This window comes from Nelumbo lutea, chromosome 1, assembly GCF_056320005.1.
Source record: "Nelumbo lutea isolate HS-2025 chromosome 1, American lotus-T2T, whole genome shotgun sequence".
Taxonomy (NCBI): domain Eukaryota; kingdom Viridiplantae; phylum Streptophyta; class Magnoliopsida; order Proteales; family Nelumbonaceae; genus Nelumbo; species Nelumbo lutea.
The window spans coordinates 193,989,101-194,048,978 of NC_142684.1; the positions used below are offsets into that span (position 1 = coordinate 193,989,101).

The window sequence follows — 59,878 nt, forward strand, 5'->3', positions numbered from 1 at the left end:
GTTCGAAGGAGGGTGCTGCACCACTACCCCAAAATTGTTGAGGTCGCACAGACCTAGGGCCCTTATCATGCTGCCACTCCACCTGTTGAGGATGATGCCGCTGTGGACGTGCCCAAGGAGAATATAGGGGCTGAGGAGAACGAGGAGCCCGCGGACCGCCTTGTTGAGGATTGAGATGCTCGCTTGCTACTACTGTTGTTCAATTTTTGTTCTGTTTTGTTGAAGTCCTTTCCCTCTTTTTTTGTTGATGTAAACAGCTCGGTATGCCGAGCTTGGGACTTGGTATAAATTTTTTTATAAATTAATGGAAAGAGATGTCTTTGGCTCCAAGATTGTGTACTCGTGCTACTGCTCTTCACCTTTTCCCCCTTTTTTATACCGTAGGACTCAATCTTCTCTTGACCGATGTTGGGTGTGGCCAAGATCTTTGCCCTTCGATTTTGGGCCAAAGTGTTATTCGAGCTCTCATATCTTAGAGGGATGCTCAATTGTAGGTCTCATGAGCTTTTGACTCTTCTTGGGCTAGCCGTTCCTCAGCTAGCTCTAACCTGATGCTTCGTCAGTAGTGTATGGAGTTCGGTGACTGCCCTCTGGCCTTAGAAGGCGGGAGAGATCTTCTCTATTTTAGGCGTTGGCTGTCAATCAACCTAGTCAATTGAGATGGTCAGCTATACGCTACTGGTCTAGCTAATGGCAATGCATTGCGGGCTCAGGAACGTTGTAGATCAGCCGAGTCAATGCGTGGGAATCTCAATCATTGAGAGTTCGGCTAGATGTCGTGTGTAGTGGTGTGTCCAGAAGCGTGTCATTAACCACTTCGAAACACCAGTTTCAATATTTATAAATTTTATGATTCTCAAAATAACTACAAAACACAGTTAGTGGTGAGAAAGGGGTCGTATCCACAGGGAAGTGAGGGAAAAATTGTTACGAACTTCAATCTGGACAAAATAATAAGATTTGAGATTGCAGAAACACAAAATTTAATTAACTGAACTAGAATCCATTAAAATAAAATTCTAACAATGCTGAAAGTAAAAATTGCAGAAAAATAAATGAGTAATAGAAATAAAAAAACTAAATAAAAAATCTATAACTCGGTCAGAGGTAGCAGTCTCCGGATCTATCCTTTAAATTTTATAAAAATAAATTGCAAAAATAAAATAAAAATTGGAAATTAAAGAATGGAAAGTAAAAACACGCGTAAAAGGTAAATCTAAAACTATGGGAACTACAAGCAGGAACCCCTCCTCTTGCCTGGGCATTCTCCTCTTCCTCTACCCTTGAACTTCTTAAGAATAGCTTTCCGTTTTACCTGGAGGCAGAATCCAACAAAAATAATATAAAAGAAAATAAAGAAAACGAAAGGGATGGCTGATCAAATCCAGTGGCGATAGTTGCAGATTGGCTGGACTGCTTGTAGGAACCCCTCTTGACAGGATTTGAGCATCCTTTCCTTCTACAACCCTTGAACTCCTCAAGAAACCTTAGCCTTGAACTTGGTGAATTGACCAACCCCTTCTCAAGGGCCCCTTAGGTCCTTTTTATAGAGAAGGGTAGACATAACTGGGATTAGAGAGGAAGGGATGGGCAGCTCTTGGGTTTATGCAAAAATATGGGTGCCCTAGGGTTTGAGAATGGAGGGTTAGGATTGTTGTAAGGTGATCCTAAGGCTAAAAAGAGGAGGAGAGGGCACCCAATATTATGTAGGGCTGAGATTTGGGCACCTAGAATGGAGGGTGCAGATTTGGGCGCTTATAGTTGGAGAAAGGTGATTGGTCTGTGTGATGTGGTGCCCTAAGGTGATTGGTTGAGGTTTAAGGAGTGAGGTGTAAGGTTAGGATGCTATTTAGGGAGAGATCTAAGGGTATGAGAGGTTGCTAAGGCTTGGATGGTTGAGATTAGAGGTTAGGAGAGAGTGGAGGGTGGAGATTTGATAGCCTAGGGCGGCCAAGAGAGAAAAAGATGAGGGGGAGGTGCCTAGGGTTTCAATGAGGAGAGAGAGTTCTGTTAATTTAGTGGGAGGGGCACCTATCTAGGTTTGGCATATAGGAGGTGCCCTCCTATGCTCAGTTTTTCATAGAAACACCCCCTCTCTCAGTTGGAATTCACACCAGCTTCCCAAAAACTGCATTTCAGCCTTAAAACTTCCCTTGTTTTCCCCAGGATTTGCACAGGGATCCTTAGAGGTCACAATAATGAATTTAACTGGAAAAAGGGCACATTTTGACTATTCTAAGGCCTAGGTAATGCTAAAATGATGCTGTTCAGGCATCAAAATACAGAGTTATCATGTAGTGTGGTATGCTGTGTAGTGTGTGCCATGCAGTGTGCGACATGTGCTGTGAAGTGTGTGCCATGCAGCGTGTAGCGTGCATTGGACAATCCACCTTGTAGGGCGAACAATATCTTTATTATTGTAGAATCACTGATAGTACATTCGAAAGTTTCCGGTATTCCAGTTGCTCTGTATAGGTTTTCTGTTAAGGTCTTCTAGCCTGTATGTGCCGAGCCCGATCACTGTGGTGACTCTGTAGGGTCCTTCCCAGTTTGGTCCAAGCTTCCCTTCTCCTGGCGTGGGTACTATGACCTTCCAAAGAATGAGGTCGCCGGTCTTAAACTCTCTTCTTTGGACTTTGGAGTCGTAATACTTCGCCATTCTTTGTTGCTGCACGGCCATCTTGAGATATGCTCAGTCACATGCTTCTTCTACCAAGTCGAGCTCTACGCGGAGGTCTTCATTGTTCTACTCTTCGTCGTAGAACTCAGCCAGGAGAGTTGGTGAGCCTATTTCTATGGGGATCATGGCTTCAACCCCATAGGTTAGGCTGAAAGGTGTCTCTTCAGTGATTGTCTGCGGTGTAGTTTTGTATGCCCAAAGAATGGTCGACAACTCCTCGGCCCACCTTCCCTTGGCCTGGCCAAGTCTGGTTTTTAGGCCGTGCAGTAGGGTTCGATTAGTCACTTTAGTCTACCCATTACTCTGAGGTCAGTGAATGGATGTAGTCCAGTGGTCGATCTTCAAGTCAGTGTAGAGCACTTTGAACTTTTGATTAGTGAACTGCATGCCGTTGCTAGTGATGAGAACCCAGGGAATACCGAAGCGGTAGACAACAGTTTTCCAGAAGAATTTTCGGGCATTGTGAACGGTGATGTATGCCAAGGTCTCAACCTCCACCCACTTGGTGAAGTAGTCGACAACAACTAAGAGAAACTTCTTCTGCAAAACCACGGTAGGGAAAGGTCTGAGGATGTCCATTCCCCACTACACGAAGGGCCATGGGTTGGCAATCGGCTTCAGGGGAATTGATGGCTGGTGATGGAGGTTAGAGTGCCTCTGACATCGGTCACACTTTCTGACGAGCTAGGCGGCATCCTACTTCATGGTCAACCAATAGAAACCTTGCTAGAGTGCCTTATGAGCTAGGGTTCAGGCACCAGGGTGATATCCGTAGATCCCTTTGTGTATCTCCCTGAGGATGTAGTTGACCTCAGAAGGGGGGAGACTCTTTAGATAGGGGAGAGTGTGTGATCGACAATAGAGCTTTCCCTAGATGAGGCAGTACCGGGCTGAACTGTATAAGAGTTTCTTGGCTTTTGCTCAGTCTTTAGGTAGTGTGCCATCTTGTAGGTACTACACTATCAGGTCCATCCAGGATGGGCCTTGCTAAACTAGGAGAACAAGGAGTGCCATAGAAGTGATGCTGGGTTGAGCCAAGACGTCAACCAGAACTATTACATCGAGGTCGATTCTTGGCTCGAGGGATCTATTGAATAGTGGAATCATCGAGCCGACGAGCTCTTGCACCTTTTGCAAGTAGCTTGTCATTGTCGGGGTCCACGTCTTGAACTGGCCGTGGAACTGGTTAACCACCAACTAGGAGTTGCTGAAGGCTTTGACATGCCGAGCATCGAGTTCTAGGGCAAGTCGGAGTTCGGCAATCAAAGCCTCGTATTCGGCTTTGTTGTTGGAGGCCTTGAATTCGAACCTTAGGGCATGCTCGAGCACCATGTCTCTTGGTCCGAAGAGAATGAGGCTGACCCCACTGCCTTGCTTATTGGATGAGCCATCCACAAAGAGAGTCCAGATTTGTGGTGCTGGGGTCGGGTCTTAAACTATTAACGTACACTCTGCCAGAAAGTCAGCCAAGACTTGGGCCTTGATGGCAATCTGAGGAGTGTACTCGATGTCAAACTCACTCAGTTCCACACTCTGCTTGATTAAGCGGCAGATGCTTTCGGTCTTTGTAACACTTGCTTGAGAGGTTGGCCGGTAAGCTTGCGGACGTTGTGGGCTTGGAAGTATGGCCTGAGTTTCCATGTTGCGGTGTCAAGGCCAGAGCTACCTTCTCTAGGTTCGTGTACCAAGTTTTCGTGCCATTAAGAACTTTTCTAGTGTAGTAGATCAACCTTTGTGTTTGATCTTCTTCTTTGACTAGCACTGAGCTGACCACCTTGTCTCCAATAAAGAGGTAGAGTTTGGTGAGGAGATGTTGTGAGCTCAGATACCTTTTCAGCTCCTGGAAAGATCAATCGCATTCTTCGATCCACCAGAAGTCCTTCACCTTTTTCAGGGCCTTGAAGAAGGGCAGGCATAGGTTCGTGAATTTAGACATGAACCTTTATGGGTCTGGGGTGACTACATGTGACCATGAACCCTAGAAATTTTATGGAGCCGACCCCAAAGGCACACTTGGTCGGATTCAGCTTCATCAGGTACTTCCTAAGGGTGTTGAAGACTTCCCTAAGATCGGCTTGAAGGGATAGGATATCCATCACATGGACGCCCAAAGATTGTGGAATAAGGGGGCGAATTTCAAAAATTTTTCTCTCCCTTCAACTGGAAATCTGGTCCAATTCATAAATTCAGTTAATCCTACACTGTATGTGCCTAGAGTCTCACCCTGGCAGCTGAGACAGGCCACCCCAACCGACTTGGTGGCACCACAGTGTCAGCCTTGTCAGGATAGGTCTACCCAGACCGACCCACTGGCTGTGAACATTCTAAACTAACACGAGTCTCATTAAGTGTCCAGTTTAAGGGTATTACACAAAAACATACCAAAGAAACATGAATCAAATATGCACTTTTATTCATTTACAATAAACTCATAATGTACATCATCTTGATTGAAGATAAGGGCATACAAAACTGTCTAACAGCTCCCACTTGCACTTAGGTCCAATCAGGTACAAGCCGGAATCCAATGCTTTCCACGTGTTTCTCAAACACTTTCTGCTGAATTCAAAATTCAGGAATGAACACCTTCTTTCATAAGACAGCCTCACTTATGGCAATGTGTTCGGCTTGGGTTGTGGACTATTAATTTTCTACTTAGGACCCCTATTTGCAGACATTCAGAAAACAATAAACAGTCTTATCATGAAAACATATCTAGATGTAGACTTTCTATCATCTGGATCCGACTGGAAATCGGCATCTGTATGCCCTTGGATCTGTAGTGAGCTACCATCGAATACTAGACAAAACTCTTTTGTCCTTCGAAGGTACTTAAGTATGTTTTTCACAACAGTTCAGTGCTCCTGCCTTGGGTTGGCCTGAAATCTGCTTAATACACTCACTGCCTGAGCACTGTCAGGATGAGTGCACAGCATGGCATACATGATGCTTCCTACGGCAGAGGCATAGGGAACGTCTTTCATGCCATCAATCTCCTCAGAGATCTTGGGAGACATCTTCTTGAAGAGAGTGAGTGTTTACCACTCATCATATGAGTTTTCCCTTTGGCCTCTGTCGGACAAGGTTTAGAGCCATTTTCAGGTAAAATTTTCTGTCCAATGAGTGCTTACCCATCATATTCGTGAACGCCAACGTACCGTGAGAGAGTTCCCATTTTCTGGTGAAGCCCCTCCCACATCGGTCTATGACGCCCCTATCATCTTATGAAACACTTAGACAAGCCCAACAGCAAATGGATGGCCCATTTTCTGGTGCGTTTCCTCATTACTGAAGGACCAATCCTCATGCTAATGATGGAAGGCCTTTAGAAAGTTCATCATATGAATCTCCCTATCACATGCACTCATATTAGCTGGAGGGAACAGTTATTACGCCCTATTTTGATTTAGGTCAAACCAAAGTGACTCCCACTGGCTTTCATAAAGTCAAATTTCGGTGGGCCTTAATCGGCTAGGGTTTCGCACATAACCTCTTGATGAGGTATGGGGCACACCACTAAGGGAGGTCATTCAATGACCAAAAGGGACACTATGGCAATGATGTGCATTCAGCCATGGTGTGCGCAAGAGCCACTATCGATTGAGCGTGGACCAAGCACTTATGGCCCATGTACATAGCACATCACACATACATACATCTCATGCAGGGATAAATTGATCCAATTAATTAATCATCTATAAGGCCCATTGGAAGCCCATTTTTAATCCATAAATATTAACCATTAATATTATCTAGGTATATGGGCTGAATTAGGGTTACCCAGTTCGGCCCATATTGTTTTAACCATTGACGTGGGCTTTTGGTAGTTTTAACTATTTAAAACCGGGCTTTTACAGGTTGGGCCGAATTAATTATTTAATTAAATATCAATCCTGAGGCTCATTAGTGGAAAAATTAGGGCTGACTGCCTTGATTAAACCCTAGATTTGGTCCAAACAGTTTGAACCAATCTTGGTTCAAATGGGTCTAAGGTTTGATCTTTAATTAAATCTTTAATTGAAGAAAATAATCTGAAATTAAATACTGATAAAAGAAAATCAAGAATCAGTCAAACAGGGTTGTTCGCACAATCCATCCTGCAAAACAGAGGTTAGATCACAGTTTGCAATTTCCTAAACTGCAAATCGCAGATTGTATTTGTCCCATTTTTGAAATCTTCTTCTCTACGAAATCTCCCTTTCTGCGCCGCCATCATCGATCCAAAAATAAATAGAAATAGAAAACCTAATTTCTATTATAATTACATCAAATTGAATGCCTAATACATTGAGTCTAAAAATAAAAAACAATTATTTACAGACCAAATGTAAAAAATAAATCAAGAAACAGCAAATCGTGCAGGTTCCCTGCGCAAACCAAGAAATCGATCTCCTCTTGTACAAACAGCCCATAAATCAAGAAAATCATAAAGAACAGTTCTAAATAACAATCAGATTTATAGAAAATTAATTTCAGATTATTCGCCCAATAATTTTGGGAACAAATTTCCCAAATCCCATATCTGCACAAATCGGGTAGAACGCCTTCTGCCCATTTGCGCAGGTTCAGATCTGAAGCAAATTGGTTCAAGATTTGAACCATGGCTCTAATACCACTGAAGGGATAGGATATCCCTCACATGGACGCCCAAAGATTGCGGAATAAGGGGGCGAATTTCAAAAATTTTTCTCTTCCTTCAACTGGGAATCGCATTCCCTATTTAGAAAATCATATTTTCAAGGATCATTCTTGAATCATAAACTGAACCAGATCTGAACCAAAAGGAGTAGGAAGAGATTATACCTGATACGGAGAAATAGTATCTCCCAGTGGAGGTGTTCACGGCCAAGAAATGATCCAAAATCTACTCCCACTAAAGATGACGCAGTGCAGGATGCAGTAGAATCAGCAATGTTTTCGAAAAGAACTTGACCCTTCGCAAGAATCAACAAGATGGCTTGTGAATACAGCTCCAATCAATCTTTTCTCCAAAAGATTGGTATCAAGATCAAATCTTGATTACTCATGTAGAGAGTAGGAGATCGAACTGCTGGAGGCAGCGATTGAAGGAAGGAGGCGGCAAGAGAGTATTTGCAAGGTGCAGAATTCTCTCTTCTTGTAATTTCAACTCTGAAGACAGGAGTTGTGTGTTGCATATCTAAAGGCTTCCGCCCCCTCCTCCTTTTATAATCTTAAAGGGATCAACTCCTAATCCCATTAGGAGTTGCTAATCCAAATCATATTTGGATAAGAAGTCCCTCTAAGTGATAAGCGATAATCCTTATCTTATTTGCAGATCAGATCAGCCATCTCCCAATCTAATTAGGAGGCTTCCAGATCTAAATCTTATTTAGATCTTGGACTCTCTAAGTGGATAGGGTCTAGGCCCAATCCTATCAGCTGATCCATCTCAGAATTCATCCCTTTAATTGACTAATCAAATCAACCCAGTTCGAAATGGGCTTAAGGCCCATTTAAGGTTATGTACTCACTTAGCCTTCCAAACTGCTGCCTAGTTGGGCTTCCTTGTATGGTGTGGGACCCAAACTTTGATCTACACATCAGCCACATGGGTTCAGCCCAGCCTTTGTTACAAGGCCTGGCTGAATACACTGTTATGGACAATGCACCCCCTGAAACCCATCGAATGGGCTCTATGGGCCCAACACTTACCCTAAGTGGTCTCTAGGCCAAGCTACCTTGTAACACCCAGGGACTGTGGGCAGATGCATGATTATCCCATCAAGTATTATCCTCAATGGTCTTACACTTAACCTCTCAGCCCATAATGATCATACACTGCCTGACAAGAGAGGACCTCTCCCTCGGCTGTAAGGAACGATGCTGCATTCTCTGCTTATATGGATCCTGGGAATTAAAACCTTTTGCAAATCATTTCGAAACCATAATATATATACTTTTATATCTCATATAAAATATATTTTGCAAAACAAATCTCAATGATTGAAATCGGCTGCCGGCAGTCTTGGTTTCCATCAGTGAGAGTGCATCCCCAATCATTACCTTTGTCTGACAAAGGGGCTGATCCTGTCACTATGATCACCCACTCAGATGAATTCTCAGACTTGTCCCAACATACCCAGGTTTTGACCCCCGTTAAGGATCTCATTGATTGGTATATCAAAGACAGCCCAATCCGACACCTAATGCAGTATCCTAATCGAGTCTATGGGTCGGGTGTAACTTTCTAGTTTTGCCCATCAATCTCCAAGGTCCAGGGCAATACTGAAAATCTGGCCCAGTTCATAGATTCAATTAATCCTACACTGTATGTGCCTAGGGTCTCACCTTGGCAGCTGAGACAGGCCACCCCAATCGACTTGGTGGCACCACAATGTCAGCCTTGTCAGGATAGATCTCCCCAGACCGACCCACTGGCTGTGAACATTCTAAACTAACACGAGTCTCATTAAGTGTCCAGTTTAAGGGTATTACATAGAAACATAACAAGGGAACATGAATCAAATATGCACTTTTATTCATTTACAATAAACTCATAAAGTACATAATCTTGGTTGAAGCTAAGGGCATACAAAACTTTTTAACACGGCTAGGTGGTGCTCGGCCTTCTTGCTTTTCATGAGCATGTCATTGACATATGCTTCAACGTTGCGGCCGAGATGGTCCTTGAACACCTCGTTCACCAACCGCTGATAGGTGGCACCGACATTCTTAAGGCCAAAGGGCATTGCTTTGTAGCAATATAGTCCACGCTCTGTGATGAAGGTGGTCTTCCCCTGACCATCGAGATGCATCTAGACCTTATTGTAGCTTGAGAATGTATCCATAAAGCTTAGGAGTTCGTCCACTACTATTGCATCCATGAGCTAGTCAATCCTCTGTAAGGGAAGTTGTCTTTGGAACAGGCTTTGTTCAGGCCGGTGAAGTCGATGTAGATTCTTCACTTCTCATTCGCCTTCTTCACCATTACCACATTGACCAGCTAGTCTGGGTACTTCTCGGATAAAGCTAGCGTCGAGTAGCTTTTGGACCTCCTCGTTAATAATTTGCCATCATTCTGGCGAAACTCCTCTTCTTTTGCTTGATTGGTTGGTAGCGCGGGTCAGCGTTGAGGTGGTGGGTGATGATCTTAGGGTCAATCCCTAGCATATCCACCGCCAACCATGCAAATACGTTGGCATGGTCCCTTAGTATCTACACAAGGTCCTTACACAGATGGTCGTCCAATAGAGATCTAACGTAGTCCGCCTTCTCTATGTCTTCTTCGGAGAGCAACACTTGGATGAGGTTTTCAACAGGTTGGCCGTGTTGTGTTCTCAACTTGTCGCGTAAATATATACTTTTAGTCATAAGGGTCTCCGCATCTCGTTGCTTTCCTTGGCAAGACATCAGGTATGATTGTCGTGCTGCTCTCTGGTCTCTATGAGCCACTCCCACCCCATTATGGGGTCAAGAACTTCATGGCCAAGTGGAAGGTGGATGAAGAGGCTCGCAGGGCATTGGAGGTTGTCCTGCCGAGGATGGTGTTGTAGGCTGAGAGGCATTGGATGGCGGTGAAACCCGTCGTGGCTGTAGAAGTGATCTCACCATTTCTGATGAGCAGGGGTAGTGCTGTCCTTGTGGAATAAATGACTCCCCAGAGAAGCCCATTAGAGGAGTGTTGACTGGTGTAAGGCAATCTCTACCAATGCGGATCTGATCAAAGGCATCTTCAAAAAGGATGTTGGCTGAGATCCCAGTGTCTACCAAGAGGTTTTGGACCTCGTAGTGAGCTAGCTTGGCTGTAATTACTAGGGCATCGTCGTACGGGGGTTGGACCTCCCCGAGGTCATCTTCGATGAATGTATCAAATCTTATTGCCTTTTCTTCTGTTCCTTGCTGTCGATCTCCAATAGGCGTACGTACCTCTTCCATCCTAAACTGCTCTCCCCTCCGGAGGCCATTCCTCCTGAGATAACTGCTATGACTCCAGCTGAGGGAGCTCGACTTGGGGGCCTAGGGCGCAGCTCCTCCTTAGGGCGGTTGTCCTCTTTTATGTTGATGAATCCCGCTAGGTAGTTGTGCCTGATTAGGTCCTCAAGGTGGTGCTTAAGATCGAGATAGTTGTCGGTCACAAGGCCATGGTCCCAATGAAAATCATAGTATTTGTCATGGTTTCTTTTGTTGCCTCGAGTTTTCATCTTTTCGGGCCATTGGACATACTTACTGTCTCGGATTTGCATCAGGATTTTAGACCATGGTGCAGTTAGCGGCATGAAGTTCCTAAAGGTCGAAGGCGGTGTGCACGGTCTTTGTTTTGGTCAGTGATCCTGTCGTTTGCTTTATCGGTCTGCCCTCTTTGTCTTTCGCTCCTCGGTGTCCTTTCTCTTCTTGTCAAGTTTTTCCTCCTCGTCTCTTAATAGTGCCTGGGGTTCCTCCGCGTTGATGTATTTCTAAGCATGCTTCATTAGCACGACTATAGTTTGAGGAGAGTTCTGGGATATGGAGAAGTTGAATGGTGAAGGGCGGAGCCCATGTTGTTTGGCTGTGACAGCTACCGATTGGTTTAAGTGTCAGACCTTAGTGCCTCAGTGTTGAACCTTGCTAAATAGTCTCTAAGAGTTTCTCCCTTCCATTGCCGCACTTGCATGAGACTAGATGAAGTCTTTGAAGGGATGGGATATCCATCACATGGACACCCAAGTCTTGCAGAATGGACAGGGCGAATTTCAGAAAATTTCTCCCATCTTTGCAAGGAATCGAATTTCCTATTTTAGAAAAACATATTTTTCAAAAATCAATCTTGAACCATGAACCAAACCAGATCTGAGCCAAAAGGAGTAAGGGGGAGAGTGTACCTGATATGGAGAAACAGTATCTCTCGATGGAGGTGTTCACTCCCAAGGAATGATCCAAAATCTGCTCCCACTGAAGATGGCGCAGTGCAGGATGGAGCAGAATCAACAATGTTCTTTCAAAAGAACTTGACCCTTCACAAGAATCAACATGATGGCTTGTGAATATAGCTCCAATCAATCTTTTCCCCAAAAGATTGGTATCAAGATCAAATCTTGATTACTCCTGTAGAGAGTAGGAGATCGAACTACTAGAGGCAGCGGCTGCAGGAAGGAGGCGGCAAGAGAGTATTCGCAGGGTGCAAAATTCTCTCTTCTTGTGATTTCTACTCTGAAGAGAATTAAACATCAATCAATAATAGTTGCCACCCCTTTCTCCTTTCATAATGTTAAAGGGATCAGCTCCTAATCCCATTAGAGGTTGCTTATCCAAATCATATTTGGATTAGAAGTCCCTTTAAGTGATAAGGGATAACCCTTATCTTATCTGCAGATCAGATCATCCATCTCCTAATCCAATTAGGAGGTTTCTAGATCTAAATCTCATTTAGATCTTGGACTCTCTAAGTGGATAGGGTCTAGGCCCAATCCAATCAGCTGATCCATCTCAGAATTCAACCCCTTTTTAATTGACTGATCAAATCAGCCGAGTTTGAAATGGGCTTAAGGCCCATTTAAGGTTATGTACTCACTTAGCCTTCTAAACTGTTGCCCAGTTGGGCTTCCTTGTATGGTGTGGGACCCAAACATTGATCTACACATCAGCCACATAGGTTCAGCCCAGCCTTTGTTAAGGCCTGACCGAATACACTGTTATGGACAGTGCACCCCCTGAAACCCATCTTATGGGCTCTATGGGCCCAACACTTACCCTAAGTGGTCCCTGAGCCAAGCCACTTTGTAACACCTAGGGACTGTAGGCAGATGCAAGATTAGCCCATCAGGTATTATCCTTAATGGTCTTACACTTAACATCTCAGCCCATAATGATCAAACACTGCTCGACAAGGGAGGACCTCTCCCTCGACTGCAAGGAACAGTGTTGCACTCTCTGCTTACATGGATCCCGGGAATTAAAACCGTTTGCAAATCATTTCGAAACCATAACATATATATATATATATCTTTATATAAATATATTTTGCAAAACAAAATCTCAACAATAGAAATCGGTTGCCGGCAGTCTTGGTTTCCATCAGAGAGAGTGCATCCCCAATCATTACCTTTGTCTGACAAAGGGCTGATCCTTTCACTATGATCACCCACTCAGATGAATTCTCGGAGTGTCCCAACATACCCAGGTTTTCACCCCCGCTAAGGATTTCACTGATTGGTACATCAAAGACATCCCAATCCGACACCTAGTGTAGTATCATAATCGAGTTTAGGGGTCAGGTGCAACTTTCCAGTTTTGCCCATCTATCTCCAAGGTCCAGGGCAATACTGGAAATCTAGTCCGGTTCAAAGGTTCTATTAATCCTACACTGCATGTGCTTCAGGTCTCACCCTGGTTACTAAGACAAGCCACCCCAACAGTTTGCAGCACACCAGTGTCAGCCTTGGCAGGATAAATCTCCCCAGCCTTACCCAATGGCTGTGAACATTCTAAACTAACACAAGTCTCATTAACTGTCCAGTTTAAGGGTATTACACAGAAACACACCACAAGAACATGAATCAAATGTGTACTTTATTCATTTACAATAAATTCATAATGTACATATTTCTGATTGAAGCTAAGGGCATACAACTGTCTAACAACTCCCATTTGCACTTAGGTCCAATTTGGTATAAGCCTGAGTCCCATACTTTCCACGTGTTTCTCGAACACTTTCTGTGCCAGTGGCTTAGTCAATGGGTCTACCACATTCTCCACTGATGTTACCTCTTAATATCATCCTCCCGTAGGTCCAGTGTTGTCATACAACAGTGGAATGGGTGATGTGCTGAATTCTAAATTCAGGAATGAACACTTTCATTCATAAGGCAGCCTCATTTACGGCAATGCGCTCGGCTTGGGTTGTGGACTATTAATTTTCTACTCAGGACCCCTGTTTGTTGACATTGAGAAAACAGCACACGATCCTATCGTGAAAACATATCCGGATGTAGACTTTCTATCATCTGGATCCGATTGAAAATCCGCATCTGTATATCCTTGGATCTATAGTGAACTACCACCGAATACCAGACAAAACTCTTTTGTCCTTCGAAGGTACTTAAGTATGCATTTCACAGCAGTTCAATGCTCCTACCCTAGGTTGGCCTAGAATCTGCTTACTATACTCATTGCCTGGGCGATGTCAGGACGAGTGCACAACATGGCATACATGATGCTCCCTACGGCTGAGGCATAGGGAACGTCTTTCATGCTCTCGATCTCCTCAAAGGTCTTTGGAGACATCTTCTCGGAGAGATTGACTCCATGCCTGAAAGGAACATTTCCTTTCTTGGAGTTTTCCATGCTGTATCTCTTGACTATTTTGTCAATATAAGCAGATTGGGATAATCCTATTATCTGCTTCGATCGATCTCTATAGAGTTAAAGACCTAGTATATAGGATGCTTCTCCAAGGTCTTTCATGGAGAATTGCTGTGATAGCCATACTTTTATCGTAGCTAACATTCCTACATCATTCCCAATGAGTAGAATGTCATCTACATACAAAACCAGAAACGTAACCTTGTCACCACTGGTCTTCCAATAAACACAGGGTTCATCCAGATTCTGCTCCAAATCAAACTTTTCGACCGTAGAGTCAAATCGGATGTTCTAACTTCTCGAAGCTTGCTTGATTCCATATATGGATCTATTCAACTTACAAACCATTTGTTTCTAACCCGAAGCTACAAAACCTTGCGGTTGCTGCATATAGATGTTTTCAGTAAGATCTCCATTTAGGACCACAATTTTGACGTCTATCTGCCAAATCTCATAGTCATAGTAAGCTGCTACAGCTAGTAGGATCCTAATGGATTTAAGCATGGCCATGGGCGAAAAGGTTTCTTTATAATCGATGCCTTCTTTCTGAGTGTATCCTTTCGCCACCAGACGAACTTTGTAGGTCTCAACCCTGCCATCAGGGCCCTTCTTCCTCTTGTAGATCCATTTGCAACCAATTGCTTTTACCCCGGAGTGCGGATGCACCAGAGTCCAGACTCCATTGGTCTCCATTGAGTCCATCTCAGCTCTCATGGCATCTACCCATTTAAGGGAGTATATGTCCAACATAGCTTCCATATAAGTCACGGGATCCTCTTCACTAGTCAAGGTTTCGACCATGTAACTATCCTGATCGTAACCAACCGATGGCCTGGACACCCGGGTAAATCTTCTAGGTTGGTCACTACCTGGAATTTGTGGGACACCTTCCACTGCATCTGAGCTCTCCTCATCAAGAACAATTTCCTGACAAAGATTGTCCAGGATGTAGTCATTTTTCAAGAATTGTGCATTCCGACTACAGAACACCTTCTGCTCACTTGGGTCATAGAATTGATAGCCCACTGAGCCCTTTGGGTGGCCTACGAATAGGCAACGACTGGTCTTGGATTCCAATTTGTCCGGATTCGTTCTTTTAACGTGAGTCGAACAACCCCAAATCCTCAAGTGTCATACACTTGGTTTTTTTCCGATCCAAAGCTCATAGGGAGTCTTAGGAACCGATTTGGTTGGAACCCGGTTCAGCATGTATATCGCAGTCTCTAATGCGTATCCCCAAAAAGATGTGGGTAACTCTGAATTGATGAGAAGTGACCAGACCATATCTAATAGGGTCATACTCCTCCTCTCTGAAACACCGTTAAGTTGTGGTGTAGCAGGAGGAGCTAACTGTGATACTATCCCATTTACCTTTAAGTAGTCCCTGAATTCGTCAGAGAGATATTCGCCGCCTCGATCTGATCGAAGGGACTTAATTTCTCTCCCTAACTGTTTCTCGACTTCTTATCTGAACTCTTTGAACTTTTCAAAGGATTTAAACTTATGTCTCATTAGGTACACGTAACCATACCGAGAATAGTCATCGGTGAATGTAATGAAATACACGTGTTGGTTACGGGTCCTAACACTCAGGGGACCACATACATTAGTATGTATAAGGTCAAGCGTGCTTGTACATCTTTCAGGCTTACCATTAAATGGCCTCTTTGTCATATTACCCTGAAGGCAAGGCTCACAAGTGGGAAGATCTTTTACAGTTAGAAAATCCAAAGGACCATCCTTTACCAGTCTTGTGATTCGGTCAACACCGATATGGCCAAGTCGGTAATGCCACAGGCACGTGGGATTAGCTGTATCACATGCTCTTTTCTTGGGAATTTCAGCCAACGTAGTTTTGGCTATGTTAGTTTCTAGAGAAGGATGTAGAACATAGAGACCGTTCTCTAGTTCCCCATATGCGATGAATTTATTGTTTCTTTTAATAGTAATCGTATTACTGAAAAAGACAGAATATCCATCTACACACAGTTTTGAGACAGAAATCAAATTTCTTCTTAGATTTTGCACAAAAAGACAATCTTTACATACAATATTTCCTTCTCTAAAGTTTAATTCTACAGTGCCTATTGTCGCAGCTGCAACACTTGCAAAAGTCCCCATGTAGAGCATCACTTCTCCACTATTCAACCTTCTGCTTACCTTGAACCCCTGTATTGAGTTACACGCATGAGTTGAAGCCCCATAGTCAATACACCAGGATGCAGAAGCCACCAATAAGTTGGTTTCTATGACACAAGATTCGAAATTACCTTCCTTGGATTCCAGGTACTAAAGACAGTTCCTCTTCCAGTGGTCGGTTTGTTTGCAGAAGTGACATGCATCTGCTGTCCTATCCTTCTTCTGCTTCTTGGGCTTGGTAGTCTTCTTCTGAGGCATCTTTGCTTTCCTCTTTTTCTTGCCCATTTTGTTAGCTTCAACAAGCATCACCACAGGCTCCATCCTTCTTAAGTAAGTCCTCGGCCCTTTGCAACATATTGTTGAGTTCTTGGACGCTGACATTCAATTTGTTCATATTGTAGTTTAATATGAACCCATTGAAGGAAGAGGGAAAGGAGTTCAGAATGGCATCCACTTGAGTGCTAAGATCTAGCCCGGATCCAAGGGCTTCCAGCTCGTTAATGTATCCCATCATCCGAAGACAATGGTCGTGAACTTTCTGCCCCTTGGACATCTGAACGGTCATGAACATTTTCAAGACCTTCTACCGAGTAGAACGGTTCTCTCTTCGTACATTGTTTTAAGACTGTCCAATATGTCCTTAGTGAGCTCGATTTGATCGAACTGCCTCTGTATTGAGTTGTTGACGAGAAGTTTTGCAAATTGTCCGTTTGCCATTTTCTGATAAAACAGCAAATATCAGTCCACAACCTTATTTGATTCATGTTCATATCACATACATAGATTTTAGTCTATGTTCCATTCCCATTTGTTAATTTCTGAGTTTTCCCTCCTTCTCAGGGACGGAGACAGCGACTTGTCTCTAGAAATGTGGGAAACCACATAGGGTGCATGGAGCCATCTTTTTCAGCTGCAAAACCCCACCACCTTTCTGTGAAGGATCATATCCACTCATCATATGGGTTTTCCCTTTGGCCACTGTCAGACAAGGTTCAGAGCCATTTTCAGGTAAACCTTTCTGTCTAGTGAGTGCTTACCCATCATATTCGTGAACGCCAAGGTACCATGAGAGAGTTCCCATTTTCTAGTGAAGCCCCTCCCACATCGGTCTATGACGCCCCTATCATCTTATGAAACACTTAGACAAGCCCAACAACAAGTGGATAGCCCATTTTCTGGTGCGTTTCCTCATTACTGAAGGACCCATCCTCATGCTAATGATGGAAGGCCTTTAGAGAGTTCATCACCTGAATCTCCCTATCGCGTGCACTCATATTTACTAGAGGGAACAAGAATTACGCCCTAGTTTAGGTCAAACCAAAGTGGCTCCCACTGACTTTCATAAAGCTAAATTTCAGTGGGCCTAAATTAGCTAGGGTTCCGCACATAACCTCTTCAAGAGAAGTGGGGCCCACCATTGAGGGAGGTCATCCAATGACCAGGAGGGACACCATGGCAATGATGTGCATTCAGCCATGGTGTGCACAAGAGCCACTATTGAATCTGCATGGGTCAAGTTCTTATGGCCCATGAACATAGCACATCTCACATCCATACATCACATGCAGGGAGGAATTGATCCAATCAATTAAATATCCGAAAAAACCCATTTGAAGCCCATTTTAATCCATAATATTAGCAATTAATATCATCTAAGTATATGGGCTGAATTAGGGTTACCCAGTTCGGCCCATATAGCTTTATCCTTTGAAGTGGGCTTTTGGCAGTTTTAACAATTTAAAATTGGGCCTTACAGGTTGGGCCAAAGTAAATATCCAATTAATCATCAATCCTTAGGCCCATTAAACAAAAAATAGGGCTGATATTCAACCTTGATCAAACCCTAGATTCGATCCAAACAATTTGAACCAATCATGGTTCGAATGGGCCTAGGGTTTGATCTTTAATTAAATCTTTAATTCAAGAAAATAATCTGAAATTAAAGAACTGATAAAACAAAACAAGAATCAGTCAATCCAGGGTTGTTCGTACAATCCATCCTGCAAAACAGAGGTTAGATCACAAAATGCAGTTTCACAAACTGCGAATCGCAGGTAACGAATGTCCCATCTGAGAAATCTACTTCCTTGCGCCTCCATCTTCGATCCAAAAATAAATAAATAAAAAACCTAATTTCTACTATAATTACATCAAATCGAATACCTAATATATTGAGTCTAAAAAAAAATTATTTACGGACCAAATGTAATGAATAAATCAAGAAATTACAAATCTTGCAGGTTCCCTGCGCAAACCAAGAATTCGATCTCCTCTTGTACGAACAGCCCATAAATCAAGAAAAGCATAAAGAACTATTCTAAACAATAATCAGATTTATATAAAATTTAATTTCAGATTATTCGCCCATAATTTTGGGAGCAAATTACCAAAACACTTATCTACGTAAATTGGGTAGAACACCTTCTGTCCATTTGCGCAGGTTTAGATTTGAATTGAAAAGATTTCAAGATTTGAACCATGGCTTTGATACCACTAAAGGGATGGGTATCCATCACATGTACACCCAAGTCTTGTGGAATGGACTGGGCAAATTTCAAAAAATTTCTCCCATCTTTGCAGGGAATCGAATTCCCTGTTTTAGAAAAACATATTTTTCAAGGATCAATCTTGAACCATGAACCAAAAGGAGTAGGAAGGAGGGTGTACCTGATACGGAGAAACAGTATCTCCCAATGGAGGTGTTCACACCCAAGAAAGGATCCAAAATCTGCTCCCACTGAAGATGGCGTAGTGCAGGATGGAGAAGAATCAGCAATGTTCTTTCAAAAGAACTTGACCCTTCGCAAGAATCAACAGAATGGCTTGTGAATACAGCTCCAATAAATCTTTTCCCTAAAAGATTGGTATCAAGACCAGATCTTGATTACTCCTATAGAGAGTAGGAGATCGAACTACTAGAGGCGGTGACTGCAGGAAGGAGGTGGCAAAAGAGTATTCATAGGGTGTAGAATTCTCTCTTCTTGTGATTTCTGCTCTAAAGAGAATTGAACATCAGTCAATAATAGTTGCCGCCCCTTTCTCCTTTCATAATCTTAAAGGGATCAATTCCTAATCCCATTAGGAGTTGTTGATCCAAATCATATTTGGATTAGAAGTCCCTTTAAGTGATAAGGGATAACCCTTATCTTATCTGCAGATCATATCAGCCATCTCCTAATCCAATTAGGAGGTTTTTAGATCTAAATCTCATTTAGATCTTGGACTCTCTAAGTGGATAGGGTCTAGGCCCAATCCTATCAACTGATCCATCTCAGAATTCGCCCCTTTTTTAATTGACTGATCAAATCAGCAGAGTTCGAAATGGGCTTAAGGCCTATTTAAGGTTACATACTCACTTAGCCTTCCAAACTGCTGCCCAATTGGGCTTCCTTGTATGGTGTGGGACCCAAACATTGATCTACACATCAGCCACATGGGTTAAGCCTAGCCTTTGTTACAAGGCCTGGCCGAATACACTGTTATGGACAGTGCACCCCCTGAAACCCATCTTATGGGCTCTATGGGCCCAACACTTACCCTAAGTGGTCCCTGTGCCAAGCCACCTTGTAACACCTAGGGACTGTGGGTAGATGCAAGATTAGCCCATCAAGTATTATTCTCAATGCTCTTACACTTAACCTCTCAGCCCATAATGATCAAACACTACCCGACAAGGGAGGACCTCTCCCTCGATTGCAAGGAATAGTGTTACACTCTCTGCTTACATGGATCCCGGGAATTAAAACCTTTTTGTAAATCATTTCGAAACCATAACATATATATATATATATATATATATATATATATATATATATATATATATATATATATATATATATATATATATATATATATATATATATTGCAAAAAAAAATCTCAACAATTGAAATCGGCTACCAGTAGTCTCGGTTTCCATTAGAGAGAGTGCATCCCTGATCATTACCTTTGTCCGACAAAGGGGATGATCCTGTCACTATGATCACCCACTCAGATGAATTCTCGGAGTGTCCCAACATACGCAAGTTTTGACCCCCGTTAAGGATTTCACTGATTGGTACATCAAAGGCAGCCCAATCCGACACCTAGTGTAGTATCATAATCGAGTTTAGGGGTCAGGTGCAACTCTCCAAGGTCCAAGGCAATACTGGAAATCTGGTCTGGTTCAAAGGTTCTATTAATCCTACAGTGCATGTGTTTCGGGTCTCACCCTAGTAGCTGAGACAAGCCACCCCAACAGTTGGTAGCACACCAGTGTCAGCCTTAGTAGGATAAATCTGCCCAGACTTATCCAATGGCTGTGAACATTCTAAACTAACACAAGTCTCATTAAGTGTCCAGTTTAAGGGTATTAAACAAAAACACACCACAGGAACATGAATCAAATGTGTCATTTATTCATTTACAATAAATTCATAATGTACATATTTCTGATTGAAGCTAAGGGCATACAACTGTCTAACAATCTTCTAGTGCTTTTGGCTCACTGTGAACCGTGCCAAAAACTGGTTCACTAGCTATTCCCAAGTGGAGATGGAGCGCAGGGGGAGAAAGGAATACCATGTCAGGGCTGGACCTTTTAGGTTTGCCATGAAAGTTTTGCACATGAAGCCTTCGGACGAGCCATGGGGCACCATCTGAGCTTTGAAGGCTACGACGTGGTCACCGGGGTCTGTGCTTCCATCATACCTTTTGAATGATGGTGCTTGCCATTCTGTAGGGGGAGCTCGTCCACGATTTCTTGGATGAAGGGTGGCTCTTTGGTGGGTTGATTGTTTTGTTGCACGGGCTGGACTATGGGCGGCGCCATGCTCTTCTGGGCTTGGTTGCGCTCCAACTCGATTAAGTATTGTCAGAGCTCTCGAATTTCCGCATCCCTATTGTCTGGAGTTGCAGCGTGGGTGTCTCTTTCCTTCTTGGGCCGTGCTGGGCAGTCCTTGACTGAACTGGAGCCAGCAATAGAGACCACCTGGTGCGGCGTCCATTTGCCAAGCCTTTCCTTGGATGGAATCTGAGCAGTCTAGTGAGTCCTGCTATAGTTGTCAGGTTCGCAAAACCGGGTAAAGGAAACCAATCTTCTTGTGGTATCTTGCTTTTCTTGGTCAGACCGCGCTCCATACTTGTTCGACCAGTGTGTTTTGGGGTCCTCAGGGTGAGAATCGACCTTCATGCATGTTGGGGCAAGAGGGGGGATGATCTGAGTGGGTGGCGTTGCGGACCCCAACAACTACATCATTGTCAAGATTTGGTCGACTTTTTCTCACATTGCTTGGAATTGGACCGGGTCGACTGCGGCTTGTTGTGGTTGCTAAGTTTTATGGCGCGGAGGGCTGCGATGAGTACGGGATTCCTAAGATGGGCATTGGCTTGTTGAACGCTCAGAGTGGTTTCTTGGCATCTTGATCAATTCTTGATTGCGCGGTGAGAGAGATTTAGGGAAGGATTTTTGTGTGTTTCCCACAAATGGCACCAATCTAATGCTACTCGAACCGAGGTAGTCCCTGCCAACTAGGTGGAGCCGAGGTGGAAGGATGGAGCCACACAACGAGATCTGAAGCCAAGAAAAGGTCAGAGGCCCGATGAGTTATCCTCAGGTAAGTACTCCGATGTTCAAGTCAATAGGAAGTAGTGGGCGGTTGGGCTGAGTTGTTAGAGAACAATGCTGGTTCGAGTACAGTAACAATATGGGAGTCAGAATTTGGACCCTTTACCTTGAGTGGGAGGTAACTTTTTATAGAGAAAGATCCGTGTCCTAGTCGGATGAGGCATCCGGGGTCGTCGGGATGAGGTTAACCATCGAGGTTTTCGGGATAAGACCTAATCCTCAATTGTCCCTATCCACTCTCCTGTCTTGGTCATGCTTATCCACATGACGTTGTGTCATCGTGGCTAGAAAGGTAGAGTGGGGCCACGAAGATGATGCGGTGCTGACATGGCTGAGGAGATAAGGTGGGCCACGGATACGACGTGGTGGGCCACCTATGTTGTTTCCTTATTGGTTTAATGGGCAATTATATGCAAGGTTTTAAAAGGCAAGGCATAGTTGAGGCATAATAGCCCAAAACGATAGGCGTAAGCCTCAAGGCGTTGCAAGTTGCAAGCCTGAAAATTTAAGGAAAAATTTAATTAAAGTTTATAAATTGATGAAAATAACATATAATATGGCAAATTGAAATGATAGAAAGTACACATATCCATAAACTAGAAGTTTATAATCCATAAGTTTGGGCATTTAAGCATTAAATAAAATAATAACTAATCAACTAACAATTATAAATATTTTACATTTCATGTAAAAAAACTAATTTAGAGGAAAAGAAAAACTCAGTTGATTTGATCTATCATAATAATAATAATAATAATAATAATAATAATAATAATAATAATAATAACAATAACCAATTTAAATAACCAACTAACAATTATTATTATTATTATTATTATTAAAAAAAAAGATCCATTAGTAGAAGAAATGAGAAAAAATAACAAACTTGGGACATTACATTTAGAATAATAAGAAAAATCTCATTTGATCTATCCAAAAGAAACTAAGAACTTGATTAGTCCTTTTTGCAGTAAACTTTCTTAAAACATAAAAAAAAAACTAATACAATTTTATTTGCCTTATTATTTTTCTCTTTTTTATTTGGCCTATAATTATTAAAGTGTTTTTAATATATTTTAAATTATAAAATGTATATTTTTTGCATTAAATCACTAAGTACTCATTGATACATAAGGCTTACGCCTCAAGTTATGCCTCATGCCTTGAGGCTTGAGGCTTAAGCCTTAAGGCAACATCTATGCGCCTTGCCTCAAGGCATATGCCTCACGCCTCAAGGCTTAAGCCTTTTAAAATAATGATTATGTGGAATTAAAAAATAAAAAATTCAAAAAAATAGGAAATTAGAAAGGGAGATTTGGAGCAAGGAGAGGCATGGTGATGTGGACCACCTTGCTTTATACATATAAAATAGATTTATTTCCATCTCTATTTCTATTCACCTTGCAAATATGTGCACTTAATTTTTCTTAAATATCATAAATTGCTTCTCCAAAGTAAAAGAAAAAAATACCAAAAACAAAATAGTGAAATAAATCATAAACTTTATGGTTAGGGGTTCGAAGTTAGACAAAATTACAAGAATACCCTTCATATGTGTAGGGGTAGCATGGCTTGATGGGTGGTGGTTAGTCAAACTTGAAAATGATTTGGGTTAAGTAATCAAAACTCTAACCAAACCCTACACCTGATTTGGGTTAAAGTAAACACTGAAAGAAATCATAAACTTTAAGGTTAGGGGTTAGAAGTTAGACCAAATTACAAGAATGCCCTTTATATGTTTAGGGGTACTATGATTTGGTGGGCTAGGCTAGTCAAACCTGCACCCGATTGAGGTTAAATAATCAAAACTCTAACATGACCCTACACCCAAGGTTCAAAGTATTGGAAACGCCAAGTGTTTCGAAAAGGCAATTTTAAGAAATGTATCATGATACGCATACGTATCGGAGAAAAGCTAAGATATGCTTGGAAACACTATAAATACTTTAATAAATCATAAAAAAACATCAATAACACTAAATATAAAACCTCAATGAGGAGTATATACATTAAATTAATATATTTTAATGGTTTTATGAAGAAATATATTGTAGTTAATTATAATTTCATTAAAAATCCTATGCTTAACTATAATTTATAAATTATAATTCTTAAGTTTTAATGTTTTATGGGATGGGAAAAACCCAGCTCTCCTATCCAACCATAAAACATGCATTGGCACAAATTCTAAGTGAAAATATAATCAATAATTATTTATTATTTGTTTCCAAAAATTATAAAAAATAAATAATTCAAAAAATAGTTATTAAAGAAGAAATTTCAATTGCTTTGTGGATATGATAGATCATCCATAGAATTATAATATATACAATCATTGTGATCAAATGATAAAATATAATTAATTAATTATTTTTTAATTCTAATAATATAAAATAAAAATAATTATTAAATAAGAAATTTCAATTGGTCTGTGGATATGATAGATCATCCATAGAATTATAATATATTCAATTATTGTTATCAAATGATAAAATATAATTAATTATTATTGATTTTTTAATTATAAAATATTAAAAATAAAAAAAATACTAAAGAAGAAATTTCAATTGCTCTATGGATATGATAGATAAATCCATAGATCTAAAACATATTTAGTCTTTGTAGGCAGAGAAAAATTATATTTTCAAAATTTTTATTAATTTATATTTCCCCAAATATCTTTATTAAATTTCCATAAATTTATTAATAACACAAAAAAAAAATTATGATTTTGAATGTAAGAAATGTAGATCAACACAAATTTAAACATTCAAGAAAAAAAGAAATCACAAGATATTATAAAAAATTGAAAAAACTTACCTACTTTTGCCATTTTTTTTTTCAAATTTTGAAAAAATTAAAAAAAAATTAATAATTCACACTTGTTTCTTGCAAATTACTGCAAATCTATCACTCTAGGAATGAGGTTTGGAGTTTTAGAGTCATTTGGGGTGAAAGAAAAGAAGCTTTCTTCTCCCCTTTATTTTTTTTTCAGTTTTTTGTCATATCTTTTTCATTGATACGCTACCAATACGCCCCGATACACCCTTGGTACATCCCCGATATGCTCCAATGCGGTCCGATATGAGTCCAATACGCATAAAAAAAAATGAAATGTCCGATTTCCATACATATCCTGTATCTGTTTTTCAAAGATACGATACGTTACACCCCATATCAGGCATATTGTATCAAAATTTTAAACCTTGCCTACACCTTAATAAGCCTGATTCTAACCTAACAACATAGGGGTGAGTCAAATCGTATTTACTATTTAACTTGACCCATTGACACCCTTATAAGGGATTAACCACTCTAACTAGGGTTTCAATTTGGATTATGGTCAAAACAACAAAACATAAGTCAGAAATATAATACTTGAGATCTGGCTTAGATTGACTTAGCTCAATTAGAAATGTCATAAGGCTCTTTCTACTTTAATTTTGCATAAAGGGCATGTGCATCACCCAAATTATAAACACAAATGGACGGTACATAAAAAATTACAAATGACTAAATCCAAGAAGCATGGAATTTGGATCTCGCAACAACACACTACAACTGCATATCAGCAACATATCCCTCAATCCGGTTTCAAAATTTGGAAGTATAAAGTATAACTATAAAAAATGTAATATCTGCCATGTATAGTTTAGGTAAGTAGTAGCTCAACCTATACCACAAGTAACTAACCAAATTTCTATACTTAAATTGTTGAAGCACGTTGTATTTTCCAATGAACGATGGGATTCTATACAAGCAAAAACTCTGTACACATTGTAAAAGCATGGAATCCAACCAAACATTAAGAAGATCTAATTTAACATACATGTATGAAAGATTCCCAACATACCACTGGATGCTATGTGAGAAAGTTTATCTAGGCTCTTCCATTGATGTCCTCTCTTTTCTTTGGCCAATGGAGCTAATGGGCCACACACAACTAGGGTAACCCTTCCCAAACCCCAAAGGACATAGGCCCACAACCCCTCGAGGTCTAGTATTGATTGAACCAATGCTTTAAAAACCGACCCAAAGGTTGAACCATTTTTGCCTCTGGGTCATAAGTCACCGGTTCGACCGACTGGGTTGAACGGTTCAAACCATGCCACATCATTGCACACACACACACACACACATATATATATATATTATTTTATATTTAATTTATGTTTTTTAATTCAGTTTTTAATTTTTTATTTATAAAAAATATTAAAAATTGCAATTTGAGGCCAAAAATGGGGGGGGGGGGGTCACGAAAATAGCAGGGCAAAGTTACCAAAAAAAAATCATCCCAATCGGACATCGAAGTGTAAACTTATGGCCCCCAAAAGTTTGCATGTATTGAGTGTGCAACCTGCAACCAGGTCACTAGGTCGAACGGGTCAACGGTCGAACCGGCCGGGTCTAACAATTATTGACCAAGTCAATGGTTTTGACCATTTGACGGGTCTTGTTTGAACCAAACCCAAAATCCTGGTCGGGTGATGATTCAACCGACCAGGTCAACGACAGGTTGAAAACATTGGATTAAACTGCATTAACTAAACCGCTTTGAAAAAGTTCTAAACTTCATTGCAAAACTGATTTCTCAATTCAATGTAAAGATGTTTGAGATTTAAGAGATTTTTCATTAAACATACCATCACCACTTTCCATACGAGATCAGGTTCAGCCAATGCAAGGCCCATTTGGTGTTCGAACAACCTTTACAACCTTGCATCGGGAACATCTCCATACTTCCGTGCTTTATTTCATGGGAATGGATTTTACACTTAACTGAATTTGGTTTGTTTCCATACAAGGCCTAGCTTGCAGGGGAATTCACATCAGCACCCTCACAGAATGCACCCCAAGGACGCCCCACAACATGAGACCGGATCTGCTCCTCACACCTGGCGCCTCACACGCATATCCTATCATGCATTGGGAACATCTCCCGTACTTATTGGTTATTATTGACTGGAGATGTTCCCAATGCATGGTGGATTGTGAGGCGCCCATTTGTAAGGAGCAGATCCCGTCTCCCACAACATATCTCAATCATGTATAGGGATTCTCTCAATGATAAATATGAGAGATGTTTCTAATGCACGCTGAGATGTGCATGTGGGGCGCTAATGTGAACTCCTTACAAAGACAGAAGCGACTGCGTGAAGAGACCGGGTGCTAACTGTTCTCCCAAGTCCCAACATTTACGACCGTGCATTTAAAACATCTCCATACATTTCTTTATCCAGGGGAGGTATTACCGCAGGGCCGTAGAAGAGCAGTGTCAGTACAAATTTTGTGCGTACCGAATCTGGATTTCTGCGTGAAAGGCTGAAAGCTCTCCCACTGTCCCACACGAGCACCAAATGGTGTGGTCAACTTTACAGTAAAACAAAAGACCCCATCACATTAGGGATGAATAATAATGCTTGGACTTGTAACACATCTCGAATAGGGGTTTTTACTGTTCAATTCACCCCAACAAATATTAGGTACTTAGGTGCCGGTTTGGAATTGATGCCAATACTCGGGCGGGTATTGGTGTTATAGGTGAAAATGTTTGAAAATTTGAATTGTTATAAATCTGCAATGAAATTCAGAATTCTGAGATGGAGTGCCCCCAATGGAGCACGCACACGCCCCAAACCTTTCAGACTAAAATCAAAATGCTTAATTTCAGAAACCATTCCTAAACTCTCCACTGGGAGGGCATTTTGTTACTCTCTTTCACATGCTAAAATATTCTGGGGGAATGCCTGAAATGGTCAATCAAGGGGTGAAACAACATTCTCATCGTGTTATCTGTAGATGAAAGAATAACCAACAATACCAGTATATCACAGTAGTTTGTTTTGGGGGGTTCATAGGGGAAAAAGCTTTTCCATGATCCATCTTCCTGCATGTATTTGCTCCCGAACCAGGGGAAAAGTTACAGGTAATAAGGGATGAACAGATGTTACATGGAGCCAGGAGTCACCTTGTAAACTACCAGAACCACTCATGTCCTGCATCCACTGCTTTTACATTTGTTGGCACTAGGGGCACGGTGCCATAGAGGGAAATGAAATCGTTTAGGCAATTTTTCCTCCTTGTACTATGTCCTTTCAGACTGCTGATGCCCGATGATCCAATTTCATATATCTTCCCTGCAAATGTAAAGACCCTATTCGTTAGCAATTAAATTGAAATATAGATGTTTAAATCATGAAACCCACAAATTAATTGAAACCTTATGCAAAAAATATATAAAGCTAATTTGATCCCATCAACAAAAGAGAGTTTTGGAATGAGAAATGAACCTGTAATTTGGGAAAAAAAAAGAAACTACATGCACTATTCCCTTTTTATATGCAAACATCAAAGTTCTATAAAGAAGCTATAAAAAGAGGTTCTGGAACTCGAATAGTTTGCACCATGCAACATAATAATAGGTCCATGTGTTGCTGGGTAGAAGTTCTTTGAACCAGCGTAAATAGAAAAAAAAAAGTAATATTCTAAGATTTTATTTCCTAATAGAGACAAAAAATCAAGAAGGAAATAAGCAAGAAAGAAAGATACATAAAATACTTAAAAAACATAAAGAATTTTGTGAGACTCTGCCTGTCAATGTTTAACATTGCCAAGAAAATGACATGGGAATAAGGGGAAGTGTAGTGGAAAAGGTGTTGAGATTGATGGACTACATAACCATTTTATTTGGTAGAGCCGTAGAATTTTTCATGCAATCCAGCATATACATGAACAATGCAGGAAGTCAAAGTCTTCATGAGCTACATAAATAGAAGAAATTACCTTTAACCCATATTGGAGGTGCACCAGTGGCATTTGCAACAAGTAGAGACATTGCAATGTCTTCACAGTTTCTGTAAGAAAGCAGAAAAGAACTAAATACATAGATATGCAATCTCTCTCTCAGGTACAAACATGAAGATGCAGGCAGGCATGTAAGCACGCAAGAATACTTTATTCTCCTTAGAAGAAGGCAGCAAACCTTTCTCTTGTTACATAATCATGTATGGATGAGGGCATCTTGTAGGTATACAAATCCAAGTACTTCTTGTGAAAGAATGCTGCTTTTGAGAGGACCATACTGTAAGTGCCCATCCACCAAACTGACCACCAACCTCCATATTTGTAATATGCAACACCATCCTTCTGTTTTGGGCAAAGAAACGTTTTAGAAAAAAAAGGCAATATATGCATATATTTGTTTCAGAGCACTATGGTGAGTCGTGAAAACCCATGACTGCATATTATTAATATGGGTTCCCAAAAAGCTGCATTTGTCATTAAACTACCTACTAAATAAAAGTGGAATATGTTAGAATCATTTACAGCTATTACTAATACAGAACTTTGATAAAGATTACAAGTCCATATATGCAGATTCAAGACCAGAACGATGAGAGTATTATATTCTTTTATTTGAGGAAAGTATAAGCAAAGTTATGGGAGCCATATTTTTAGCAAACTTTCAGATTCTAAATGATTTTTTATACCAGTGCAGTCTATTATCACTAAAAGGATAAAGTAATTCAAAGAAAAGACTCATAGTCAAACAGTTAATTTTCTCTCTTCAAACAGACTGGATGGGACTCATATGAAAGAGTTTACAGATTTCCCATTTCTGCACCATGGAATGAAACCTGATGGGGATCAAGTGGCATTTAGTCAGCAGTTCATACAGCATGGGGTTAGGCAATGGGCAGCAAAGCCATGGAGCAAGGGAAACATACCAGACTGAGCTGGTGGACCTGATAAAAAACACTTGTGTACCCAAGAATTGCAACAGATTACTGGTGTCAAATCTTTCTATTTGCATAGACAAACAATTGCCATGTAAATTAATTGCCTACCTCCTCTTATGATGAATATTAGAAAGATAAAGGAAAAAGGAAGTTAAAATTATTTTTTTAGTTAGTAACTATAGATTATTAAGCATAGAAGACCACCAACAGCTCCAGTAGAAGAAGTGTTTTGTTACAACAGAGTAATCGAGATGCATCAAAATATATGTAAAGGCCATTACCTGATGCTGGTTCCATTTATCCATGGTTTTGGGAGGGGTATTTTTTGCATGTAGTGGCGACCCTCAGGCTCAAAACCATATCCTCACACATTGGACCAAGATTTTACCTTTGCACCAGGCAATGGCCTCCACATCAGATAATGTACTGGATTTCAAATCTTCATTTGGTGAAACAAGATTCATGTAGCCGACCCCATATAGTTGAGATAAGACTTAGATGATGATGATGATGATGAGGATGAGGAGGAGGAGGAGGAGGTTATTTATTGATTGGATGTCACAACCATGAGATCTCTGGTTCAAGCACATATTACCAGAGCACCATGAAAGGGAATTATAAACAGAGGTTTTTCTACAATTTTACTAGTGAGTGAGGTAGGTGCATAGCTTCTTGACACAGTATGTATCATAACCAGAGAAGCTATCATCAGAAATTTTTCAACAAGAACAAATTCAAAGGTGAAACCTCACAAGGACAATATTATAGGAAAGGAAATCACTCACCTCTACATCCAGCCAATGCATGCGGGGAACAAATCCCACCATTGTGGAAGAAGCACTTTGCCACACACTAAATGCAAACTCCAAAGTATGGCAAGGAACAATTACGTCATCATCAACGGAAAAGATTGCATCTGTCCTGAGGTCCACAATTGGCTTAAATCTATTATTCAGATTATCCTCCTCGTTTAGGTCAAACCTAAAATTAGGTTTGTGTGCAGTCTGTGACTTTGAGAATACAATATTCTTAAGATAGGCTTTTAGGCTGTCTGATGGTGGATCACTCTCACTCCATACAACATGTATTGCATCAGTTCCACTACAAGATGCATAGTGGGCTACAGCTTGCTTAAGGAGAGAATTGCGCTTCCATGTGTTAATCAGAACTGTGTATCCACCCCTGCCAGATAGACAGAAATGCTATCAAAACACTGGAAGAACATATGCAAAGAAAAATAACTAATAGAGGGGAATCAATAAAGCAATATGAGAACATTAATTCTTTTAGGCTGTGTTTGGTTTGGTAGAAAATAAGAAAGAAACAGAATTGAGGAAAATTTCTTAAGGAATTTCACAAATTTTGTTAAGAACTTTCCCTTAACTTTCTCTTTCCCTCTTCTTTTCCATCAAACCAAGCATAGCCTTGGAGAAAATGGCCAACCAGATAAAATTGGTATGTAGAGGCAAGTCTATGAAGCAGAAAAGCAAACTGTGAATTGCAAAACAATATTGGGATTTGTTCCTTGCTGTCAATGAGGTATGGATAACATGATCCAATCCAGGAAAAAAAATCAAACTAACTGAGAATTGCAAAACAAAGGTGGGATTTGTTCCTTGCTGTCAATGAGGTATGGAAAATATGATCCAATCCAGACAAAAAGCTTACTTAGGCTATTAGGAAATAGTTGTAGCTTTTATGTTGCAGTTAATCGAAGCGCAGCCTAGCACTTAAAGTTGAATTGAATGACCACATACGCACTTCATTCTTTTTCTCCTTTATGCCATTGTTTATTTGAACATGTGGGTATGATTGTGTGGCTGGAATCATATAGAAGATATGAAACTTGTCTGTATGCTCTCCAAATACAAACCTAGTATTTGACGGCCAAGACATATGATCAATTCTTTTTTTTTTATTGACAACCACACTAGATGATCGAACATTCCATCCATTAGATGGTTCGTTTAAAAATAATTGTTGTGGGCCAGCATCACCCTAAAGCAGGTCATACTGCTTTTGGTTTTATTCTTCTTAACAAGCACAAGATATCAAGCTGAATTTGATGGTCACTAAACATGCAGCCAGTTCTTCTGGTATTGGTGGTGTTTCATGGATTGTTAAGACAACACGACCTTTGTCTATTTGGGCCTGGTAGGGGTAGGAAAGGAGATGGCTCATTCCTATTATGTTTTATTTGGAAATCACAAGCCCTTTCTGAAGTTGCATTCCTTGTGCAGACTGCATGATTGGATAAAATTCTGCAACCAATCATCAGGTCTCCTGTAATCTCTCTATATCCAGATAAATAAATCAAGAGCGATAGAAGTGAAGAGCCAGTATGCAGCTTCTAATTCACTAATCATTCCTTCATAATTTGTAGTCACATTTTATGGGTGGTTTTGAAGTGAGCTGGAGTCACCCTGTTAACATCAGATTATATCTTGACAAATGATTATGTTAGCAGGATGACCCATTCCTGGGCAGGCTATAGGACAACTGTATCTAATTATGGATGATCAGAAGGCTCAATTTTGTCCCCCTCGAGGTAGCATCATATGCAACTGTGCTAAATAAATTCTGATAATAATACAGATTAAAATGATTATATAGGTATTAAGCATCTTTAAATAGACAAATGAGTCCACAATTAAAGAAGCGAAATCTAGTAAAATAAAGATATTAGGCATCTGTAATTGTGTTTTCCGGTGTAACTCTAAAGATGGGAAATTTGGAAGGCAAGTAAAATACCAACATCTAGTTGAAGCCCCATAGTGCATTTATTTTTTCTTGTCTTTTAGAGAAATCAGTGAAGTCAATCATATGTGGTAGTTAAAATGAGAATACACCAGAAACCTTTCCTGCATAAAAGCACCAAAAGACTTCACTATTTAAACTAACTCAGACCTTTTCATGACTTACCTAGTCATTGCATTACTTTCCTGTATTCTAACTCAGCCCTACAAACGGAGCAGAACCACATGCTTGAAAAGTGTACTAGAAGTAATCTCGAACCACATGCTTGAATAGGCAGCATTTTACAAGTGCAACAAAGGAGTCTATTTTTTTTTTTTTGATAAGAACAACAAGGAGATTCTTCCCAGATAATTCAAAAGGAGAAATGATGTTCGAGAAGGAAGTCTCCCAAGACCGAGATGGAAGAAGCTTATTGCTGATAGCAACCAACTAAAATTAGCTCCTCCGGCATGTTACGGAAGTGCAGTCTATCCTAAATTGCTGATACTCATTACAGTAAAGAACTGATAAAAGACCCAAAAATGCACCACCATGTACCTAAATGAACTAATACCTCAAATCTCAACAGGAAGATCTATTTTAGGAATGATCACTACCGGGTCACGAAGAGAACAATTAATCTCAACATTCCTCATCTTTGGGGGCAAAGTACTATGAAGAAAACAGAAAATAGAGCAGAGTAGTGGCACGGACAGGATACTGTGGTCAGCTCGCTCGCAAGCTAATAGTCAAAATCGGACCTGACCGATCTACCAAAACAATTTGTAAGGAGTACAATTGAGACTCATAATAACTGAGCCAAAACTAAGTTATATCAGATTAATCCAATCGAACGAAAGAGGGAAAGAAACAACTCGAAGAGAGATGTAAGGAGGGTTACCTAGACGGAGCGGAAACGGAAGAAGAGTAGTGAGGGTTCCATCCCATTAGAGAACCGATCCTGGAGCCAATGAAAAAAACGACTAAGAGAATGCATAAGGCGAGAAGGAGTTTAGCCTTAGAGGGCGGAAGCAAGTGCCGGATCCGACGGAGCAGAAGAGGCGAGCGGCTATTGTAGACACCTCGACTGGCGGCCTTATCCTTCGCCGGCGAGTACAAGCCGGTATCGCCGGCAGAGATGTCCCTCAATCCGATGATTGCCGCCATGGCCCACTTCCATCAAAAAGAAAAACAGTTTGCTCACTCAGGCATGATCGTAACATGAGCCACAATCCATACCGCCCATCTGATCTAACCGATTCTCATATAGATAAAAACGAGAAAGGAAATCGAGCTTGAGCAGTGGACAAATGAAATGGTTCCCCTTCTTCGGTTCTTCCTGCTACCAATATATAAATGTAAAAGCTCGACGTCTTTCTCTGATCTTGCTTGCTTTTAGTAGCTTACTGTTGGCTCACGCTTATCATCAACTGTACTGTACTGTGCTGATCATCATGCGCAGGTATCAAGTATCTTTGAGCTGAGGTTATTAGAGATAATTAATTACTGGTAATACCCCTGGAGATTGCCTGCTGCTTTGCTTTTGGGAATTAATTTTGACGCGATCGCAACGTGTCCACGTGTACTTGGAATCGTTAAACTCATACTTTGCAGGGGAAAAAAAGCACAAAAGGAATTGTGTGAATTGACGAAAAAGGAAGGAATTTCTTTTTTTTTTTTTTTTTTCACAAAAACAAAGTTTGCTGAATGAACTGAGGAAAGCAACAGACAGATTCAGGAATTGTTTTTAGTCTGTTGTTACTCTGGCAACGTCTGGCAACGAGATTTGCAGCGATCACAACAATCAACCCATCATCTCTAAATTGGCTTGTGTTGACGCAACTACTGGTGGCCATGGATTCTGTAGCTCTGGATCTGCTGTTAACAGGGATTGTCTATATACAACGACTCAAGACTGGAAGATCGCCAGACAGTTGAATTGACCATTACTGGGGTGGAGAAAGCTGTGACAGAACAAAGGACCAGAGAAGAGAGAAATACAAACGTGGCTGGAAAAAACTTGGAACGTCGTTGACAAAACTTGATAGGCCACCGGTTCATAGGTCAAATTGTTTAAGTCTAACCTCTGGTTTTGATGATGCATCATATCACGAGTTCACGACGATGTAATTAATTCTCCAAAGTCTAACAATTTCAAAACCAGTAGTTTCTGATACAAAGTTTACAAACATTCCTTAGTGCTTGTTTGGAATAGAAAAGCTTGCATATGATACATTACTACGGGTGAGGGGTAAAATAGTATTTACAATTAATATTCTTTTAGTCGTAATTAAAGCTGTGCTTGTTTGTTTGCAATGAAATTTATTTGCACTGATGCAAAATTATATTACTGCAAATGATTTCAGCTTTCTTTGAGCTGCTATGGTTAAGCTACTAGAGCTTTCGTTGAGCAGCTTATCAAAAATTGCTATCACCTAAGCCATGTTTGGTAAAATCATGTTAAATGATTGAACAGATCAGTTAATTGGGAAAATGCCCAAAAAAAGAGACTTGTAATCTTTCCATATGAGTTTTCTTGGTAATTAATTGCAAAAGGGAGAGATTGTCTATACACAAGTATGCCTTTATTTCTGAAGTTTGGTTCTTCCTACATATGTGAAAGCTTTGCCATTATTCATGGTTATATCTTACGAGTGGAACAGTCGAAAAGAAAAGAAAAGAACAAAAAAGAGATGGTAGTCTATCAAAGTTTAACTTTTTGTAGGTCAAGCATCCCTATTTTCATGGTAATGAGTTGAGGAAAAACTTAAAATAAACAAAAAAACAAAAAATCAGAGATATTGGAGAAAAAGAAGAAAGATGAAGAGAGAAAAAACTTTGCAATGTTATTTCTTTAATGTTGATGCTTTTTTTAAGCTAAAACTTGTTTGGGAATAACAGGGAATGTTTTTTCTTCTTCAGTGCATAAAGGGAAGAAGAAGGAACACAGAAGAAAGAAGAAATACGTCTTTCACATGTCCTTTGATCTTTCAATGGATACTGTATGTGATTTTGGAAAAAGATTGAGGGTACTTTTTGTCTTAATGATCAAGTTGCCCAGCTGAGTTCCTGATGAACCATTGGCGGTGTTTGGGATTGATGCTGTTTCCCTAAGAGGCATTTTCTGAGAAAACCATGTTGCATAAGTATGTATTTTTTCAAAAACTGTTTACTCAAGTTTTCTATTTGTCACCATTGTTGTTTCTGTCATACAAGTGTTTTCTGTTTGGGATTGATAAATTGTTGTTTCTATTTGGTACCAAAAGAGGGTATTTTCTCATGCCACATCAAAAAATGGATTTCTGATGTGGCACCATTTTCTGAGGAAAAGGCATCGATCCCAAACACCTACTAAGAATAGCTTCACAGGAGTCATTTAACCATCTCAATGAAAGTCGATGTCGACTTTCCAGATTTTCACCAAGCAGGGCTCAATGAGAGAAGTCACTGTCAGTAAACCCTCCCAACCGGGAACATAAGCGACATTTGATGAAAATCACTGAAAGTCCAAACAGACAGTGCTCACTAAACAGATGCTTAGTATATGTTTGGCATCGATGCTGAGAAAACGGTGCTGCTAGTGTGTGGGTTAGAAGCACCATTTTCTCAGAAAATGATACCTTTTTTTTTGTTTGGTATCGTTGCTACCAGGTAGGACGTTTTCTGGAGCAACAACAACTTTTTTTGTCCCATTTTCTCGAGCACTATTTTTTCTGATGTGGTACTGATGTGACATTGTTTTCTAGAACAACGACAACGATGCCAAACAGACGCTTATTTTGCTGTCCTTCAGCAAAGAAAATAGAAAACAACATCCAAATTTTATTTATTTGTATGTTTGATTGTTTGTTTATTTGCTTTTTTTTTTTTTTTGCAGGGGGTAATAATACTAAACCAGCCCTTACTTAAGACTTAAGAGTTAAGACCGGGAAGCTTTTGATTCATATGGTAGTAAATAAATCCCAATTGGAAAGAATACTGGAAATCACTGCTTCTTTGTATTATTTTAATCTAATACTAGTTTTGAAAATTCAATTGAAATAAAACCACCCGATCAGTAAAAAAAAAAAAAACAAAGAAAAAATAAAACCCCCCGGATATTTATTCTTCATTGGTTTTGGGCCGAATTGGTCCCATAGCCAATACCCACATGCACCATCCAGGGGTGAGCATAATTTAGTTTAAACTTTAAAACTAAACCAAAAATTTTGGTTTTGGTTGATTCGATTTTTAAAATTAGAAATTCAGTTAAAACTTTGATATATAATGTATAATATATTATATTATTTAGGGCATGTAACGAGAAAATTAATAAAGTTTCATAAATTAGCAATTCTGATACTTTTTGAAATAGATTACCAAAACGGTAAGCAAGAGTTTTTTTGACCAAATTACCCTTTTTCATCGAATTGAAAAGGGAGGAGGAGCTTACTATTCATCTTCTTATTCCTCCTAACGCTGTCTCTAGTTTGTTTTGACTTTTAACACTGAGTCCTGAGACAAACATGTGACTCCAATCTTTTTGGGTTCCATCTAACATCTAAACCTATCCCCTTCACTCCTCTTTGCTAAACATAACTTGAGAGACAAATATGCGACTCCAACCCTACCCCATTCACTTTACTCCAATCCGACTGCTCTTCACTGTAGTCCGCCTAGAGGAGATCCTCTAGACTCCAACTAGTTTAAATTCTTTTCTGCTTTTAACATTAGATGATTTTCATAGGAAAATCCTATCCCTAGTTCTACAGTTCCAGAATCAAATTTTAGACGTCTTGATTCAACTCCAAAATAGGATTCTGCAACTTCTAGAAAACACATTAAGGTTTCAAAAAAACATAACAAGGATTCCCCTTAGCAAATCAGGAAATATATACTTAAGGAGCATTCGTTTTTTAGATTTTGAGAGGGAGGAAAGTTCTATTGACCAAGAAATTTATGTTATTTTTTCTTGTTTATGTGGGGACAAGAAAAAGTTTAGTTTACTAGGTAAGTGATACTGATCCCCTAGGTGGTGGTAAATCAAAAGTTGCTAAAATTTGGATTGGACAAAAATGCCCCTTTTGATTATGGAATTTTAATGGCTAAAAGGACCATTATTTTATTTACCCGAAAAATAAAAGAACATGGGTAAATGCATAGATAAATTTTTTGCAAAAAACACTTACCCAAGTAAGTGCATTTACCTGGATAACTTATCGAAAAGCGAACGGGACCTTAGAAATTAGAAAAAAGAGTTTTTTCTTTTGATAAATAAAATTGGGGTTTTCTTTTTTGAATACTGTTCAAGTGTTAAATGCAAACTATAGTTTTGAGATCAAAGCATAAGCTTATTTGCTCCAACAACACGTCCTTAAAATGTGTTTTGCTTCTATTAGTATAACTGCATGTACGTAAAACTCTACATTTCTACAAAAATGGAGTTGAGAATGTGTATGTGGAGATTTTCTTGTCTCATCATCGTCTATGATGACAATGGAGATCTACATGAAATAGGCTTGACTGTGGTATCTAGCAACCAATGTTTTAGGTGATGTTTGGCATTGATGCCATTTTTTGAGAAAACGATGCCATGCAAGCACTACATTAGAGAATGTGGTGCTTCAAAAAACGTCCTCTTGTTTGGTACCGTTTTTCCAAAAAAAATGTTGTTTCAAACCACGTCTTGGAAATTGGGAAAGTGTGGTTTAGAGCAATGCCAAATTCAATATTTTTTGAGAAAATGACATATTGCTGCTAGCGGTACAATGATATGGCATGATCTTGGACGTTGGATAATATAGGCCAATGCTGAAAACGGTTCTATAACATTAGTACCAAACAAAACCAATGCTGTTTTCTTAAAAAACAAACTATGTGCAGAACTCCATTTCCAAACAAAAAACAAAAAATGGTGCTTACAGCACTGATGTCAAAGGTCTACTTAGTGCTAATGATCACTTTTGTAACTTAAATTAACCTAATCTAAGTGAAAATTAAATTTTTTTTGTTTATGTTCTAACCATTCACATTGATTTTGATCGTGAAATTAGGGTACCTACTAAAAGCCTAAGATCCTGGCTCAATAGGGGAAATTAGGGGACAATAAGAGGAAGAAGATGAAAGAAAAATGGGTGTGGACTAATATTTTAATTGGGGGTATCTTAGTCCAAAAGAAAGAAAAACTTCTCTGCCTCACTGTTTTGCTTATTGTTTTTTTTTTTTTTGAAAATGTATCTGATTTTGTTAAATGACCAAACTTCATTTTTTATGTAAAAGGCCCTATATTATTTATGTACATACATTATTAAAATTTGGTTTTAACCAAAATAATAAGAAACCAAATAAGAAAGTTTGGTTTTAATTATTTTAGTTTTCTATAATTTAGTTTAGATTTAGTTTTTATTTTTTAATTTAGTTTTAAAAATTTTGATTTATTCACTTCCATTTTTAACCAAATAAACTGAATGCTCACCCCATAGATGGATCGATTAAAAGATTTTAACTTTCTGGGCTCTCCACTGCTGATAGGGGTTGATACCAATAAGATGCTCTCAACAATGTCCCAAGAGGCCACTGCAGCCATAGATTGGGAATATTTCCTTGTCATTTATAGGGAGATGTTCCCAACGTACGATTGTCATTCAACTCAACAATGTTGGTAGCAGATCTCAATTCTGTCTAAATCTGGATCACTTGCCAACAAAATATGTTCTAAATCCAATACCCTCCCAATATAATTTAACGCCACATATTTTGAGATTGGCTTGTCAGTGCAAGGCCCATTCTAACAAAGTTCTAACAGCTTTTACAGCTTTGCATTGAAAACATTTTAATACTTTCTGTATTTATTTCATGAGGAGATATTCCAAGGCTAGTTTCACATAGGTCCCACTTTTCTACATTTTAAATTTTAATACCCTTTCAGTATCATTTGACACCACATATCTCAGGTTCACTTTGTCTGTGTGGGAAAACAGCTTGGACTGTTTTGGGAGCGTCTGCACACGACAGTTTAGCAATTTCAGGTCCGTTTCCTGATATCTCATACACGGCGGGTCCCAGATCATGCTGATTGGTTGTTGCCTGTTGGAATGTGTTATGTTGGCAGGAGACCCCAACTCTGTCTTTGTAACTGTTCTGTGGCTATTTGTTAGGGCAAAGCTGACGGCGAAAGCGTGACGGACGGTTCGAAGAAGGGCAAGGAATGGAAAGCGGACCCGAGGTGAGAGCAGAGGAGGTGATAGCGAAGCTCAAAGATGATGGAGATTTCGACAAGCTCCGCCTCAAGATCATCCGTAAGCTGAAGGAAAACGTCAGTCCTTTTCCTCCTTTATCCTTCAATATCCATTCTTCAACTTCTATCACTCATTTCCTTTGGAATTCATTTCAGTAATTTTCAAACTATACTCAATTTATTATCGTTCTGAAAATTTTCAGTCTAATGTTTAATCTACTGCCAATTCCAGAATATATTTTATGCGTTACGTCCTCGTTAAGTTTCTCAATCAGATCAGATTACAAAACATGTTTGTAGAAATGCCTGACCAAAGAATTGGCTTAACTGGCCGAACTTTGAAATTTGATGGATAAACAGAAGTTTGTGATGTGTTCCATGACATATTCGAAAAAAAAAACTTTCTTCGCAAAGTACACTTCTTTTTACTGTCTTGTGTTTGGGAATTGAAACAAAGAAGACAACATATTCGAAGTTCCGCGGCCATATCCATGCCATAACAGGTTGGGTTGGGTTGCGTTGGTTTGTGTTGAACATGGGCTTAGAATTTGGTTAGAAAATGGCAACCTGAACTCAAGATCTGGGTTGGGCTTGGATTGAAGTTGGGCAGCCCGAGACAGCATGAGCCGAGTTTAGTATGGCACATAGTTGTAACAACTAACATGTAATGTAACACAAATAACTTATCTGGTATATTTGTATGCATCCATAAATCTAATACATAGATCTATTTAAAATAAAAATGAGTATGATATTTCATGTAATGATCATTCAATCCACTTTCTGTCTTTTAAGTCATGTCTTGCTTATCAATTTGGTAGTGTGGATTTGGTTTGTACATTGAATGGCTGGGATTTAGAGCTAAGAGTGAGAAGGAGAACTAAAACTCTGGGGCATATTTTATATTTGTTCTAATTTTAAAACTCTAAAACCCTAATCCTGAACCTCTCTTCAGTATCTTTATGTTTAAAAGCTTGAATCTTGTTAGAAACCCTTTATTTTTGCTAATTGCTACTGGATCATTCTTTTGACTTTGGAAAAGTAATTATTTTTTATCAATATAATGTGTCTTATACACATGGAAGAACATTTTACTGCATCAGGCATTAATCTATTTTTAAGGTTTAAATTTAATTAGACCAGGTAACTTTTCAAATTAAGAAAAGAAGCTTATTGCTTTTTGTTTCTCTATAATTGGAGCCATATGTTATCCATACTAGACTCAGTTCCATGTCTATTACTTATAAGGTCTGCTTCAGAACTGGGTCTGGGTTTTTTCTTAAGTCCGGATCTTCTCTGACCAATTCACTATGGTCATTGCAGTATTCCCAATAATATTCAAACAAGTAGCCACAAGCTTATGTGAATGCTGCCCCTCATGTGATGGCTAGCGGGTGATGTTAAGCCTTCCATGTTTCTCTTTCACAGTCTTCTTGTAACACACCTTGTACAAGATTTTTTAGCAATTGAGCCTCAAGGTACATCAGATGTGGACTTTCCTAATACATCCTGTTGTTATCCTAGAAGGTGGCAGTGGTTTCTAACATATCTCACACAGAAAAGCTTGGGTGGGGATTTAGCAAGCTTCTATTTCTAGATTTGCTTTGCTTTTCTGCAGTTGGGTGAAACTAGATCATCAAATAAAACTAGAGAAGGCTCCCAAAAGCAAGCAATTCAGCTTTCAAATATAATGGAATGTGAAAACAACTCTTAAAACCCAGCTTTTATGCAAAAAACTCAACACTCTAATCTTACTGTTTCATTGTATGTAGTCAGATGTTATTTAGGAACAAGTAAGTTTACTTTTTTTTTCTTTTTTTTCCTTTTCTGGGTATTTCTTATGATAGCACACAGAGGATTATTTTAGAGTTTAGACGTTGCAGCCCTTTTCATGAGCCCTGGTTTCTCTTCATCCATTGGTTGTAAATCTATCCTTTCACTTCCTCTCCTCCACTCTCTCACTCACTTCTTTAATTGATCTCCTCTCTTCCGGACACCACTATTAATTAGCTTACAAAACATGAGAAGCTTCTTTATGTTCTAAGATAAATTCCTCAATTCAAAAGGATTCTGAAACCACTCTGCCGGCATAAAAATAACTTCTGTGGTTATACCTATTAGGGAGAGAGAGATGGGTTGTGCCACAGAAAATGTTAGTTTTGGTTTTTTATTTTAGGAAAAAATGGGTACCGGAAGGCTTTGCACCCTCCGCTAGTTATCACACGAGGGGAAGCATTCTTGCAAGCTTGTGACTATTGCTTGAATGTTATCGGGGCAATGACTACACTGAATTGGTCACAGCAGGTCCAGAATTGTTTTCTTCTTAGTTCAAGATTAGGTCTAAGCTGATCTGGACCCAACCTGATTGACTGGTTGACAGATCTAATCCAACCCAGCTAGAGTTGCACCTTGATGGGGCATGATATAATTACATGTATGTCTGCACATATGGATATTGCATTTCTCAACAACCTCTAAGCAAGGCATATATGTTTAGTAGAATAGTAGCAAATTGTTAGTCAGTCTTCACAATTCAACAAAGGCATGCAGATCTTTTTGGAATAACTTTCTCTTGAAGGAAGCATGTGTCTCAAAATGTTATTGTTAACAGCTGTTATTTTTCCTAGGTATAGTACCGCAGGGGTACTATTGTACTTTTACTCCTTTTTATTTTAGTTGCTGTCGCCCTAGTATATATATTAAAAAGTTGCGCCGCCAGCAGGATCTTTTGCTCTCAGTTCTCTCTTCTCTCTTCTTCTCTCTCTCTTTTCTCTCTTCTTCCATTATTCTCTCCTGCATAACATGGTATCAGAGCGGGACTATCAGATCTGAAAGGAGAAGTTGAGTGAACAGTTTTTTTCTTCTTCGCACCAGATTTCCAGATCTGCCGCCCTCATCTGCTGTTCGGCTGATTGAAGATCTCACACACTGAAGTAACTTTTCTCTCTCCCTTACCTTTTTTTCTGGTCGTGTGCCAGGGCAGAACCTGTACTAGGTCTGCAGATTGGATGTGAGGTGATCTGCACCTCTTTCTTTCCTTTTTTGTGGGGTCGACTGATCCCTGTGAAACTGTAGGTCATGAGGACCTTTTAGTGTGCTGCAACAACAGCTTTTATGGTGAACTGAAAGTTAGAAAGTGACCAGTACTTGCTGTAACAGCAGTCTTGTTGATGCGTAGGTCAAGAGATGACTTGTATGCATTGTGCCAACACTTGTGTTGAGCTTGTAAGTCAAGGGATGACCTGTTAGTGCTGTAACAACACCTGTGTTTTTACAAAAGGTGTGTTTCTGAAGATTTATTTATTTTTTTCATTCCCCCTCAGTGTTGAATTTCTTCAAGGCTGTGTACCCCATTTAAGAGTTGTTTTTGAATCTGAAATCATGAGTGGTGAAGATTCTGTTACATCCGGTGTTTCCTCAATGCTGAAAGGAATGAGTGGGGGTGTGGACCTATCATTTCCCATGGCTGTTATTCCTCTTGATGGTTTAAATTATTTAGAGTGGCAGATTCTTTAGCTAAACAAGGGGCTTCAAGGGATTCTTTGTTTTTGGCTAATTTGTAACTACAATCTGAAAAGAGTTGGGTTTGGAACCACCTTTAAGGGGAGTTAACACCTCGTGCCTCGTCTTAGGGTTCTTCATGTTTGTACTATTTCTATCTCTATTTAATAAAATACCATTCATTCATCAAAAATATATTCTTAATATGGGGCTATTACCATTAGTATATGAAAAGCTAAAAGAACACAAACAAGTTTCTACAAAAGAAAAGGAAATGAACATAAACAAGCAAATAAAACTCAACTCAGCCCAACTTTAATCCCAACCTTTTGGGATGGTTGCTTGTATTCATACTGGTTTGGCTAAAGTTTTTTTGTCAGCTGCCAACCTGACACAACCCTCCTTTTAACTGGGCTTTGGGACTTGTAGTATAAGACATACTACTACATGTAGATATGTGCAAACACTTATTCTTAACTCATTCTTAAGATGGTCAAGATGTTAGAATATTTTTAAATGTGTTCTCTTCATAGTTGTCAAGGCGATGCCTAGGCGACAAGGCGCCCTCGAGGCTCGCCTTGCCTAATCGCCAAGCAGTTTTGTACTATATATTATAAAATACTTTTTTATTTTTTATTTTTTATTTTTTGACATTATAATTATAAAATAGGTACTACTAAACTAAAATATTCATTTTGTGTGTTTATATACTAATTTCTTTTTATTATTTTCTTATTTGTTAGGGTTTAATCAATATAAACATTGCTAAATGTTGTATTGAACCCCCAAAGACTTTAAAACCTGAACCAATAAGTAAGGAAGAACTTAAAATTTTGTCTAATCAACACATTTTCTACTACTACTACTACTACTACTACTACTACTACTACCATTACTACTACTACCACTACTACTACTACCACACATTTTCTTTTCTTCTTTTCCTATAATAAAAATAAGAGTTCAGCCCCTATATTTTTTGAATTTTCTTTTCCTTCTTCTTTTTCTTCTCCTGAATTTGTTGGTTTTCTTTACTTTAACACGAACTCTATATTTTTCTTATGAAAATTATGAATAATTATTAAGGAAATATGGTTATGGTACCTAGGGAACTATCATAGGATCTATATTTTCTACATAAAAGAATCCATCGCCTAGGCGACAAGGCGCCCCCCTGTCGCCTAGCCTCACCTTGGCGCCTTGAAAACTATGGTTCTCTTCCCATTTTGGCTTAAGATTTGACCTTCCAATTTAGGGCACTTAACATGGGGATAACTATTAAGTAATCCAGTGGAATACCTCAAGTAACACAGCAAACATAACAAAGATGGCATAAGCATCATATAGATCCAGTACTTATTTACATATATGTGCATATGTTGATGATATTTGGCTTGAAAGAATGCTTTCTAGATACTGTTGAACATAGTTGTCAAGGCAACACCTAGGTGACCAGGTGCCCTTGGAGGCTTGCCTCGCCCAGTTGCCAAGCAGTTTTGTGCATTGGGTTATAAAATACTTTTATACTTTTAATTTTTTGACATTACAATTATAAAATAGATATTATTAAACTAGAATATTCATTTTATGTGTTTATATACTAATTTCTTTTTATTATTTTCTTATTTTGTTAGGGTTTAGTCAACACAAACATCGCTAACTGCTGTGTTGAACCCATGGTTCAAAGTATCGATACATGTCTGTGTATTGGCAGAGGTGTATCGGTACTTATAACGATACTCCCCCTATTTTATATATATATATATATATTGAAAAAAAGGGTCCCCGAAAACACCTGTAAACAGGTATCAGGACCCCAAAGATACAATACAATACACCTGATACGGGGTGTATCGTATTGAAATTTTGATCCTTGATTGAACCCTTAAAATTTCAAAACCTGAACCAATATGCAAGGGAAGAACTTGAAATTTTGTCTAATCAACACATTTTCTTCTTCCACATCTTATCCTTCTTCCACTTTTTCTTTTCTTCTTTCCTATAACAAAAGTAGGGGTTCAGCCCCTATATTTTTTGAATTTTCTTTCCTTTGTTTTTTTTCTTCTCATAAAATGTTGATTTTTCAGACTTAAACATGAAATTTATACTTCTCTTATGAAAATTATGAATAATTATTAAGGAAAGATGGTTATGGAACCTAGGAAACTACCCTAGGATATATGGTGCTCTTAGCTCTTGGCTATCAGCTGATGTGTTATTCAAAAGAATACCAAACAACTCATTTTGATTTTGACAAATACTTCTTTTTGGACATTTTGACGCTAATTTATGAATATATATATATATATATATATATATATATATATATATATATATATATATATATATATATATATATATATATGCCTTGTATTCACTTGCTATATACAGAAAAACAGTATTTCTTTCCTTTTAAAAAAATGTGCATGCTATCTAGTTAATGAGTTTTTGTTGTTAATTACTAAGCAAGGGATTCTGCTGCAGGAAGACTTGCGTAACAGTCTTGTCTCAATGGTGAAGCAGTCAGCAGCACTTAATCGTCCAGGAGCTGAGAACTTGAAACCTAGACAACTCTCTGATGCCATTCACGAAGAGATAGGGTAAGTTGTGGATGTTCTAGAGTCTGCTTTTAATTATTTACTATCTTTTTTCTTACGAGGCATTTCAACCTTTGTGAGTGTCTTGGAAAAAATGCCACAGATGGAACCTGTAACTTACATTGTTTCATTTGCGAGAGGTTGCCATGTAACTAACTATAGTTCTTGGCATCTACAGGGAAAAAGTTATGGGCCAGATTTCTGATAGACTTTGGGAAGTAATCAGATCAAGTGACGGCATGAAAAATGAAATCACTGATACAGTACAATCTGTGTATAATAAGCTAGTGAACCCAAAGAAGGAAGTTACTGAAGTATCCTCCCCTAAAAATCCAAGCACAGTTAAGAAGGAAGCTGCAAGTAGTAATGGTTCTCCTGCAATCCCTTCCTCTGAAAGAGAAGTTACGTCATCTGATATTGAACCAGAAGAACCACCAGGTTTCTCTCTATGCAGTCATCAAGGCAACAATCGCTGGAATGAATGCCAAGATCAGTCACCAAAGCCCATGGGTCATGAGCAAGGACACGAGGAGGGAAAAATGGAAGAACCTCATCATCCACACGATGATGCATCAGAACTGAATGACAGTGGTCCAAGTATCCCACCTGGCTTTGCTGCATATGTTGATCATGATCACCACCCATGTGATGGCAGTGATGAGGACCCTGATGTACCCCCTGGTTTCGGTTGATGAGCTGCTGTCCAATCCTCCTCTGGATGATGATGCAACCATGGGTTGTGCGTGGGTTCTACCACACCACACTATCATGTGCTAAGCAGGCTGGATAATAATATTCTATCATCCATCAGACTAGTAGATTATGGTCCTTTGGTGGTGGTTCAAGCAAAGAATTGCTACCATCATTTTGTGGATGCTAGCCCTTGGTTCCAAGACGTATTACAGCTGCAAGCCCGTAGAAAAAAAAAAAAAAAACCCTTAAGGAGGGAGAAGTTTAGGTGAGGCCATGTTCCGTGTGATAACTTGTTAATACACTTATAATATCTGGCTTTTACCCAAGTGTGGCAGACTTGAAGGGTTTAGTTATAAAGATGATGTTACCACCACAAAGATGCGAATCCTCCCATACATCAACTAATTAACATTATAAACCTCCGAAGCCATTATCTATTGGGAGTTTGAAACCAATATTTAACACGATGAGTGGTGTCATCCTCTAGTTTAGAAATCTTTGTTAGATGTAGAAGACGTGAATGGGTATCAAGTAGAAATAATGAAAGAATAGAATTAAGGGGGTATGAAAAATGGCTGTGCTATGGAGATTATAATCTAGGGAAAAGAGGGTGGTAGAAATACAAATTATTTGGTAAATATGAGTTTAGAAGATGTTGCAAATGCTTTTAAAAACCGTAGCATTCAAACTAGTGGAGAGGATAGAAGATGAAATTGAAATCCTACAGCTGATACAAGCCAAATTAACAGAGTAGTTTGAAGCAGCTGATTTAATAATTCCTCCCCTGGATGAGAGATTGAAGAGGTAGTTAATTCTACGAGAGCTCATTCTGCTTTTGGACCTGATGGGTTCACTCCTCTTTTTTACCAAATAGGGATCTAGAATCAGAATTGAAATGGACTATTCTGATTTCAACTGTTTGTTTGGGTGGAATTGGAATGGATGGCATTCCCCCATTTGAGGGAGTGGCCATTCCCTCCCTCTTCTTTGGGAATTAAATCCCATTCCTGTTGATTCTAATATTCATTCCCATTTTTGTCTGGACCAAATAGACTATGGGAATAGACCATTCCGATTCCAATTACGAACCAAACGGACCCAAAATCATCCATGCGCACAATAGCATGGGAAAAGCTTGCAAGCCCAAAAGAGATGGGTGTTTAGGATTTAGAAAAACAGGGGAATTCAACGAGGCACTATTTACCAAACAAGTGTGAGGACTTTTCACCTCTGTGAATGGCTTTTGGGCTTGTGTGATCAAAGAAAACCATGTGTGAAGGAAACATCCTCTTTCACTTGAAGAAGAAAATCAAGTGTGGAGACTATTCACATTTGTAAATGGCTTTTGGGCTCGAGTGATAAAAGAAAACCATGTGATGTGGTGTAATCCGGCTACTCCCTGTTGGATATGACCTGGCTACTAGCAACGATGAGAACTAGGTTCTTGAAAGAGATGAGTCAGAGATCTCGGGGTGGCTTACTCGGAGAGGATACTCTGATGGCTAAGTTAGAGCATAGTGATAGTAGAGAGCTTAAAGATGATAACAGTGGAAGAGCTTCTTAGAGAGTGTAAGATTATACATACAACAATAATAATAGAACGTACCTTTGCCCCTGGGGGGGGGGGAGTCTTTTTATACTGTGGCCTAGGTGGGTTGGTGGAACGGTCACTGAATCTCGGTTGGGATGGGACCTGTTGCGCGTTAGGTGGATAAAACACCATTAAACGGTAATACTATCACTTCCCGTCAGAACGGGGAGTTGGTGAACTAATGTTACCGTTATAAGTACGGTCCTGCGGGATACAGGGTACGGAGGTATGTTCCTCAAGGTTGCCATGTGGATGTCTGAATGTTAGGCAAGCTGCTTGTAGGATACCAGGCTGCTTGATGGCGAGCTAATTGGTATCGAGCTTCTCGAGCTCATGCTCTGGTCCGCCCCTGACATGAATGCCGAAGTGCCCTTGGACCGAGGTGATTCATCTGTCCGGGCTAGATTTGTAATGAACTTGGTTCCGTTAGCCTGGTCGCGATCTGGTACCAGGACAATCTTAGTCCCGAAGTGACTTTAGTTTGGGGTACTTGGCATACCCCAGCTCGTTTTGTAGCGAGCTGATTTATGCTGAGCTGTCACCCGTGTTGAGTCATGTCCACGTGTCGATCTGATTACGTCGACTTATCGCTCACGCTAAGTCATGTCCACGTGTCTCCCTGTCATGAGGTCGGACCAAATTCTCCTTCATCAATTGTCCCCCACTCCTCGAGCTAGGGGTCTTGACTTGGTTCGGGGAGTTCATGATACACCAAGTAGATTTGGCTCAAAGTCTAGGTGCTCTATCAGATGTGTCACATGTGGTTAATGCACGGACTTCAAGCTATCTATAGACTCTGTGGATGCCAAAAAAATGCGCTAAACTAATTTCGATCTCGAGGGCCGTGCAACCGGTTTTCTTAGGAGCCTCGGATTGCTTTGATCTCGACCGTTACTTCTTTGATATAGTGGCTATAAATAGGGAGACCCGAGACTCATTTCCTTCGCCACAAGCTTACTAGTCTTCGATCTGAGGTCGCGCTTAGCTTCTTTAGCTCGGGTTTTCTAGCTCACCACTTCCCTCTAATCCGGTCGTCTCTCTTTGGTGAGTCTTCTTTCGATTTTCTTTTCAGTTTTGTTCAGCTCCGTGTCTTCTTCTAGTTTCGATAGTCTTCCTGATGAGGCCGAGGAGGGTACTTCGGCCCAGGTCGGTAGCCAAGACGAGGCTACTCCGGGCATAGAGGCAGTCCGTGGCCTTCTCGATGTACAGGCACCTCAGGAGGCACGAGAGGCCTTGGGTAGTCTGGCATCCACTTCTCACCAAGGTCGGGTGCCGAACAACTTTTTCCCTTCAACAATGACTTTGGACCGGCTTCAGGCCTTAGTTTTCTGATACAACCTCCCGAGGGAGTTCTCCTACAGTCTCCCCTCAAGTAACTTCCCTTGGGAACATGATCACAATGAGATCGTGATTTTCGAAAAGCAGCTCGTGGCTGGTCTTCGTCTTCCCTTACACCCTTTAATTGTAGAGGTTCTGAAGTCCTTTGATATCGCCATAGACCAGTTACACCCGAACTCTATCCGCAACGTAGTAGGGACCATCTCCCTTTTTTATGAGTACTATCTTCCCCTCGATCTTGAGATTTTTTCTTCTATTTTGTCCATTAAGAAAAACTCTTCTTGGGCTCTTCCCGAGCATAGGAGAACTTATTACCTATCCCCTCGCCTGAGCTATATGCTTGGACTCCCCAACAAGATCCCGGCCTAGAAACGGGATTACTTCGTAGTTTGTAACCCTGAGGGGTGGCCCTTCCCAACCCACTGGAGGCCGGTGATTCAGGATTCTAGTGTTAGACTGGACCTGAAGACAAGGGAGACGCTCAAGTCTCGGGCGGAGGTCGGCTTCCTCTACGCGGACTACCTTGTAGAAGACAAGCTCCCGCAGGCCGGTTTGAGTCTTGTTAGGTCAACTTGGGTTTTTTGCTTTCTTAAAATTCTGATTAGTTCATGGCTAATCTTATTTTTCATTTTTGCAGCTACCATGCCGGTCAATGTCGAAAGTCTTTTGAGGAGCTCACAGAAGGGGAAGAAGAAGGCCGCGAAGAGGCCGTGCCAGGAGACTGGTTCCTCTCCTGAAGTCTTGGTCGTGGAGCTGATCTCCATTGTGCCTCCCCTGGAAGAGGCCCGACCTACTGCTCCCGAGGCGGACGAGGTCCATCACAAGGGAGCTCACCCCCAGGAGCCCGAGAATTCGTCCGCACCCGTGGGGGCGGATGCACCAGAGGGTTATTTCCTGAGCGTGAAAGAGAGCATCATGGACCATGTTCAAGCCATGCACAAGAGTTAGGGTTCCATCTTTCTTGACGAGATCGCGAAGTGGGCAGAGATGTCTTCGGGTTGTCTTTTGGGACTAGTTGGCAGCCACTGTATGGTGGTAAGTACTTCACTTCATCTCTCTCTCTCTCTTCTTTTTTTTTTTTACTGACCTTAGTTTTCTTTTGGTAGACTAACACTACTGGTCACGCGCTGGCTTGTAAAATAGCGATCCGCATAAGGGAAGCTCGTGAGGCTAGGGCGGAAGTGCAGAAGCTCCACCGCGAGCTGAACCTGACTAGGGGCGAGATACTTAGAGCCAAGAAGGGGGCTGAGGCCCAAAAGCATATGATCTTGTCCTAGGAAGGGTAGATCTCCGCACTGACAGAGGAGAAGGAGCGGCTTCAACGAGAGGTCGTGAACCACGAGGCCACGGTCAGGGAGTGCACCGAGATCTTTGAGACCATCATTGCAGATGAAAGGAAGAAGGCCGTTGAGAGCTTCAAAGAGTCTTCAGAGTTTGAGACCCTACAGGTCGAATACGGGTCGAGCTCCTATCGCTCTGGGTTCAAGTTGTGCCAGTACCTGATTTGGCAAAAGTTCCCCGATCTCGACCTTGGTGGGATTATGATGACAGGCCTAGACTTTGGGTTAGCCAAGGCAGCGGATGAGGAGCCCGACTCCTCAGGGGAGGAGAGCGACACCGAGGTCGAAGTGGTGGACCCCTCTGCGTGATGGCTTCTTGTTTCTCTTTTTTCTTTTGAACTGTGGATGTACTCTCCCGGGCCGTTGAGCTTGGGTTTTAGTAAAATTCTTGTACTTAAACTTTTTTTTTTGTTAATGAAATATGCAGTTTTCTGAGTAATCCTGAGTGCAAGATAATTCTAAGTGTGAGTGAGCTCCGAGATGGGCAATTTAATGTATAGGTTACCTGAACTGTCGAGCTACTGAGCTGGCAATGAGTAAGGACAACCGAAAGTATAAACTGTGTTACTCCGGACTACGCAGGTTACCCCAAACTATTGAGTTACCGAGCTCGGTAACGAGTAAGGGTAACCGGGGTGGAATAGACATCGTACGGTCTATACCCAAGCTGTCTTTACCTTAGGTGTTAGAAGTAGCTTGCTTATACTAGCGAGGTTACCAGGTCTTATGTAGTGCCTAGGTCCTTGTTAGTTTGACATTTTTGGCCCTTAGGCTTTGGGAGGGACTAGTAGTCCGCTCTTGAACTTTGCCCATGCCAAAGTGGCAACTGGGTCTTCTTGTGGCCCTTAGGCTTTGGGAGGGACCCGTAGTCCGCTCCTGAACTTTTTCCCATGACGAAGTGGCAATTGGGTCTTCTTGTGGCCCTTAGGCTTTGGGAGGGACCCGTAGTCCGCTCCTGAACTTTTTCCCATGATGAAGTGGCAATTGGGTCTTCTTGTGGCCCTTAGGCTTTGGGAGGGACCCGTAGTCCGCTCCTGAACTTCGCCCACGCCAAAGTGGCAGCTGGGTCTTCTTGTGGCCCTTAGGCTTTGGGAGGGACCCATAGTCCACTCCTGAACTTTGCCCATGCCGAAGTGGAAACTAGGTTTTCTTGTGGCCCTTAGGTTTTGGGAGGGACCCGTAGTCTGCTCCTGAACTTCGCCCACGCTGAAGTGACAACTAGGTCTTCTTATGGCCCTTAGGCTTTAGGAGGGACCCGTAGTCCGCTCTTGAACTTAGTTGCTCCTTGGAGACCTGTAAGGAACTAAATGTTAGAGGACCCGGGGTGCTAACTCGGTGAGGTCACTCCGATGGCTAAGTTAGTACTCCCATAGTAGACTATGAGCTAGAAATCACAAACTAAGAGTTAGAGCTTGCTTACTTATTTATGAGGCTGGTGCCTTTTCAATTTGTAATCATAGGTAGTATCGCCTTAGGTTGTTGATGTTCCATGCCTGAGGTACTCGCTTTTCTTTTAGAGTTTCGAGCTTGTATGTACCTTCCCCGAGTATCCGCTTCACTCGGTAGGGACCTTCCTAGTTTGGTCCGAGCTTACCTATGCCGGGCTCAAATGCCATAACTTTCTAGAGGACCAAGTCCCCTACATGGAAGTGTCGCTTCTTGACTCGGGTGTTATAATACCAGGCAACTCTTTGCTGGTAGGCTGCGGTCTGGATGTACACGAGATCCCGTACTTCTTCTACTAGGTCGAGGTTGGTGCGGAGCTCGTCATTGTTTCCTTCATCGTCATAGGCTTCTAGGCGTAGTGTAGGTACCTCAATCTCGATTGGGATTACCGCTTCTATGCCATAGGTGAGGTTGAAGGGGGTTTCTCCTATGGCAGTCTTGACGGTAGTTCAGTAAGCCCATAGTACGCTGGGCAGCTCTTCTATCCATAGCCTCTTAGCTCAAGATAAGCGGGCTTTCAGTCCGTGGAGTATGGCTCTGTTCGTGACTTCAGTTTGCCCATTTGCTTGGGGGTGTGCTACTGAAGTGAAGTTCTGCTGTATCCCCATCTTAGCACACCAGTTCTGGAACTTGATATCTTCGAATTGCTTACCATTGTTAGAAATGAGAACTCGAGGCAGTCCGAAGCGGCATACTATGTTCTTCCAAAAGAAGTTCTACATGGTTTGAGCTGTGATTGTTGCTAGGGGTTCCGCTTCTACCCACTTTGTAAATTAATCCACTACTACCACTAAGAATTTCCTCTGTCATATCGCTGGAGGAAATGGTCCAAGGATGTCAATCCCCCACGGGCTGGTGGAAGCATAATACTAGTTCATTGAGATAATTGACCTAGGGTATGTGTTGCTTAGAGATAAGAACACTCCTTTGTGATTGTTAAACTGATTTCCATTGATCTTAATGGGTTTGTGATCATTGCCCGTGATCACGAGAGTAGACACGCATATATAACATAAACACATGTGTTGTATCTTGAGAGAGAACTTCATATAATTTGGGGAAATTTGATCATAAATTTCTACAACAATAAACTAATCTAAGAAAACATAAGTATGTCATAGGCAATCATTTGATGAAACCCGAATCCTAGGCTTTTTATAATATTCTGAATTAAACCTATTTACTTGCATTATCATTTCTTTAATTTGGCTTGAGAATTGAATTTCTAATTTCTAAATAATAGAGAAATCTTAAAATTTGGTACTTGACAACACCTTCCCTGTGGGATCGACACTCTATTCACACACTATTACTTGCCCACGATCTGTATACTTGCAGAAATCGTACAACAAGTTTTTTTCGCCATTGCCGGGGAAGGCAATACTGTCAATATCAAATAAAATTTGATACACTATATTACTTTAGACCTCTTATTCTTAAAAAAAAATCTGTCCTTTTGTTTTGCTCACTGCACAACCTTTTAGGTGTTTATGCGAAGCGATCCAAATGCCTGATTAGAAGATCTAGATCTTGAAATTGACCGTAGGTGCAAAGATTTAACTAAAGCCAAAAAGGAGAGGCTTAGAAAGGAGAAAGAAGACAGGGCTAGGGAGCTGGAAAGTCAGGAAGGATGAACACAAATTAATCAAGAAGCTTTTAAGGGAGTAAGAAAAGAAGAAGAGATGACAAACGATGCTAACAGATCCTTGCACAAATTTGCCATACCAACTTCAACCATTCAGCCTAGCATTGAAAGGCCAACGGTTGCAGCTAATAATTTTGAGATCAATCCAGCAATCATTCAGATGGTTCAACAGTCTCAGTTCGGGGGAGGAGTTATGGAAGACGCCAATGCTCATTTGGCAAATTTCTTGGAGATCTGTGATACCTTCAAAATGAATGGTGTTTCTGATGATGCCATTAGACTTAGGCTTTTCCCTTTTTCTCTTAGAGACAAAGCCAAAATATGGTTAATCTCTTGAGCTTCGGGATCAATTACTACATGGGATCAGTTGACAAAGGCATTTCTAGCAAAATACTTTCCACCAGGAAAAACTGCTAAATTGAGGCATGACATCACCAGTTTCACTCAATTTGATGGAGACACTCTCTATGAAGCATGGAAAGGTTCAAAGACTTGGAAAGAAAGTGTCCTCATCACGGTATTTGATGAACCTACAATTTATCTATATTTTATGAGGTTTTTGCATGAAATTTTATGCCGGTTTAATTAGATTTTGCCCTATTTTAGCTTGATTGCAAGAAAGATTTCAAGGGCAGCCAAATCAAGAAAAAGAAGGCAAAAGCAAGAAAAGAAAGCCCAAAATTTATCAAGTTCAGCCCAGCCCAGCCATGAGAGCAAGGGAGTTAGGGGCGGCAACTCTTAGAAGTTTCTTGAAGAGAAGGAGGGAGCACTCTAGAAAGACAAGAGTTGTGGGCCTTCCTTTCATCTTTCTAATGCTTATTGAATTGTCCAATTCGGTGTCCGGAATTGAGAGTTAGGCCTAGATGACTGACTGTCGCCGAAACTATGCAAAATCACCCGATTTGTCCTGTTTTCTTCCAATTGCCTTCTTTATTGCCCTAGATCGAAAGACAAGAGTAATGAGTTCATTTAAGTGATAAATAAATATAAAAGAGTGAATATTAGAGGATTAAAATAGGGTTTCTTTTGGTCTCATCATCATGACCTTGGGGTTTCACCAAACCAAGGCTCAATTATGATTTATTCGAATGATCCAAATTGATAGATTGCTGAATTCTGAGATTGAAATTTACTGTTTACTCTTCCAACCTGATTTGAAGGCAAGTAGACCAATGATTTAGATAGATTTTAATTTAGGATTTTTAGCTTTCATTAAAGTTTTGATTTATTTGTTAATCAGATAATAAGTACTCAATTTAGTATTGATACTTGTTTCCTAAATCCTCGTGGGAATGATACTTCACTCACTACTTTATTACTTGAACGGCTAGTGCATTTGCTAGTGTCACAATGAGCCACACATCAAGTTTTTGGCGCCGTTGCCGGGGATTTATAGAAGCAATATTAGGAAACATTGAGCATTCTTAATCTGGTCTCATTCAGCATTGCATTCATAGTTGGTTTAATTTGCTTAATTTTACATTTTAGCTTTGAATGCAATTGTTGTACTACTGTAGTTATGTTTCTTCTTTCTTAAGTAGATTACTTTTTTTTTTCTGGTTTCAGTTTCATTTTAATAAAGGTATATTTGATTTCTTTTCAATCTTGGTGTTGTTCCCTTCAAAATAAAAAATAAAAAAAATCACAAAAACATGAGTTTTGCAGATTTGAGTTGCATTCGGCACTCAGATCAGCAGAATTCAGATCTGCAGCACTCAGCCAAAAAGAATTGCTTGTGTTTCAGCCTTTTATTTCTTTTTCCATTACAAAAAGAAAAAAATATATAAAATGAAAAAAAAGGAGATCTTTTGAACAACAAGAGGAGCAATTGAGAATTCGGATTAGAACTCAGATCTGAGTTCTGCTATTGCAGATCTGCAACAATTTAGATCTGAGTTCCTCTGAACTCAGACCTGAACTGATGCAATTTTGAGGGGAATTGGGTGTCATCACCACCCCAATTCACCCTAGGGCACTTCTACTATTCCCCCAAAACAATTTGGTAGCAATAACTGAAGGTAAGGCAATTGAGAATTCAGATCCGAACTTAGACTTGAGTTCAGACCTGAATTCTGCTATTGCAGAACTGCTCAGTTCAGATATGAGTTCAGATGAACTCAGACCTGAACTGATACAAGTTTAAGGTGAATTGGGTGCCATCATCACCCCAATTCACCCTATGATACATCCGACATACCCCAAAGGTAATTGGATAGCAAAGAATGGGAAAGAAAATTCAGATCTGAACTGATACAGATCTGAATTGTAGTTGAGGACTGAACTGATACAGAGCACATTTTGGATTTTGGGTGAACTGAACATTTGCTTTAATCCACTTTTAACTGAGCTACATTAGCTAAGGAGGTGTATGTTTGGATTGAATAATTGTGATGCCTCAGATATTTAATAAAAAATTAGCACTTTCCAAGTATTTCTATTAGCATTCAGATCTGTAGCAGGGCTGCTATAGTACAACAGTTAGCAGACCTGATTTCAGGTCAGGTTTGTGCTTTCAAACACCCACACATTCTTGGGTGCTCTTTGCAAAATTAAAAAAAAAAAAGAAAAAAAAAATTTATGATGACCAGCTTTGATCTCTTTTGAGAATGAACTGAACTTGAACTCGGATCTGTTCTACAACCTGCTAATTTGCAGCAGTAGCAATGCCCATAATGCAGACCTGATTTCTGATTTCTACAAAAGTTGTGTGGACCGAATAGCTTGCAATACCAAACATTGCAGACCCGATTTTCAGGTCTTAGCAAGTGTTTGATATGCATCATCTATACAGGTTTGGACTTCAATTGTAGAGCTTAAAATCCTTAAACCAAGCCTAACTCAGGACTGGTTTTAGTTTATTTCAGGTCCTTTTAATATATTTTTCAGATCAGATCTGATATCAACCCTAAAGCATCACAGATTTGATTCCAACCTTAATGGATGTATATTGTAGTGTATACCAATGAGTGTGTATGAGATATACAACTCAGATCTGAATTATTATTTGTTAATTTTCTCTGGACTAACAATACCAAAGACTTGTAGATCTGAACTCAACTAAATTGGATCTGAATTCAGATGTTGCAATCGATGGATATAGATAAAGGAACCTTGAATAAGATGTTGATCTACTTTTAGTTAGCTGTATTTATTTGTTTTAGGATGTAGGTTTGTATATTCCAATACTTCACTATACATTTTCAGTTGTAATAAGGTTAGTTATTTTGTGAATATTGGCTTGTTTATTGCATTGACTTTCGCAGTTTCTGACAAGCAGAGTCGAGCTGGAGGAAATCCTCTACAACCCGGAGATTGAAAGAACTCTCTGTGTCCGACTAAGAGCAGCCAAACAAGTCCAGCAAGAAGCTCAAGAAGCTCAAGAGGCTCAAGAAATGGCTAAGCAGAGGACTATGATGGACTATGCCAAACCCACTCTCACTGGAGCTGCCTCCAGCATTATCAGGCCCAATATTGCTGCTAACAACTTTGAGATCAAACCTACAATCATACAAATGATTCAAAACATGGTGCAATTCTGTGGATTGGCCCACGAAGATCCCAATGCACACATTTCTAACTTTTTAGAAATTTGTGACACCTTCAAACACAATGGGGTAAGTGATGACGCCATTAGGTTGAGGTTATTCCCATTTTCTTTGAAGGATAAAGCCAAAGCATGGCTGAATTCATTACTGACAGGATCAATAGCTACGTGGGATGAAATGGCCAGCCGTTTTCTCTCTAAATATTTTCCCCCTTCTAAAACTGCTAAAATGAGGAATGACATCACTACTTTTTTTCAGCAAGAGGGGGAATCTTTATACGAGTCATGGGAACGATACAAGGAGCTGTTAAGGAGAGTTCCTCACCATGGCCTCCCCATTTGGCTGCAAGTGCAGACTTTCTATAATGGTCTTACTGACTCAAATAAGACCATATTAGATGCTGCAGCCGGAGGGTCCATAAATAATACAACTCCTGAGGTTGCCCATGCACTTATTGAGGAAATGGCAGCCAACAACTATCAATGGCATTCTGAAAGAACTCAAACTAGGAAGTAGCATGGCTTGCATAATGTTGATAATTATACAACACTATCTGCACAAATAGGAGCACTCAGTAAGAAAATAGATGAAATGCAGATAGCTACCATGCATGTGCAGCCTCTTAATTGTGAATTGTGTGGGGGAGGCCACATCAGTACTAAATGCCAAGTTGGCAATCAGTTCAGGCCATGTACTGAACAAGTTGACTATGTCAGCAATTCGTCAAGACAGCAGGGTTATCAGAGTCACCATACTTTTCATCCAGGATGGAGGGGACATTCAAACCAGTCCTGGCCAAATCAGCATACTTCCAAGCCGTTCCACCAGATTTATCATCAGCCTGAACCAAAGTCCAATTTGGAGGAACTGATGACAAAATTTATAGCAGGTGCAGAAACCAGGTTCTAGAACTAGGAAGCTTCAATCAAAAACCTGGAAAACCAAGGGGCAATTGGCACAATTAATCTCTTTCAGACTGTCGGGAACTCTTCCAAGCAACACTGAAGTGAATCCACGAGAGCAGGTGCAAGCTATTACCTTAAGGAATGGAAAAGAGTTGCCCGAGGTAGAAAAGAAGAATTGGGATGAACCCAAGGCAGAAACAAGCCTTGGGACCGGACAACAGAAGACGGAACAACCAGAAGCACAACAAGGGATGCACCAGCTGCCACAAGTTCCATTCCCTAACAGGCTGAAGCAACAAAAATTGGAAAAGGAATTTGGTAAGTTTCTTGAAATATTTAAAAGTTTACATATTAATATTCCTTTTGCTGATGCTTTAGCCCAGATGCCACACTATGCAAGGTTTTTGAAGGAATTATTGGCAAACAAAAGGAAATTGGGAGATGTGGCTACAGTTGCTTTAAATGAGGAATGTTCTGCTATCCTTCTGAACAAACTGCCTCAGAAACTCAAAGATCCAGGGAGTTTCACTATTCCTTGTACCATTGGTAGTTTAAAAATTGAAAAAGCTTTATGTGACCTGGGAGCTAGCATCAATTTAATGCCATATTCTATCTTCAAGAAATTGGGGTTGAATGAACCCCAACCCACTAGAGAGGCATTACAATTGGCTGATAGATCCATTAGACATCCTAGGGGGATCATAGAAGATGTATTAGTTAAAGTTGACAAATTCATTTTCCCAGTTGATTTCATTGTGTTAGACATGCAAGAAGATGTGGAGGTCCCGCTTATCCTAGGAAGACCTTTCATGGCTACCGGGAAAGCAATGATTGATGTCCAACAAGGACAACTCAGCCTTAGGATACAAGATGAGGAGATAATTTTTAAAATGTCTGATGCTATGAAACATGCACCCTCTAGTGATAATTCTTGTTTTATGATTGATGCCATTGAATTGACAATTGATGAATGCTTCCAGGTAAGTAGAATAACTGATCCTCTTGAACTCTGCCTCCAACAGGGAGAACTTGAAGAAGGAGAAAATGAAGAAATAAACCTCATGATAGCATACCTGAATGATAAGGCTCAATTCAAGGGAAAGGGGTTTCTTAAATTAGAGAACTTAGGCAAATTGCCTGGACCATCAGGTAAGCCATCACCCCAAGAACCCCCCACCCTTGAACTGAAGCAATTACCATCCCATTTAGAGTATGCTTTCCTTGAGGAACCATCAGATCTCCCCGTGATAATTTCCGCAGCACTGAATCCCTTACAAAGAGAAAAATTATTAAGAGTGCTACGGGAACACAAAAATGCTATAGCTTGGAAGGTAGAAGATATCAAAGGCATTAATCCATCAATCTACACTCACAGAATTTTGATGGAAGAGGACAGCAAGCCTTCCGTTCAGCCCCAAAGGCGTTTGAACCCCAACATGAAAGAAGTGGTAAAGGCTGAAATAATTAAGTTGTTAGATGCTGGGATCATTTATCCTAATTCTGATAGTTCTTGGGTAAGCCCTGTGCAAGTTGTGCCCAAGAAAGGGGGTATGACTGTTGTTCCAAATGAGAAAAATGAACTCATCCCTACTAGAACCGTCACCGGATGGCGTGTGTGTATTGACTATAGAAAATTAAATGAAGCCACCCGGAAGGACCATTTCCCTCTCCCATTTATGGACCAAATGTTGGAGAGGCTAGCCGGGCATGAGTATTATTGTTTCTTGGATGGATATTCAGGGTATAACCAGATACCAATTGCACCAGAAGATCAAGAAAAGACCACTTTTACTTGCCCATATGGAACCTTTGCATACCGAAGGATGCCCTTTGGGTTATGTAATGCCCCAGCTACCTTTCAGCGAT

At 40.2% G+C, this 59,878-nt stretch overlaps 2 protein-coding genes and 2 non-coding genes across 4 annotated transcripts; 1 reads left to right on the forward strand and 3 right to left on the reverse strand.

Annotated features, from left to right (window-relative positions):
- Positions 1 to 27,488: 27,488 nt before the first annotated feature.
- LOC148880129 (glycosylinositol phosphorylceramide mannosyl transferase 1-like) lies at positions 27,489 to 34,395 on the reverse strand. Its single transcript, XM_088961965.1, has 5 exons — positions 33,097 to 34,395; positions 30,245 to 30,641; positions 28,703 to 28,866; positions 28,504 to 28,574; positions 27,489 to 27,857 (listed from the first exon to the last, which is right to left on the reverse strand). The coding sequence occupies exons 1-5, from the start codon at positions 33,360 to 33,362 to the stop codon at positions 27,697 to 27,699; spliced, it is 1,059 nt and encodes a 352-aa protein (XP_088818091.1). The 5' UTR covers positions 33,363 to 34,395; the 3' UTR covers positions 27,489 to 27,696.
- Positions 34,396 to 38,940: 4,545 nt separating this feature from the next.
- On the forward strand, positions 38,941 to 46,579 carry LOC148880130 (uncharacterized). The gene is made up of 4 exons (XM_088961966.1): positions 38,941 to 39,202; positions 39,332 to 39,489; positions 45,397 to 45,512; positions 45,688 to 46,579. Exons 2-4 carry the CDS (start codon positions 39,382 to 39,384, stop codon positions 46,199 to 46,201), a joined length of 738 nt encoding a protein of 245 aa, XP_088818092.1. The 5' UTR covers positions 38,941 to 39,202; positions 39,332 to 39,381; the 3' UTR covers positions 46,202 to 46,579.
- A 7,398-nt stretch (positions 46,580 to 53,977) lies between these two features.
- Positions 53,978 to 54,083, reverse strand: LOC148880131 (small nucleolar RNA R71). The gene has a single exon (XR_016106235.1). It is a non-coding gene; the product is annotated as a small nucleolar RNA R71 (small nucleolar RNA).
- Positions 54,084 to 57,332: 3,249 nt separating this feature from the next.
- On the reverse strand, positions 57,333 to 57,439 carry LOC148880132 (small nucleolar RNA R71). Its single transcript, XR_016106205.1, has one exon. It is a non-coding gene; the product is annotated as a small nucleolar RNA R71 (small nucleolar RNA).
- Between the last annotated feature and the right edge of the window lie 2,439 nt (positions 57,440 to 59,878).

Excerpts from the sequence above, each read along its gene's own strand:
- LOC148880129 (XM_088961965.1), bottom strand. The coding sequence starts at position 33,362 with ATGGCGGCAATCATCGGATTGAGGGACATCTCTGCCGGCGATACCGGC. Across the intron at positions 28,867-30,244 it reads TGCATTGGCTGGATGTAGAG|AAGGATGGTGTTGCATATTA; the intron begins GTGAGTGATTTC and ends TGCCCAAAACAG. Across the intron at positions 27,858-28,503 it reads ACCTCCAATATGGGTTAAAG|GGAAGATATATGAAATTGGA; the intron begins GTAATTTCTTCT and ends TTACATTTGCAG.
- LOC148880130 (XM_088961966.1), top strand. The coding sequence starts at position 39,382 with ATGGAAAGCGGACCCGAGGTGAGAGCAGAGGAGGTGATAGCGAAGCTC. Across the intron at positions 39,490-45,396 it reads TCCGTAAGCTGAAGGAAAAC|GAAGACTTGCGTAACAGTCT; the intron begins GTCAGTCCTTTT and ends ATTCTGCTGCAG. Across the intron at positions 45,513-45,687 it reads GCCATTCACGAAGAGATAGG|GGAAAAAGTTATGGGCCAGA; the intron begins GTAAGTTGTGGA and ends TGGCATCTACAG.